Source organism: Chenopodium quinoa, unplaced genomic scaffold (genome assembly GCF_001683475.1).
Source record: "Chenopodium quinoa cultivar QQ74 unplaced genomic scaffold, ASM168347v1, whole genome shotgun sequence".
NCBI classification, from domain to species: domain Eukaryota; kingdom Viridiplantae; phylum Streptophyta; class Magnoliopsida; order Caryophyllales; family Amaranthaceae; genus Chenopodium; species Chenopodium quinoa.
In genome coordinates, this window is record NW_018743919.1 from 3,605,177 (window position 1) to 3,673,764 (window position 68,588).

The 68,588-nt window shown below is 37.7% G+C and overlaps 7 protein-coding genes across 7 annotated transcripts; 3 read left to right on the forward strand and 4 right to left on the reverse strand.

Moving 5' to 3' along the window:
• Positions 1-5,338: 5,338 nt before the first annotated feature.
• LOC110687430 lies at positions 5,339-6,740 on the reverse strand. Its single transcript, XM_021864077.1, has one exon. It carries the CDS (start codon positions 6,389-6,391, stop codon positions 5,708-5,710), a length of 684 nt encoding a protein of 227 aa, XP_021719769.1. The 5' UTR covers positions 6,392-6,740; the 3' UTR covers positions 5,339-5,707.
• A 4,103-nt stretch (positions 6,741-10,843) lies between these two features.
• Positions 10,844-17,878, reverse strand: LOC110687431 (carboxylesterase SOBER1-like). The gene is made up of 6 exons (XM_021864078.1): positions 17,484-17,878; positions 15,621-15,673; positions 12,409-12,532; positions 12,190-12,311; positions 11,528-11,635; positions 10,844-11,296 (listed from the first exon to the last, which is right to left on the reverse strand). Exons 1-6 carry the CDS (start codon positions 17,782-17,784, stop codon positions 11,207-11,209), a joined length of 798 nt encoding a protein of 265 aa, XP_021719770.1. The 5' UTR covers positions 17,785-17,878; the 3' UTR covers positions 10,844-11,206.
• Positions 17,879-18,256: 378 nt separating this feature from the next.
• Positions 18,257-20,114, forward strand: LOC110687534 (protein MAIN-LIKE 1-like). The gene is made up of 2 exons (XM_021864192.1): positions 18,257-18,325; positions 19,167-20,114. Exons 1-2 carry the CDS (start codon positions 18,257-18,259, stop codon positions 20,112-20,114), a joined length of 1,017 nt encoding a protein of 338 aa, XP_021719884.1.
• A 9,643-nt stretch (positions 20,115-29,757) lies between these two features.
• Positions 29,758-31,137, reverse strand: LOC110687535. The gene is made up of 2 exons (XM_021864194.1): positions 31,090-31,137; positions 29,758-30,378 (listed from the first exon to the last, which is right to left on the reverse strand). Exons 1-2 carry the CDS (start codon positions 31,135-31,137, stop codon positions 29,758-29,760), a joined length of 669 nt encoding a protein of 222 aa, XP_021719886.1.
• A 13,437-nt stretch (positions 31,138-44,574) lies between these two features.
• Positions 44,575-48,492, forward strand: LOC110687432 (mitochondrial pyruvate carrier 4). The gene is made up of 5 exons (XM_021864079.1): positions 44,575-44,759; positions 46,152-46,250; positions 46,414-46,466; positions 47,838-47,911; positions 48,148-48,492. Exons 1-5 carry the CDS (start codon positions 44,705-44,707, stop codon positions 48,191-48,193), a joined length of 327 nt encoding a protein of 108 aa, XP_021719771.1. The 5' UTR covers positions 44,575-44,704; the 3' UTR covers positions 48,194-48,492.
• A 3,808-nt stretch (positions 48,493-52,300) lies between these two features.
• Positions 52,301-58,205, forward strand: LOC110687433 (uncharacterized protein DDB_G0287625-like). The gene is made up of 3 exons (XM_021864080.1): positions 52,301-52,917; positions 57,164-57,328; positions 57,686-58,205. The coding sequence occupies exons 1-3, from the start codon at positions 52,492-52,494 to the stop codon at positions 57,839-57,841; spliced, it is 747 nt and encodes a 248-aa protein (XP_021719772.1). The 5' UTR covers positions 52,301-52,491; the 3' UTR covers positions 57,842-58,205.
• A 1,693-nt stretch (positions 58,206-59,898) lies between these two features.
• On the reverse strand, positions 59,899-61,693 carry LOC110687101. The gene is made up of 2 exons (XM_021863722.1): positions 61,137-61,693; positions 59,899-60,609 (listed from the first exon to the last, which is right to left on the reverse strand). Exons 1-2 carry the CDS (start codon positions 61,609-61,611, stop codon positions 60,089-60,091), a joined length of 996 nt encoding a protein of 331 aa, XP_021719414.1. The 5' UTR covers positions 61,612-61,693; the 3' UTR covers positions 59,899-60,088.
• Between the last annotated feature and the right edge of the window lie 6,895 nt (positions 61,694-68,588).

Consider the following 68,588-nt stretch of genomic DNA (forward strand, 5'->3'; position numbering starts at 1 on the left):
TAACCCACCTAGCCCAGATCTTTAAAATACCCACGACGACCCAGATCCTAACCCCAAAAACCCACCCTAACCCGTATTTCCACCTCGCTAACCCCCCCAAAAGTCGTACTCCAACAGCCACCACCCACCACCACCATAAATAGCCAAAAAAATCCGAAAAATACAACAAACAAATTTTTTAAAAAAAAAGATACATACCTTGATTCCACCGCACAAAACCTCGAAATTGGGTTTACGAGGCCAAATTCGACCATGAAAGCCCTAGATCTAGGGTTTTCATGGTCAAATTTGACTGGAAAACCTTGTGTTGTTGATGGCGAAAATGGTGGTGTTTGTTGTTGTTGAGGTCGGCGTTGGTGGTGTCGGCAAAAATGACGGAAAAAGAAGAACAACGAGAGAGGAGGAGGGGCGTAGAGGAAGAGAAGGAGAAGGAGAGAAAAAGAAGAGAAGGGGCGTAGAGGAAGAGAAGGAGAGAGGAAGAGAAGGAGGAGGAGAGAGAAAAGATGGAATGAGAAAAGAGGAGGAGGAGGAGGAGAGAGATTCTATAGAAGGAGAGAGGAAGAGAAGGAGGAGGAGAGAGAAATTGAAAGGGCGTATAGGAAGATTCCGGAGATTTAAGGGTTTTTTTTTATTATATTCTGACGGAATATTCCGCAGGAAAATTAATTTTCCGACTGAATATTTCGTCGGAAATTTCCGACGGATTATGTTTTTGTGGGAAATATAATGTTTCGACGGAATATTCCGTCGGAAATTTCTGACGGATTTTTATTTCTGTCGGAAATTTAATGTTTCAACGGAATATTCCGTCGAAAATTTTCGACGGATTTTATTTGCGTCGGAAAATTAATATTCCGACGGAATCATAAATTCCTACGGATTTTTATTTCATAGGAAATCCGACGGAAATTTCCGACATAATATAAATCCGTCGGAATATATGGGATTTTCGACGGAAATTTATGTCTGTCGGAAGATGTCCGTCGGAAATAGGCCTATTTCTTGTAGTGATATGAACTAAAAGAATATGTCTCCATCCAACCACGCCATGCTTATGACTTACATCATTGAATGCACCACAAACTTCAATAGAATGCTCCAAAAATTTAATTGATGACACACCTTTGTCAATGCAATCAATATAATGGAAATAATACGTGAAAATATTTGTATCCCAATTATCATCGTAAAAGGAAGTTGTAGAAATTTGACTTTTTGATTCCAACTTAGATACCACAAATGTAACCTCCTCGTCAATGAAACTAGACAAATATACACTTTTGTGCTCCGTAATTTCTTTTTCTTCTACTAGTTGTTTATGAGATTGCTCTGAAATTGGATTTGTAAGATTATCACTCAGTAAAGATACAATCTTTCCTCGTATATAGCCTCAACAATAGATTGCTCTACTTTCTCCTTCTCACAAGACATATCTTGTAAGCCACTCTCACGATACATCTTTGATGACGTGCTTCAATTATATCCAAACATTCATTCATTTTCTTGATTTCCACTATAAATGCTTCAAACAAACTTTGATTCTCCATGTTTAAGCAGATGAGAAACACACAAAAGCAGTCCAGAAATAGATTTAAAGTGTGAGGACCAAAACCCAATGAAACGAAGGAGAACCAAGTCGATCAATATGACCTTCGAAACTGAGTTCTTTTACACAAATTGTCAAACTCGTCCCTCGTCAAACAGCAGCCAACACCAATTTGATATGGATTTTAATGGATATAACCTTCAATCACAGTTGAAAGGTTTGGAATCTTGAGTCTCGGTCAATAAACACTAAGCAACACGAGCTTAAAACCTAAACTAGACCAAGAATACATAAGCACAAGCTTACGGAAAACATTATAAATTTCAAATCAATCAATCATACTTTTTATTAAACACCCTCACGTATTTATAAGCTAAATAATTAGCCTAAAAAACGTGTAGAACAAATTCTAATCTAATTAGGAAACTAACCCTAACTTGTAAATATAATATTTTGCAACTATGATCTTTAAAGTTAAGCTTATCTTCTACTAACCGAATTAAACTAACAAAAATATCCTAATAAATTCGATCACCTAATAATAAAATTAAAAATAACATAAAAATAATTAAAAATAACAATATTGATGCCTTAGAACCACATCACTCCTTAAAAAAAAGTATAAAAAGAGCGATCGATCGGAGACCTCTTACTAATTAATCAAGTTCCCTGTTCTTTTGAGCTTCTGGGTAAAGCAAAGCATAGCAGATTTCAGCAAAGAAGAACAGAGCAAAACAAAGTAGATTTCAGTAGAACAGGGCTTCCAACATATTGCAGAGCAGAGTAGAGTAGAGCAGATTTCAGTAAAACATATTTCAGTAAAACAGAGCAGAGCAAAGCAGGACAAGATAGAGCAGATCAGCTTAAAACAGCAGGACCGTACTCAACATAGTCAACAACCAATTTTATTTTGCAAGGCCTTTTCCAACTAAGTACTAAGCCAGAATCTCTTGTATTATTCCAATTTTATTTTATAAACTGTTGAATAATTGGTAGACATCAATATAAGTTAATATTTTTGAGCAACATTATTCAACAAGAGAGAAGGTAAAGTAGTAGAGAGAAGGTATAGTATGATTAATTTTCCACCTTTTTTTTCTTACATCCTACGTAATAAGGATAGAATATATCAGAAATAAAGGGATTTGACAGCCTCCATCATTTCACCTTTTCACTGTACTCCGTATATCTTTGTCCTTTTAGTTTAAAACAAATACAGACTATAAAAATGTTCCATTACTCAGCTTCCATTTACTAGATTCTGGAGATTCCCCTTAAAATATATACTGGTACTTTCTCCCTTTATACATGAAACAGTTTGAATTTTATACTATTTATATAATTACTTTAACTAGCTTTGATGATTTATTTATAGCTAAAAAAAATAAAAAATCATGTGAAATCTTTTTAAATTCGTCTCGATTTATACTATTATAATATCAAATGTTTATAATTTTTACATATTCCTAATTAATTAAAGATATAAGCAATTAAAATAATACATCGATAAGCGTGAAAACAAAAATATTGCAAATATTAAAAAAAACAGAGGAAGTATATATATATATATATATGTTGAACTCACGGAACTGTAATGTACTCCGTAATAGCTAAATTAAAACGAAGATATATACCATTATATATGATTGGATCCTCTTATCAACAAGAGACATGGATACGTGATCATTATTAACATTTTTTTAAATTTTTTTTGACTTTATCCCAAATAAATGATTTTATATATTATGTGTGTATGAATTAAAATTTCCCTAAATTACGACTTACTCTCCCAAGAATATTAAAGGGTAATTAAAGTATTGAAGGATACAAAAACATCATAAAAAAGGTGAGAGAGGGAGAGCTATTTTACAATGGAATATTTGTTGACATAGAAAAAGTAAGAGAATTGGAACCCAATTACAAAAATGGAATAAAAAGTAAGACAAATGTTTATGGAGTGCAACGAATATAAGTTGGGCTAATTCAATGCTTATAATGAAACCCACAAAAAGGTGACCTTAAAGCATCATTGATCAATACTTCTTAATTAAAAATAATAGTACATCTTTATAAAATTTAATCATCCCAATATTTTCTACTAATTACCTACATAAACACTTTCATTTGACTAATTATAGGTAATTATGTGATATGGTACAAAGTGGTTATCATGCCAATGTTTTGCTATCATTATATTCGTAGGTTAAAAGCTCAATGTTAAACTTTCAAAAATAACACCAAGAAAAAAGTAATCCGTGGTTTATACACACGGGTGTACAGTGCTCATCGTATACCCGGATAAATAAAAAAAAAGGCGGAAAGAACATCCTGTGTTTCATAAAGAACATACATGTATTTGACAAAGAACATGTTTGTATTTGACAAAAACATGCATTACCAAAGAACATAAAGATATAATAAAAAGAACGAGATAAAAACTTGATAAAATTTTCTGAAAAATTACACATTATTAACGGGAAAAATTTAGAGGTGATAAAAAATCGAGTAGGGCCGGGCCATATCATAATTTCTTGTGCCCAAACCCGTAGAAAAGTAGCGGGTTTTCGGGCTTTTTTCGAACCCGGTTCGAGTTTTAACTAAAAATGTATTTTTAGCTTTGCCCAAACCCACCCTATTTCGGGCCGGATCGGGTCGGGATGCGAGTCATGCCAATGTTAATCACCTCTTAAAAAATCCTTACCAAAGATATCATTTCCCCAAAAAATAGTTTTCTATCTCTCCAAAAAAAATTGAACTTCCCATAATAATTTAGTTTTTTTTTTACTCTAACATTATTTTCAATTAAAAATAATTTAAGATTTCAATATCAAATTTCAAAATACCATATGTTAAAAGAACATAATTTATATTGTAAAGTACATATAGTTAATACCTAAATAACACACTAATCAAACTCAAAGAATATACGATAATAAAAGTAATTTAAACATGACATATGATAATAAAAAATAGAATTTGGGAGTCACTACGACCTTAAAGAACATACACGCCAAATTCAAAGAACATACTTTGTATTATTAAACCCAAAAAAAATATATGTTTATCAACATATGTTAAATAACATAAGTTATAATATAAAGAACATATAATTTTACTCAAAGAACACACTGATCACACTCAAAAAACATATTAAAGGTATGTTCTTTGTCAAACATAGGTATGTTCTTTATCAAACACTATATGTTCTTTCCGCCTTTTTTTGTTTACCCGGGTGCACCATGAGCATGGTGCACCCATGGTGCACCCGGGTGTATTATCTAATTTTCAGAAAAAAGCATTAAGAAAAAAAAAAAAAAAAACTAACTAAACAAAGAGAACTATAGTTAATTTAGAAGAAGGAATTGAAAAAGGGCGGAAGAATTTTACAAGCATTTACTACAAGTCTACAAGTCTTAAGTAATCTAATGTCCCACATTTGTGATCCTATATGCTATTCAATTCACGCTTGAAATAAATTGGACATTTTATCCGGTCTCAGCCCTTAAATTTGTTAAGTGATGTTAACTTCGAAACTCTTTAACATATCCAAAATGCCACCAAGATTAACCAATTGTACAATCCCAAAGATTAATTATAATACACACATCTTTCTCAAAGGAAAAGTAAATAAAAAGGACTATGTTTTCCCACCAATTTGACTCAACATTTTAGCTCAACTTCATCCACCAACCAACCCAAAATAGAACAAAGATACAATTATATGCATGTTAAATTACTATAGCAAATAACATAGCACTTGTAAAAAATAAAAATAAATAAATAAATAATACATAGCAACCCCCCATAAATGAGGAAGAAAAATTAATTTATTTCCAACCTAAAATAGTATTCATGATTGGATTACATAATTTTTACACATAGAAGTACATATTCTACCCTCTTTTTTTTTTCTTTTGTTGAAGAAAAAAATTAAAAAACCCTAATCTCATATGAGAATATTATCAAAACTGCCCACATATATATATTTTTTACATAGTAGTACAAAAAAAAGAGCAGGGAGAAGTATATCATACAAGATTGAAACTTTAAAATAGAGCATCTAAAAATAAAAAAAAAAAAATTTGATTTAGCAGATTTATATTTCACATAAAATTAGCAAAAATTAAAACCCACCTTAAATTTTTTATTAATCAATATTTCTCAACCCCAAACACTTCCCCAAATTCTTTCACCAATAAAACTGACAATCTTCCTTACAGACCCCTGTTTCATTTCATCACATACCATCTTCTCATCATCATCTTCTTCTTCACCTCCTTGTTCTTCAACCCGGCCCAACTCAGGCCCAACTCGGCCCGACCCATCTGACCCATTAGGATTGGCATCATCATTAACCTTAATCTTATCAGAAACCTGATTATTATTATTATTAGGATCGAAGTTTGTTTTACTGTTCTTCCTCTTTTCTTTCCGGGTTGACCCCTGTTTCTTCTTCTTCCTTTGCGCCACCAAATTATCTTCGAAAGCGTCGATAATCTCATGAATAAGTTGCCGATTCGGGGAAGAATCCCATCGAGCCCAGTAGCTAGTATAGCAGGTGAAGCAATAACAGCTGGAATAAGGAGGGTGGTGCTGAAGATTATTATTAGTGTTAAAATTACTCTGTTTTTTAACAGAGGATTTAGAAGGGTCAAAATCAAAAGGGGTAGAAGAAGAAGAAGAAGAACAAGAACAAGAAAGAAGATAAGCTAAGACTTCTTTGTCTTGAGGAGAGAGAGTAGCAGCAAGTGTTAGGATTGCAGCAGGAAGATAAGAGAGAGAAAATTGATCAGAAGATGGTGAAGGAGAAGGGTGGACTTGACCTTTGCGGTAGAGTTTTTTCATGGTGGAGAGAGAAAGTAGAGAGAGAAAGAGAGGGAGGAAGAAGAAGTATTATCTAAGGAGTTGAGTTGGGTTGATATAGAAGAAAGGGAAAGAGGAAGAATAATGAGGTTAAGGAATGGTTGATGAGTCTTTTTATTCTTTTGATTTTCTCTCTCTTCTTCCTCTGTTTTTCTCTTTATTGTGTTGAGTTGTCATTGTGGACCTTTGTTTTTATGTAATGTTGGTTCTTTTACTATATGGTGAGGGTTAATGGTTATGTAATGTAATAATGTATTGTTATAGTCTAATGGAGGGAATGTTATTAGGTTTGGTTACTTTGACCCCATCACTACAAGAAAAGAGCCCATTAACGACGAGAAGTTTCATTGTTAGCCTATCATAAAACATCATTTATGACAAGATTTTTCGTCGCGAGCCCGACCTAGAAGGAGTTTATTGTAGAATATTTTCTCGTCACCGTTGGATTGAGTCTTTTATATGAAGTTGGGTATGTTTTATGACGCGTTAAAAGATGGTCATTATAAGTGTTATATTAGAGACACGATATAAATCCGGGCTAATAATTAGATTTTTAAAGTGCGTTCTTTTGGACTTATTTTTTTCTTCAAATTTTAGTTATGTTCAATTTAGTTTTATTAAGTTTATTTTAGTACAGTTAAGCTTCATTAGGTTGAGTTCAACACAGTTCAGTTATATTAAGTTTAGTTAATTCAACTTTATTAAATTCGATTCGGTTCAGTTCGTTTTAACTCTATTCAATCCAAAAGATTATGATCTTAGTCACCAATGAAGTAACAACAATAATAACAATAACATCACAATTTAATATGCTTTGGATTGCCTTTATGATTTTTATTCGAGTTGATCATGGTTTGGCTCGAGCTTAGTAAAATATAAATTGTTTGGGACTTGAATTAGATTTATTCTAATTTGATAAGAAATCTTAATCGTTGAGTTAACTCAAGTTGGAGTCGAAGAAACCAAACTCTACGTAAAACTTGGGTTGCATGGGCTAAGTCAAAGTTGACTGGCATTAACTTTTAAGAACATAATCCAAAAGAACATCAAGTATATTGTAATTCATATCGCATCATTTTCAATCTCGATCACAAGGCTATGCAAGAAAAGCATGCCACAAGCTCGACTCGATGATCAACATATATTAAACCATAGCATATAGATAGAGTCCAAAGACGAGGCGGATAGTTACAAGAAGTCATAACATATATGAGAATATACATGCATGCAAGTTAAATCACTTAGTAATCACCTCACCAGTCACACTCACACCCCCTTTGAATGCTATTAAATTCATGAATTGGGTGTGCATATTGGATTTGTATCTGATCGGTTTAACTGGATGTGCATATTGGATTTATCTGATCGGTTTAACTAGGTGTGCATAAATCATGATAAATCGTTGTGTTAATGCTCATACACAACCAATTATGGTATGAGTCACTTCAAAATAAGTCAAATAGTTGTCAAATCAAGTTAGATTTTTTTTACAGCACTAAGACTATAATAATTATACTAACGGCGCTGCTCATGATCTATCAAAATCTTTCTCATAACCACATCAAGAGGTCTATAGCTAATCTCTCTACAAAGAATGTTAGATAAGAAAAGCCTAAAAAACTTGTCAAATTCACCCCTCATAAATTCCTAATACAAGAAAATGAAGATCATTTACCAATTTAAGAAGTTACCTTACGACTTACAACTACAAGTATGTAAAACGATGAAGATAACGTATGTGATAGGGTGTTAACTATTAAGTATAGTGAATTGGGAGCAGCCTAGCAGGGTTCACGTGCATCGCGGTATATGTTTGGCAGATTCTTATTACGCAATTACCATTCAATTGATGATGCCGTTATTGGTTTTTGCAGCGTTTCAGGCCAGTGTATCTGCAGGAGTATTTCTACTTGGGTATGCCCTACAATTCAAGGGTCACAATCTGTTTATAGTCTTGTTTCCAGCTCTGTATGTAGTAAATGAATATGTTAGGTATGTAGTACTCTTAATTGGGGATCGGATATATCTAAGCAAGACTTAGTTTACTTGAATTGAATTAATCTTGTAAGTTTGAGGACATAATTAAGGTCGAGTTCTTTTAACTGCACGTCTACACGTGTTTAGAATGATAACCCTTTAAACCCCTCTCCTCACTTTCTAGTGTTGGAATCACAAAAACTAGTTTAAGAAATTATGACGGGTTGTGGTTCTATTTGGGTCCTTATAATAGAAAGTCAATTGAAATTACGTCTTATAGTAGGGAGCACATAATTACTCTTGAAAAAATTAGATGGTACAAGTAACTTTTAAACTATACTATCCAAATTGGATGGTATAAGTAACTTTTAAACTATACTATCTAGTATCATGTATTCTCATGTAAATCGTAAATATTTACAACCAAAGTTAACTTAGATATTATGAAAGAGAAATGGTGTTTAACTATTTTTTTCTAATAAGAAATAATACAGTGTTATGAGATTTTGTTAAATTCGTTTTGATATACTCTATAATTGTTTAATACATGTATGAAAATTAAGACATTTACTGTTTAAAACACGTCATAAATTCTATAAAACCCTAAATAAAGCAATCTTTAAGGGATGCGAGACGGATACTGGAGGGAGTAATGTACAAGAATACATAGTACTCGTATTTTATTTCCAATTTTACCCCTTTTTTTTAAGCAACTAACAATTTTACCTCTGTTGGGTAGGCAGCTTCTCAACCGCAACGGGCCTGTAATAACTGACGAATAACAGAGGATAAAACAGGGCCCCGATTGTTTTTTAGCCTTGTAAAATGGATTGTCATTACATTTTTGTTCTTTTACGGTTTTTGGCCGATTTTTTTTCATGCTATTATTAAAAATTATTGATTTGAATTGTACTTTTTCTAATTCTTTTTTTTTATTAGGCTCAAATTTTTTTGTTGAACTCCTGAATTAAAATTCTGAAAGTGCACACATTAAAAAGTACTCCGTAAAAACAACACTCGTGAGCTCTGACGTCTCCAACATTATTTGACATAATCTGCTCGTACTACTCAACTAGATTTGTATGTTGTAGGTCCACTATACAATTTTTCGCAATTTGTTCCACTTCTCATTATCTCATTTACGTGACAGTAGCGGAGCCAATAATTGACACTAATGATCATGATATTGATATAATGTCTTCAAAATCTTGACTCCACCATTGCCATTAATAAGGTATATGTAAATTAATAAATGATTTTGAGTATGTGATAATAATTTTAATGCTGTCAAAGTGCCGATATTCAATCATTTGAATGGCTAAAGGTTGATTCATAGTTATATCGAGTATCTACAAGCTTTACAAGCTTAAAACTAAAAGGATATGTCTTAAGACTAAAACGTCTAAGTCGTCTATATATGTTTTGGAGCCTAGTCCCTCAAGCTTAAAACTAAAAGGATATGTCTTAAGACTAAAACGTCTATATATGTTTTGGAGCCTAGTCCCTCTTTCGCACCAAAAAAAAAAAATAAAAAAAAATAAAATAAAAAAAAAAATCTGATTGCTCCCTTCTCAATTTACAATAAATTATCATATCCTTTTCAATACTCAATCGCTAGTAGCTAATATAATAAATCGACTATAGCTAGTAAAAAATATATGAAAAACTAAATTTACTCAATCGCTAGTAGCTAATATAATAAATCGACTATAGCTAGTAAAAAATATATGAAAAACTAAATTTGTTGAACACACTCTTAATGCGAAGAGTCACTTGTAAGTTTGTAACCCTTTCATTGATCACATTTTATAAATTATTTGGTTGCGTAGGACTTAGGAGGGTTGGTACAGTTAGTTTATTGTACACTAGCCTAGTTTTGAGGTTGCTTGTTACTGTAACAAAAAATCCAAATGTATAACGACATTGCAAAGTGAATAGAAAAATAAAAGGTCTTAGAGGATTGTCATTTGTCAGTGGTTTGGTGAGGTGATTTAGCTATGAAATATGGTTTACTACTTTACTTGATATGGATGGTAGACAGATTACTTACTTCTAAAATAAAATTATAAGATAAAATGACTTCAATGATAAGCTATAATATTGGATCATGTCATTCAGTGAATACATATGGTAAATTATCCCTTCTGTGGTTTAATTCGATAATATTATGCCTATTTAAAAGTATTGTAGACATCAAACAATCTCAGATCTTGAGTATCACCCCATTGAACATTCAAGTGTTGAACTTATCTCGAGCTATTGTGAAAAATAGTTATCATTAATACGGTGTACTAACTAGAGTGGGCCGGCACGTACCACTGCTACAATTATTTTATTTTAAAATTCTAAGTACCACCTTTCATGTTGATTTAACCTGCCTATCTCATCAATTTGGCTTATAAATTATACAAGAATCAAAAGGGATTATTGAATTCATAAAATATCAGCTTGAAATGATTTAAGAAAATCTTCACTTCTGCATACTTTTATTTGTTTATGCATAAAGATAACAAAGACAAAGTGACAAAAAGATACATCATACACGTAGCAAGAACTTTCCATAATTAGAATATTGATTTGGTTTAATTGGTTCCACAATGGAGCAGTTCAGAAAGATACAACTGATATACTTGTATGTCTCTGTCTCAATGCAAAGGTCAAATAGACCCATACAGATTGGAGCACAAACATCATCAAGTCAAGCCGGGTTATGTAATCAAGAACTGTGACTGTGGGTGACACAAGAACGATGTTGATGGTATATATCATCAAATTCACCTTGGCAAACTAGCATAAAAGAATGAGGGTGAGAGGAACGTGCTAAGAAGAGCTACTTAAACATGACTTGACCCATGATTCAAGATTCTTCAACTCCTCGGTGCTAATAGAATGTCCTAAACCTGGATAAGCCTGCAATAAACCAATAGGGTATGTGGTGAGTCAAGATACTTCCATCTCAAGGATGGGAAAATCTAAGAATTTTTTTCGGCTATGTATGTGGTGAGTCAAGATACTTCCATCTCAAGGATGATAAAAAAAATGTCCCATCAGTCTAATTATTGCCCATGTCAGAGATGGATGTTTATCATTCTTGACGAGTAGTTAATACTTCATAGTAAACAGTTAAACGTCATTAAGTACCTTAAACTCGCAGGTAACACCAGCTTTTTCAAGGAAAGGAGGACCAGCTTGCCCTGCCTCGAATAAGACAGTTGGGTCAGATAATCCATGTGACCACAAAATTGGTGTCTGCACAAACACAAACTATATAAATAACAGTTTTTGCACCAAACAAGTGTTACTAAAAAGACGGCAGAAGTGGCTTGAAAAAGACTTTGACATTGTGGAAAATATACAATTTGAGAAGCCAAAAGATGGGTAGGCATGCAAGTGAGTGCTTCTAAAGTATTTTATATACTGAAGACTGAATATATGCATCCGCCTTTTATAATCAGTGTTGTGGATTTCAACTAAAAATTGACTCGTGCCGTGTACAAAGCGTCTTCAAATTCCTTAGGGGTCAGCCAGATTTCTTTTTCTTAACTTCAAAGATATTAAAGAAGGAAATAAAGCAAGGAAAAGGAGGGGAAAAAAAAAAGAAAAAAAAAGAAAAAGAAAAATAAAACAAAAGAAAAGAAAATGGAAAAAGTGTGCTCAGTCCATGGAAAATCACTGCTCAAAGTGCTTAATGATCTAATGCATGATTACTAATTGACAAGGTTGAAAGTTCAGACTTGTAGAATGTTTCCCATAATAGAAACACAAACAGATTGTATTGAACTGCAAGTACAAGAACCTTGTACCTTCTTTGCGTCTGCTGGAAATTGTTCAATAAAGGAATGATTAAAAGGAACCCAGCCACTGAAAATTGCACCACCTCCTAAAGTTTTTGGATAAAGCAATACACTAGCCAAGGTCAAAGCACCTGCAAGAATTGACCCCCACTGAATAAGCTTTCCAAGTAGTTAAAGTCAAACCTTGAGTACAAATTCCGAGTGCGCGAAGGGATTAAGAATAGGTACCTCCTTGACTAAATCCACAAACAAATATGTTATCAGGACTTATGCCTAAGTCAATCTCTTTGTCTATCATTGCGTGGACGTTTTTCACTGCTTTCAACACAGAAGCTTCATCATTTGGAGAATGCTGAAAAAGATAATAAAGGTACTGTAAGAATATTTTCATACTTCATACTCCAGTAAAGGTACTGTAAGAATAAGTATATGCAATATACTCCTTCTGTCAAATTAATGGACCCCAATCCTTTATAGGCTGTTCCAAAACAATAGGTCACATTCTGGATTCTAGAAAGTTAAACCTTGAACTTACTCAATTTAGTGAATTTACCCTTATGTTACACTAAGCTAACAATCCTAAAGAGATGTGGAGTACTAAATTAGTATGGTTAAAATGTAAAAACTATTGAATAATGAGTATACTCGTAGAATTTTTTACTATTGAAGTCATAAAAAATGGCTCCCAGTCAGAAGTTCCCAACTATTGAACTTCTCCATTATTTAAGACGGAGGGACTACTACATAAGTCGGCAGCCAGGAATGTCAATGTCTTGCTAAGGATAACAGCAAAGTTGTTATAACACAGCATTTACCCAACAAGTATGCCAAAATGAGTTAGTGACTGGTTAGCCATAGATGATAGATCAGACCACAGTCAAGAAACTTCTAGCCTCTTTTCTCCAAGAAGCTAATATCTAACAGCTAAATTTGAGTGATGATACTGATCAGAACAATAGTGAAGCTGACTTGGGGCACACAGATGAGCTACATACATTTTATCAAATCTGAAGGTTGGAATCTAGGGGGTTTAAGCTAAGTCGGAGTAAGAATGACTATTTGGTACGTCGCTTTGGTACTCAAAGGGGGGTAAGCAATGAAGTGGTGAGTTTGGATGGAAAGGATTTGACCATGAGTGAATGTTTTAAGTATCTTCGGTCGATCATCCAAAAAAATGGTGACATTGATCAAGACGTGGCCCACAGGATTAAGTCGGGGTGGCTTAAATGGAGAGCGGCAACGAGAGTGTTAAGTGACCCAAGCATCCCCCTTACAATTGAAGGTAAAATTCTACAGGACTGCAGTGTTGCTCTATGGTACAGAGTGTTGGGCTTCTAAGAAGGAGCACATTAAAAAGATGGAGGTTACAGAAATGCGCATGTTAAGGTGGATGTGCGGAAACACTCTAAGAGATAGAATAAAAAATGAGGTTATTCACAAGAAAGTAGGTGTGATAGGCATTACAGACAAACTAAGGGAAAATCGTTTGCGTTGGTTTAGGCATGTAAGACGGAGACCCGAGGGTGCACCGGTTCGAAGAGTGGGAACATGGAGGGGTTAAACGGGGGAGAGGGAGACCGAAAATGACTTGGTTGGAAAGAGTTAGGAAGGATATGAAGTATATGGATTTGCATGAGGATGAAGCATTGGATCGTAAGGGATGGAGGAGGAAGATTTATGTCGATGACTGCACGGAATAATCAAATTTGGTTCATATAGCCGACCCAGTTATGGGATTAAGGCTTTGAGTGATTGATTGAAGGGCATTGAACTAGTGTTAGTGTATGATCAAATTATTGCTAAGTGAATAGAGCATGAGAATAACACTAAGCTGAGTTGGATTCAGATTTTTGTTACATGGGAGGCAGTATTACATAAGTCTCCAAGCAAGTAGGTGAGTTTCACATTAGATGTGATCAACAAAGAGATAAATCAGTCTCATACTCTCATTTGGCTTAAAAAATTTCATTCTAAAAGCTTGGAGCCTTGGATCAATGCAGCTAACATGTACACCTTGTTTTATAAAACATAATATAGATAGAGGTAAAGCAGACAGAATATCTTCCTTCCAGTTCCATTAATTATCTTATAACACATAATATTCCTCTATATATCTCATTTACTACACACAATGAGTGCTAATTCCTTTTAAAAAGTTTCTCTTGCTTGCTTTCTTTCCTTTCTTATCATTTAAAAAAAAAAAAAAAAAATTAAACAAATAAAAAATTATGACACTATTGGCTCTGCTTTGAGCACAAAATGATTCTTGGCATATAAGAAACTTGCAAGCAATTACAAAAGGATCACTAGTCTTAGCTTTCAAGGAGTTGTTTGAAAAAAAAAAAAAAAAAAAAACAACAACAACAACAACACTCTTCGAGATCAAGGAGGCCTCTCTCTAGATTCAGCTAGATGATGCCTCTAAAACAGATTCAAGAGTGTAAATCAAAGCTGGATGATGCCACTAAAACAGATTCAAGAGTGTAAGTCAAAGCTTTAAAATTTTATAGCCTTGGGAAACTTTAAATTCAGTCTCAAATATAGATCAGTGGGCTAAGGGAGCTATGGAGTCTTCTGTCCAAGTGTTTTAGAGACTAACCATGTGTGTGATCTATAGGGCACGACTCTGACCCTTCTTCAAATAAGGATGTGCTTATTCTGGTTCTGACTGAAGATTACTCTATAGCTATTACTCAAGGTTTGTTATGAAGCCCAGAAATCGTCTTACATGCATACCGACTTCCTAAGGATTGTTATTGGATCCAGTGTCAATTATGTCCAGATGGGAGATGTGGAACCCAAGCGAGCTTGCTTTATGTTTGAGGAGCTACAGGATTTCAAAAGAAAATTATCAACTTTTGCCCTAAAGGGGTATAATAGAAATTGTCCTTTATTGGGGTCAATTAATGTTGAGTTAAGTGCCATCTATGGTTTGAGGCTTTCGAAATAGCTAAGAATAATTCATCCAGCCTTCCCATGAGGTTCTCTCCCAGATCATAAATGGATTCCTTATCCACGAGTTATAATCTAAAACTTCAAAACCTACATCCTCAACATGTATTTGTCATGGCTGGAATAAATCCACAGTAATCAAGGGAGACTACATGTTTTCCAAAATATCTCATCAATGGTTTCCTGGAAAATTAGAACTCAGAAATCTAACTTCCTTAGGTAATTGAGTTGTGCTATTTGAGCTTTTTAGCCTTGGTTGGTTACAAGCCCAGGCCAAATCAGTAGCGCAACTACCCTTGGCAATTGTAACTAGCTATGTGGCCTTGTCAAGGACCTCGGCTAATGCCTATAACATTCCCTTAGCTTAGTTCAGACAAGGCATTGGATGATATGAATGTCAGTTTTATAAAATTCTTTTAAAACAGTCACACAAAAGTGACGCAAAACTAACAAGTGCATATCAAGAATAACCAAATGGAGTAGCTTACAGCCGTCACTGGTATCTCAGGAATGTCGAACCATGAGGGCATGACAGCGCCATCTGCAAAGAAAAGCAGGCTATCCGCTTAGCAAAAAATGTTATGACCCATGATTCTAGTCTTCTAGAGCAGAAATATCAGGAAATAAGTTTAGAGTAATGAGAGGGGAAAAAAAACATAGCACTCTTCAATATTTTAGGAGAAAATCTATCAAGCTCAAAAAAAAAAGGGAGGGAGGGGGGGGGGAGAGGAAGAAGAATTGGGCAACAGAGAAGTGACATTTCAAAGTTTTTCCGGAAATTGTGTAAATGAACAATCTGGGAAAACCTAAACTCCATCTTGTTTAATTTTCAATTTGTAAATATTTGACCCCTATAAGCAACTTTCTAAATTCTTTATACTTATTTCCTAGGTTGGAGTAGAATCCTGATGGTTAAGTTCTTTAGTTGCTTTCCTAGAGAATGTCAATTAAGTAACTAAGACACTAAACAATAAACATAAATAAGGATTTGAAACAGATGAGTTGCCTACAATCTACATATATTCTCAATTCAATAGACAAACAATAATATAGGATATTGTTCAACAATTACCAGTTAATTTCTTTCCTGATGACCTTCATGGACAAGTATAAGTAAATCAGAAAACATATGGAAATGGGAAGAATTTTAAACAGAATTAAAAGGAAAAAGAAAAAAAACTACAATGGCTAATAGCAATCATGATTCAATGATTGTTTGAGTTTTATAATATCTGTTTGCTGATTAATTACCACAACAGAATGACAACTTTCTATGGTCATACCTATCTCATGACTTGGCAGTTGGCACAATACAAATAGTGCAAACTCATAGGTGCATCCTGGTAATTTATTAAACCTAGAGCTAGGTAGTGTGTACCCTATGGTGTTTTGCTCAATTAGAAGATCTTCAAATGAACATTGGATACACCTAACTCAAAGGAGGTTCTCATATATTGACCACTAAGTAGATGATAGACCCCTAACCATGACTCCATGAGATCAGCTAGAATTACTGTCCACGGACAGAATAATAATGTCAACAATGCAACATATAGCTTATCACCATGTACTGATGTACATCTTCTGAATAGATCCCAGTCAATCGTTTCCCTATCCCTTACAATGACGGCATCTAAATCTAATACTATCACCACATAACCTTGATCTTTTACCTATATTGTCTAACCCTATGCCTAAACTCTGACAAATTAAGCTGTTCCATGAGCAACAGCAAACCACATTGGCAGTTTGGCACATTGGAACTAATATTCAAAAATCATAATTAAACCATTGCACTTATTCCTTGCACAGTGATAATTTTCCTCTAACCCACACACCAAAAGTGAAATTAAAAGATGTAATCCAAATAAGAGAAACATCAATTCCTCTTTACCCTCAAGACACACTTCTTTCTACTGCACATTACACCACGATCTCAGGCTACAATCAAATCACTCAAAGTAACCATCCTACATTCATATTCTGAATTTTCAATTCCTAGTACTAGTCGAACCAGACACAAAATAAATTCAGATATGCAGCAAAGGACGAAACAAAATTTATATTCCGTACAAGATTCAACAACCATCAACATAAATTTGCTAAATTTTGCAACAAATTCAGTAACTTGATTATCGAAATAAAACCAAAAAAAAAAGAAAGTCATATTTTCACTCAAATCAAAAATAAACACATAATAGATAGAGATACACACAAAAACTAAAAATTAAACACCCATAAACAAAATTAAACAAAGAATCAACAAACAATTACCAATTTTGTTCATAACCCACAAACAAGACTGCCAAAATCAGCAAAAAATCAGATAAAAAATAAAAGTAAAAACTTACAATTGCAGGTAACTGGGTTTGCTGGGGCAGAAGGGAAAGACCATTTGGAGGAATTAAACTCAGGAGAAGTGAAGAAACCTTTGATGGGTTCGTTGGCTGGTCCAGAATCACCCAACCCATGAAGCCATAATATGAAGCTCCTGCTCCGACCCGCTGCCATTTGTTTCGGTTTCGGGTTCGGGTTCGGGTTTGGGTCTGGATTCGGGTTAGAGATGAAGATGAAAAGGAGGGTGATAAAGAGTGAGAATATAAGCACTGCAATTGGCTTTGCTAATAGTGAAATTGAGCCTGCTACTTTCATTTATCTCTCCTGATTTTCCATGGAGTTTTTCTGCATTCTTCGTTTTCTTCACTGATTCTACGATTCTCATTTTCAAATACCTAAATTGCCCTTTTCCTTTTTTTTTTTATTTTTTTTTATATGGTAAATAGGATTCTAACCGGATTTCAACCATCACAGATTTTTTTGGTCGAATGTCTACACGGTGTTGTTAAACGTTGTTCGCAATTTACTAGGTGACGTTCACATTTTATACTTGAATTTCCTAAATTGCCCTCCGTATATAAATACTCGATAAACTAAGTTAGGGTTTTACGAGACATTTCCCATCTCACAAATCACTCTTTGACACTTTCTCTCTCTAAAACCTTCCAAAAAATCTGAAATTTTGAAAAGAAAAAAAACAGAAATTCTTTTTTTTTTAAAAAAAACCAAAATCGTTGAAGGTTACTCAAAGTCAAGCAAATCTAGCAATCAAACGTTGAATCCGACAATGGCAAACCGACGAAGAATTGGGTTGATGTTTGGTGGTCGTGGTGGCGACGTTAGCGGCGGCAAACCGGTGAGTTTTTTTTTTTTTTTAAGTTTTTGAATTTAAAAAAAAATCTGGAAAGCTAACTTCCGCCCAGAAATTCCGGAAGTCCAAAGGAACTTCCGGAAATTTCAGGCGTAAGTGGTGGTTTCCACCTGAAATTTCCGGAAGTTCCTCTTGACTTCTGGAATTTCTGGGCGGAAGTTTTGGGTTTCCAGATTTTTTTTTCTTCTGTTTTTCCTCGGTTTGGTTGATTTGTTGCATGTTTTATTTTATTTTTCAAAATTTTTTAAAAATATTTCTTTCCTTGATTTGTGGCATTAAAATAATTTTTTTCTTGATTTAGTTTTGCAATAATTATTGTTATGTATTTTTTGTTGATTTAGTTTTGCAATAATTATTGTTTTGCAATATTTCTTTCCATGAGTTATAGTTTAGCAATAATTCTTGATTTACATTTTAATAAGTTTGTTGTTGTTATGTATTGTTATTGTTATGTAAATTTTATTTGGTTTGTATTGGTTTTTGTTGTTGTTGTTATGTATTATGGTTGTTGACTTAAATTGTTGTTATTGTTATTGTTATTGTAATTTTTTTTTTTGGTTGTCGTTGTTGCGTTTTAATTTTTGGCAATTTTGTGGTTAATTATAGTTTTGATTTGGCCTGTTATTGTGCTGAAATTATTTGTAGTGTGTTATTAGTGTGTTGTTATTGTTAGTAGTATACTAGTAATGTAAGAATAATATTATTGTTATTGTTAGTAATGTTGTTATTATTGTTTATTTGATTTGATTTATTATAGTTTTGATTTGATTTTTTTGAATATGAATTATTATTGAAATATGATTCTGTACTTATTTATTTAATGCAGATTAAGGGTTCTGGCCCTCGTCATGCAAGATCAAGACGTTTGAATGCGTCTGTTAGGAGGGAGTTAGGTGGTGCAGGAAATTCGCAGGCACCGTTTCACCATGAGCAGCAGTATGGGACTGTTGGTACTTGGTCGCGGGAGCATCAGTCATTGGGGAGCGCCCCCATGTATTCGTCTACTGGAGTGCCTTCATCTGACGATGAGGATGAAGAGCGAGGAAGTCAAGCTGCTGGAGATGCACAGTATGACCCTCAGGATTACCGTACTGTGTATAGGGGTGACCATAAGAGATATGTTAGTAGTAGTGAACCAGCTCAAGCTTCTAACAGCTCGTCAGAGTCATGGGTGGTGCAGGAGCCGATGCCAGGTGGGCCTGAGGATGGTACTGTTATTCCTAGTTTTGGGGGTCACGTGGCTGCCTACATATGGGGTGGGCAGGAGCAAAATGTTCTGCGGTGTTTGAGAAGGACACAGTTGTGTACTAAATTGGGTAACTGGCGCGCTCGTCTTCCGCAGGAGCACCTGGAACCGATTGATGGCAGTGGTCTATCTCACTTACCCGGGATCATGTTCCGGCGATTTGACTGGCCCCTGATTTCTGCTTTTGTTGAGAGATGGCAGCCAGACACGAACACGTTTCACATGCCATTTGGGGAGATCACGATCATGTTGCATGATGTGTATCATATTCTAGGGCTTCGTGTTGGTGGTTCCATGGTTTCCACTACTCCTAGCACGGACGTTTTACGGGACGCGTGCTCGATTACCTTGGATATGACTGCGGAAGAGCTGAATGAGAAGTGCGGTACTAAAACTGTATGGCAGGGTAGTGGGGTGCTGACTGAGAGGATAATGGAGTCGACCTTGGAGGCGCAAAGGCCCTTCAGTTTCCATTACAGGGCGTACCTGTGGTTAGTACTTGGCGGATGTTTGTTTCTGGACAAGTGATAGGCGTGTCGCGTACCTAACAAAATATAACCTAACTGACCACTACTACGTAGCAGGGCAAGCAAGGGTCGAATCCCAAGAGACTAAGGTTCAAAAATAATTAAATAGACTCAAATTCCTACTAAGCAAGAATCAATAATGATCAATTAACTAAGGAACTAATGTAAGGAAAATTCGAAAATAAACTAAAGAATATGAAGAAATCAAGTAATTAAAACATCCAAGATCAAATATCACCACAATTATGAATGATGCAATTATATTTCTACCCCTAACATACAATTCCAATTGAACCGTGAAAAGTAAACCCTAATAAATACCAAAGACCTCTCTCGAGTATCAATGGCTTCCCTAACATACAATCAAGCCTATTCTCATGGTATCATGCATATTAGAGACATTGAACACATTACTCTAACTTCCCAATTATCAAACCCAACTACTCTCGTGTTGAGAATCAAACCCTAAATTGATTTACTCAAATCCGTTTAAACCCAACTCTCGTTGTGATAGAAACAATGGAATAATCGCAATACTAAAATTACGTCTAATCTAGCATTGGCATAATCACAATCAATTTAGCATAAGCAATTGCAATAATTATTAGAGAATTTAAAGATTTAATTCATGCATCAACTATAATTGGGCTACCCTAGATCTCGAAATAGGAAATCTACTCACTCATAATGAAATAAACAATAACAAAAATAATTAAAGAAAACATAATTAAGAAACAAGAGATTAAAAGAAAACCGAATCTTGAATTAAATTGAAGGTGGAAAGTATAAATCTTGAATTACAAAAGTAAAGAAAATAAAATAGAGAGAACTAGTTCTTAATAATGTGAATTAGAGAATAAAATAAAACTTAATTCATAAAAAAACACTACTTAATGTATATATAGGCCTAGGAAGATAAAAAGATAAACATCTTTTCTTGGCGCACAAGGAATCCAGGAGGCACGGACGTGCCTCTCCATAGGCACGGATGTGCCTCTATGGGTGCATAAACTGATGTGGCTACTGACTTCCAGGCACGGACGTGCCTGGTGCTGGGCACGGACGTACCTGCTCTGCTGCGCGTATTACTCATCTTAAATAGTCATAACTTCATATTCAGAGCTCCGTTTGAGGCGTGTAATATATCGTTGGAAAGGTCTTCAAGTCTACTTTCCAATTCAATTTGAATCACTCCATTATAATTTTTATATCAAAAGTTATGAGCATAATAGTGAACAGGTGTCATATTTGTCAAGTATTTCATCAACGTTTTGCTTCATTTTCACTCAAGTTCGTTTCGAACACATGATTTGATATTCTTAAGAAATATGTTTTCATACTCCATGATTATTATACTCAAGATTAGCCAACCATACTCCATTTGCATATAAATCACCTGAAATTCATCAAAACACACAAACGAAGAGTAGTAGAGCACAACTTAAGCAAATAATGCAAATATGCACCAAAGATCTCTAATTTTGTAATCAAATGAGCTTAGATACCCACCTAAAACATGTGCAAAATAAGACCTATCAACAAGAGTGGAAACCGTACTCATCCTTCCTTCCTCAACGAGCTTTTTGTTGAGGATGTTCAGATTAGTGACTACTCTTGGGGTTCTGCTGTGCTTGCATACATGTACCGGCAATTGGGTACAGCATCACGAAAAGATGCTGATTCTATCGCCGACTGTCTTACGCTTCTGCAGGCGTGGATCTACGAGTACTTTCCGTGTTTTCGTCCTCAGCAGGGGACCTTAACCAGAGAGCTTACTGTTCCTCGTGCGTCCGCCTGGGATGTAAGGTCGAGGTGCCCCAACAAGAGCATGGAGCGCCTCCTCGCTTTTCGTACTAGGTTGGATCATCTGACTGACAATGAAGTTAATTGGCTACCGTACGGAGTTGATCCAGCACGACGCGTGTTTGCTACTCTTTTCATTGGCTGCATCCAGTATCATAGCATCATTGAGCCATATATGCCTGATCGAGTGGTTCGACAACTTGGATACGTCCAGGGCATTCCACAAGCCATCATCAGGCTTGAGAAGGCAAAGAGACCGGCGAACTTGAAGATGTATCGAGTTAACTTTCCGCTAGAGATGACATATGTGATGTGGACTCGGTTTGTCCCTGGTCTGTCTTTCAGTGTCATGGTAGGTGCCCTAAGCAGACTTGGTGGTGGTGCTCCTACGGTCGGTCCTGGTTACATGTAGTGGTTGTACCGATTTTCTCATCCTCGTGTTTCTCCAGTTGCGTCATCAAATGAGAGTCGCGCACTGCCAGAGAGAACTAAAACGGATTACGTAAGTACTTGTGTTTTTTGGTACGGTAATTATGATTAAAAAAACTTCTTATTTTTAATTGCAGTGGATGGGTCGGTCCATGGAGGTCATCAACAGGACACTGGAGGAGTATCCGAGCGTGTCGCGTGATACAATAGCAATGGCTGAGGCGCTGCGAGCTGATTGGAGGGCGATGATGGGGTTGTGAACTTGCTTTTTTTTTTTGACTTGTACGCATTTCGTTGACATACTATTTATTCGGCATGTACTTTCAGGATTGAACAATTGTTTTTGTGGTTATGTTGTTCGCCGGCTGTTTAATTGAGTTAATTTCGTTACAAATTACATAACTACAACTGTTTAACATAAATGAAGGTACAAAAATATGTTCATTATCTAATTAAGGCATCCCACATGTTTCTTCTAGCTGCGTAACGCTAATCCCAACCGTCAACACTTGGGTCGTGGTTCTCGGTCCACCAACCTGCAATCGGGGGAAGTGGCGAATCTAGTGCAAGTTCAATACAAATAAAATGTGAGCCCCCAACTGTAGCGATGACAAACTCTCGCTCCGGTGCCGTGACCCCCCTTCTTGCCCTCAACGGCAATATCGTGAGGCATGGGTAGTAGCAGGTTGGTGTTTGGCCTACACCAAGAATAATAACCACTGTGTTGAACCAAGTCGCAATAGGAAATAAATCTTGAATTGCAGCCATCCAATGACGGGAATCAACCGCCCCACCGTCCCATCGAATACGCTCCACGTTGATCTCAAGTCTTCCAAGCCCATAAATCCTCTCATATAGGGCTCGATAACCGAGGACCTCATTCGCTATTGTTTCTCGAGCGTCATACCATCGCCCTTGATCACCGAAGAAGAACGCGGCCACACAACGAAACCCGCAGTTACCATCGCCAATGACATCCTTCCATCCTGTGGTGTAAGGCAACATCGGCCCTGGAAGCGAGTGTCGATACCGGCTTTGGCTTATGTCATTTACATCTCCTGCACATATATAGGGTTGAGTTAAAAGTTTAGTAAATGCTGACTTATGTGAAAAACACAACTCTTAATCGTACCTATTTGTCGTGCACCACGGTCAGTGTATTGGCGGTTCACATGTTCAAAATAAAAACGATCACGTCTTGTATCATTGTTTCTTCGTCGACCACGAACCCGGTGGTTTACAACAGGCTCTCTGAGGTCAGAATGATCCGGATGCAACTCCTCTTCAATGATGCGAGACACATTTCGAAGAACAGCAGGATCACTACCGATTACCTTATCCATCAGAGAACGAAAATGTGCGGCGTCCTCAGTCGAGTCATTGCCAATGTGGGTCCCATCATCACCATCACCAATAACCAACGTCCTCCAAAACGGGTGAATTTGCCTGATGTACAATCCTGTCCCAGCAACTAGCGAATCATGTATCTGGCAAGCACAGGGAAAACCGTGGGTCACACGCATTGCACATCCACATCGTTCGTGCACTTGATAACTCAACTCCCTCATCCTCCTTGTCTCCTCATCGAGAACCTTCAAACAATGCTGAGACACCTTCCCGTTTATACGTGACAGGGGCAACTGTCGGTACTTTTGACCTATCTTCGACCTAGAAGCCTCCAAACCATTACGAATTACGATGATCTGATTACCAATGTGGCAATGAACTCGAGCCCATTCGGTATCCAAAGAAGCTGCACATTACAAAGAAAAACCGTTATGATTTATAACTCATATACCTACAACAAAGTACATACACACTACTACATTTTAGACCTAATACAACCCCTATTTCCGTTGTATTAGGTGTTAAAAACCGTTGTATTAGACCTAATACAACGGCAAGCAACCGTCACATTTGCTAGGGTTGGATTAGGTCTAATACAACGGTAAAAAGAACCTAATACAACGGATTGGGCAATCCGTTAGATTAGGTACATATACCTAATCCAACGGATTGCCCAATCCGTTGTATTAGGTTCCTTACTTCTTTTTTTTGGAATAACTGAACCTAATACAACGGATTGCTCCCCAATCCGTTATATTAAATCTTTCTTCCGTTGTATTAGGTCTTTTTTTTTCTTTTCCTTTTCTTTTTTCTTTTTATTATTATTATTATTATTATTATTATTATTATTATTATTATTATTATTATTATTATTATTATTATATTGTCCAAGTCCTGTATGTCCAGATTGTTCAATTTTTCAGATATTGGTATTGTATCTTTGGATGATTAGAATTTGAAATTTGGAAAAACTAAGATATGAAAAATTGAATAACGAAAAACGAAGAATGAAAAATTGAATAATCTGAAGAAAAAAAAAAAACCAGAAATCGAACCCAGATCTGAAAAAAAAACCAAAAAAAACCCAAAAATCGAACAAAAAAACAAACCCAGAAAAAAAAACTAAATCGAACCCAGAAAAAACGATAAAAAAAAGAATCCAGAAAAAACGAAATCAAACCAAAAAATGAAATCGAAATCGAACCCATAAAGAACAAACCCATAAATCGAAAAAAAAAACAACCCAAAAACGAAATCAAAACCAAATAAAAACCTAGAAATCGAACAAAAAACGATCTAAAAAACAAGAACAAAAAAACGAAAAACGAAAACAAGATCTGAAAAACGATCTTAAAAACAAAAAAAAAAAACCATCTTAAAACGATTAAAAAAACGAAAAACAATCTAAAAAAAACCTAGAAATCGAACCTAGATCTGAAAAAAAAACCCATAAATGGAAAAAAAAATGAACTCAAAAAAAGGAAATTGACCCCAAAAAAAACGAACAAAAAAAGAACCAAGAAAAAACGAAATCGAACCAAAAAATGAAATCGAAATTGGAATAAAACGAAATCGAAATCGAACCCATAACAAATGGGATTTGTTAAACATCGCCCGCAAATTACCATATAAAGCCCACAAATATGACTTGGTGTGACAATTATGCCCATTTTCTAAAATTGAACAAATCTGGATTTAAAAAATGTGGAGCCGTACTGGCTCGCCGGGGGAGGTCGGAGGGCAGGCCGGAGATGCGGGTGACGCCGGAGGTACGTCGTCGTCGACGGAAAACGAGGTAAGTCACCGTTAAAATTCATGGTTTACCGTAGGAGTGGCTCCGGCGGTTAGGATGGACGCCCTCACCGTAGCATGGACGTCCAAGCCAGACGCTAGAACCACCACACCGGCGTCCAGCCCAGATGCCCAGACCACCAGACTGGCGTCCTGGCCAGGCGCCACTCCACTGGCTGAGGCGGCCCTGCCAGGCGCTAGTCCAGTGGCTGTGGCGGCCCTGGCAGACGCCACCTATATTTTTTTTTCTTTTTTGATTTTGTTGTTGTTTTTAATTTAATTTTTTTTTTAAAAAAAAATCGAAAATGATTTTTTTAAAAAATTCGAAATGGGTTTTTTTTAAATTAATTTTGAAAATTCGAAATAGGTTTTTTTAAAATTAAGTTTGAAAATTCGAAATGGTATATTTTTAAATTTAGTTTGAAAATTCGAATTGGGTTTTTTTAAAAATTAAGTTTGATTGTTGAGAAAGGTTTTTTTTTTTTAAATTAAGTTTGACAATTCGAAATTGTATTAAAGAAAACTGGCCTACACTGTCGGGGTCACACGCCTCTACTACGTCGCGTGGCCTGAGCTTGTTTCCGCCGCTCTTATCCGGAAACACGGTACATCCGAGGAGTAGAAAAACATAAGCAGCCAGCTGTGCGTCGTGCGTCCTACGTGCACTGGGGTACAAACACCGCTGCAACACGGATGCGATCTTCACACCGCCGTGTTCCCAAACACCAAGCGCCTCGGTGTACAGTGCAGCCCTGTCCACGACCAACAACTCTGCCAGCAAATCTGCCTGATCCGTATCAGCCACAGCACAAAGTCGTTTACCCTCAACACGAATCCCCAGAATGGCCTCGACGTCATGTAACATGATCGTCATCTCACCGAACGGAAGGTGGAAAGAGTTTGTATCCGGCTGCCATCGCTCAACGAAAGCCGTGATCAGCGTACTGTCAATCTTATCATGCATGGTGGCAGGAACGTGATTCACCCCAGTGCCCTCCAGTCGCTCGAACATCTCGCTCTCCGCCGGCCAAGCCTCAGCCCATGTACGCAAAAAGCTACAAGTCTTTTCCTGGGTATGACATTTCAACAACCCCGTAACTGAAGGCCTCTCCTGGTCCTCCCAAATACGGGCAGCTATGTGTCCTAGAAAGCTAGGAATCACACTCCCGTCAACAGGCCCACCGGGCACCTCACTCCTAACAACCCAAGAATCATTAACGGCCCTCGACCGTTTCCTGCTTGCCCCAGATACAGTGGACGCAGAGGATGTGCCAGATCTACTAACAAACCTACCACCCCTACCCTTACGCACCTCCACCATATGTGTCTCGTACATGTCATCAACCCTCTGACTGAATGGACCGTAATCATCATACGGTCCACTCCCATCGTCCACATCCTCATCCTCATATGCGCCCTCCTCCTGCTCCTCCTCCTGCTCACCCTCCTCAGCATCATCATCGTCATCGTCATCCTCATCCCGACGGTGGATCCGTTCTCTACGAGCCGAGGCCGAAATACCACGGGATCTAACATGTCTATGCCCCGATCTCTCCACTAAATAGCTTCTACTAAGAAGCTCTACATTCTTCCCCGCACCATGACGACCAAGTGAATTCTACAAAAAATTTAAAAATATATAAACATACAAAAGTTTTTTAGAAAAAATAAATAACTACCTACAGATACAAAATACCAACACTTCCAACATATCGTCATGTTTATAAACATAAAATTAATAAAGATTATAAAAAATCAAAGACATAATAACTAAATAGGACACAAAACAAAAATTTCAAATTATTTCAACTAATTAAACATAGAAAAATATTATACGGCATACACAAATACACACATAATACCCTAATATATTACAAAATTTATGATTTCCAAGAAAAAAAATTATTTCAAATAATTAAACATAAAAAATAAAAAACAAATATATTACACATACACAAATACACACATAATACCCTAATGTATTACACATTTTAAATAAAAAAACAATTACACATTAACACAAACAATTTCCACATACTACATCAATTAAGGCATAAAAAATGTTTAAACATCAAACATAAAAAAAAAAAAAAAAAAAAAACAAAACACAAAAAAAAAATCTGATTTTATAAAAATAAAATATACACGATTTATAAAAAAAAACACACAAAGTTTATAAATATTTTAAAAAAAATAAAACACATTAACAAAAAAAAATTAGACATAAAACTAAATTATTTTAAATAAAACTAAATTTCTGATTTTGCAAAATAAAAAAGCAAAAAAAAAAAAAAAAATCAGAAAAAACAAAAAAAAAAAAAAAAAAAAACCAAAAAAACCAAAACAAAAAAAAAACAAAAAAAACAAAAAAAAACAAAAAAAGAAAAAAAAAGAAAAAAACAAAAAAAAATAAACGAAAAAAGAAAAAAAAAACAAAAACAAAATAAACGAAAAAAGAAAAAAAAACAAAAACAAAAAAAAAAACAAAAAAAGAAAAAAAAAAGGGACGGGCGCCTGGCCAGGACGCCCACTCACTGGCGGTGGCGCCAGCTCCGGCAGCCGTAGCCAGTGGGCAGGCGCCTGAACTGGACGCCCACCCATTGGCACAGGCGCCAGATCTGGACGCCACAGCCAATGGGCTGGCTTCTGGTTTGGACGCCTGGTCCGGTGGCTGGGCTTCCAAGCCAGACGCCACGCCACCGGCTTGGCTGCCGGACCTGCCGCTCCATCACGCGCCACCGTCGCCTTTTTTTTTTAAAAAAAAAAAATTATTAAATAATTACCTTGCCACCAGGTCGCCGCCTTTCCTCTGCCACCTCTTTCCCTTGCCGCCTCGACATTGTCGTAATTAATTTTTTTAAGAGAGGTAGATTTTCTGATTTTTTTTTTAGAGAGAAGTAGAGAGTGTTTTTTTTTAAAAAAAAGGAAAAGGGCAATAAAGTCACACCAAGTCATATTTGTGGGCTTTATATGGTAATTTGCGAGCGATGTTTAGCGATTCACTAACAAATAAACCCAGAAATCGAAAAAACAGCAAAAAAAACGAAATCAAACCCAAATAAAAACCCAAAAATCGAACAAAAAACGACCTAAATAACAAGAACAAAAATATGAAAAACGAAAACAAAATCTGAAAAACGATCTGAAAAACAAAAAAAAAACCCGATCTTAAAACAATTTAAAAACAAAAAACGATCTAAAAAAAACTAGAATGATGGAGTTTAGGAGGGAGAGAGGGGTAGATGAGAGAGTTAAGGAGAGATTAAAAATGAGAGGCGTGAGAGCTGCTAGGGTTTGAGAGATAAATAGAATGAGGGGAGCGTACAATGTGTTTTCAAAAGGCCCAAAAAAAAGCCCAAAAGGGTCTAATACAACGGTTTCTCTAATCCGTTGTATTAGCTGAGCTAATACAACAGATGAATTTATCTAATACAACGGTTAGTATAAACCGTTGTATTAGACCTATTTTAGCATAAACCGTTGTATTAGACTACATCTAATACAACGGTATGAAATTAACCGTTGTATTAGCCAATTTTGTACTGTTGTATTAGATTAAAAATGTAGTGGTGACATGAACTACAATAAGCAAAAACCTAACCTGTCGAGGAATCAAACCACATCTTCACGACCGAATGTTGGCTCTCAACTCTGCAAGTGCAGGTGTTGCCATAATGTAGAACTTGGTCTGTCCAAATTGTCACAAACTTCGTTTTCTGACAAAGCCATGTGTTCTCTACATATTGTATCACTGCTGGATAACTTGCCCACTTATCTTTCATTATATCTACAGCGGCCTCATAATCATCCTCGGTTGCAGCGTCCATGATACGTTTCCATTTTCCGTTTTTGAAAGACGCGCCGATCTTGTTTTTGAACATAGTAGTGACCCGAGCCTCCACATCTTTGTTAATGTGCCATCGACAAAGTAAGTGCGAGGTTCCTGGAAACACTTCCCTCAATGCAGCACATAGCCCAAGCTCACGGTCTGTCAAGAAAACCGACGACTCCTTATCATACCCAATCACATCTCTCAACCTTTGCAAAACCCATCGATAGCTTTCCGTGCACTCGTTGCGCATGAAGACGTAACCGACGAGAAAATTCTGATTTGTCGGTGTCACACTAACTATCACAAAGAACGGCATCCCGTATCGGTTAGTCTTGTAAGTGGAATCCATACAGATCACATATGGGTACGTCCGTAGGATGTCTACCATGACTGGGTGCGCCATAAAGGCGTGCTGTAAAACGCCTTCATCATCAGACATGACCTAGTAAAGATATTGACTCTGTCTCGCCAAATGTAGAAACTGCTGAACAACTCCTCTCCCATCAGACATCTCCGCTTTGAAGTCATTTCGGCAGTTGTAGATGTGTCTGATGTTTGGATGATCATTAGGAAATTGCTCTGCAATAGTCGCCATGATGTTACGCGGTGCAACCTTAGACTTCGTCATGTCACGCACAACCTGCTTCGCATTCGGGCTCAACCCACTAATTTTACGATGACCCTCTGGATACGCAATCATTGGATGGTTGTGGGTCCTAGTTGCATCATTTTTCACCCAGATAACCCAAGTATTGGTGTTTAACTCGTAAAATATCTTGATGTAGAAAGGACAACCAATGCCCTTGGTTTTGGTGTCCTTCCGAATTGCGTTCTCAAGATCTCTCGGCTTACTCCTGCGTCCCCGATCACATCTTAAATATCGATATGGTCGACCATCCCTCTGTTTGTTGCAAGACGCTTTCACCAAAATAAATCCCAGATTTATTGCAACAACATCCGCCCATAGAACTGCATCATCAAACGTTGGAAAAAGTAAAACCGTGTCTGTCACAAAATGTGCACTGTAATTCACAACGTCACCGTCGTCTTCAACCTCCGAATCCTTTAACAATAAACCAAACAAATGAGGCAAATATTAGTATTTTAAATTTAATAATAATACTAATATTTCTATTAATAACAAAAATAATAATAATAATAATAATAATAACAAAAAATAATAATAATAATAATAATAATAATAATAATAACAGTAATAATAATAACAATAATAATAATAATAATAACAATAATATTAATAATAGTAACAACAATAGTAATAATAATTACAATAACAATAATCATACTAACAACAACAATAACAATAATAATACAATAACAATAATAATATTAATAATAATAATAATAATAATAATAATAATAATAACAAAGACATTAGTAATATAAACATAATTAATAATAATAATAATAATAATAATAATAATAATAATAACTAACACAATGTAATAATACTCACAAATATATATATATATATATATATATATATTACGATTTTTTTTTTTTTAAAAAAAAAAAAAAAAACCAAATTTAATCCACTTCCGCCCAAGAATTCCGGATCTTAGGTGGGGGATCCGCCTAAAAAATCCGGAAGACCCACTTAAGATCCGGAAATTCCAGGCGGATCCCCACATACGCCAGGAATTTCCGGATCTTAAGTGGGTCTTCCGGATTTTTTAGGCGGATCCCCCCAAAAGATCCGGAATTCTTGGGCGAAAGTGAATAAAAAAAAAAATTTAAAAACACTACGACTTACAGATTCTTTCAACGAATGCTCCGGCGTACTAAGGTTGTCATCGCTCATCGTCAATAGTGGTCGGGCTCCGACTTACAGACTCGGGATTTAAAAATGGTCGGGATTACCGTACAATGGTGGGCTCGGGTTTTTTGTGGGTCGGGATTTTTTTAAGATAAGTGGTGATTAGGGGATTTTGCTCCTACCAATCGGAATGTGCCACGTGGGCCAATCAGGTCCTGCCAAGTGTCCCCCAGTTGGAACTGTCAGGGCTTGCCACGTGGCACGCGCTTATTTGTCCACCTTGGACCTATTATGTCATGACACGTGGCATACTCCATGCCTAATGGAGAAACCGACCACCCAGGCCCAACTTCCGAGGGAAGCCCAATCAGCCCTAGGTTAACCTAAACCTAGGATTGGCACGTTTCCCAAGGTTATAAATACCTCCCTTAATCCTCATTAAGGGGGGAGGACAGAAAAAACACATTAATTACAGAGATAATAGGCTGATCACGCTAACGAAGCAGATTACGCTAAAAACTCACATTAAACACTCTCACCTAGAGAGATCCAATCATTTTAATTTCCGCATTAATTACTCCTTAATCAAGTACTAACTTGACCGTTGGAGGCGGAGCTCCCACCACCAGGAGTCTCCGTTGTTTTGCAGGTACAGGCGTCCGGTTCCAGTCTCGGTATTGTAACTCTCCCGCAGGACATCAGAAAACCCCGAAACATTTGGCGCCGTCTGTGGGGAGAGTACTTCTGAGATGGCATCCAAGTCTGTACCGACTCCTGAAGAGAGGCGTCTCCTAGACGACCCTCAAGTTCAGTCGGACCACGATACTGAGAGTGAATTTGAAGTTGAAGCTCACACAGCTTCAGACGGGACCCTAAGGGCCCGACGTACCCGTCATACCGAAAGAAGGGAACGGGAACATCTTCAAACAGGAAGCGAGCCAGCAGGCGCACCGCCTGTTCGGCAGCAGCCGACTGATGGATCTGCTCCCATCACAAGAAACGAACTCATGACCTTCATGAGGGACTTCAAGGGAGAAATTCAAGAGCTGATCAACAAGAAGCCGCCTGCTCTGTTCAAGGAGCAGTCGGCTAAGAAACCCTCCACTTCACTGAAGAGGAAGCCAGTTCAAGGGCGAGAGGCGACTCCTCATCCTAAATCTAGGAAGCGGGAGCCACCTGCCCTTGATTTCACAAAATTCCGTTTTCCTACAGGAAATAGGAAACCTGTTCGTCATATTCAGGCGGACGGGTCGAAGCAAACATTCACAGACGCTCGGCTACTGCTAGAGCAGAAGAAGAGTGACCGATTGTCAGAGTCGGCCTCTACTTCAAACTTCCAAGACAGTCTGCGAAATACCTCAATGAGGCATACGCAGTCGTATCATGAGAGTCAGTCAGGCGGTACCTCCCGTCAGTCCGGCTTTCATAGTGACCAGGCGGTACCAAACTTACCGTTTGTGCCGCAACAACATTTTTTTTGCAGCCACCTCCGTTTGGTGGACATGCAGCAAAAAACGTCCAACCTATGGACTGGCAGCTACGGTTGCTTAGACTTGGTGAACAGCCGTCGGCCTTCTCCAAGGAAATTACTGAAGCCGCTCAGCCGGCCAAAGTGAAAAATGTATTAGTAGGCGCCTATGACGGCACTACTAACCCAGAAGACCATCTGATGGCATTCACCAACCTGATGTACCTTCAAGGGTTGGATGATCCCACTTGGTGCAAGTGTTTCCCAGCGACTCTCAAAGGAATCGCACAACAATGGTTCGGCAACCTGCCGACTGGTTGTGTAAATAACTTCAGGACGCTTGCTTACTTATTCACCTCCAACTTCGCCATGAACATCCCTGCGAAGAAGACGACCCTTGATTTAGGAACAATTCAGCAGGGCGAGAAGGAGGGTCTTCGTTCTTACATCAGGCGGTTTAACCTGATGAGAATACAGATTCAAGGGTTACCGGATGAGGTAGCCTATACTGACTTTTTCAGAGGTCTCAAGGACGGGTCGACCTTCAAATTTGACTTGGTCCGAAAGAGGGTGGCGACTCTTCAAGAGGCCTTGATTGAAGCGGAAGCCTATATACAGGCGACTGATCTTTGTACGGTAAAACAGTCGGACGGGAAAAGGTTCGACAAAAGAGAAGGACGACAGAAACAGTCGTCAAACAAAGATGAGAAGAGAAAAGAGGTCTGGGCGGCTGATTCCTCTAAACAGCCGGCCCAGAAAAAGAAAAAAGAATTCAAACCATACTCCCCAAAGTATGCGTTTAACAAGGATAACCAGTTTATCCTAAAAGAAATCAAGGGACGGATCTCAATTGAGAAGCCGGTCCCCATGAAGGGTTCTGCAAACAACCGGAACCAAGATAAATTCTGTGCTTATCATGATGATGTTGTTCATCACACCAATGACTGCATCAGTCTCATGCGGTATCTGGACCGCCTGGCTGAGCAAGGTGATCTTGACACTTATGTCAAGAAATCTACGGGGAACACTTCCTCAAAAAAGTAGTCGGCCAAAAAGAATCAACAGGCCGACAGCTCCGATACAGATGATGCAGTCGTCTACACCATTGCAGGCGGCTTCTCAGGAGGCGGCCCTACTATTAGGGGCAACAAAGACAATATCAGGCGGTTAGATGTAAATTCCGTTCACCAAGAACGGCCTTCCAAATATTCATTTCCTGAGATTGTCATCACTGAAGAAGATCTAGGAGGGGTAAGGGGGCCGCATGACGACCCTATCGTTATTGAATGTAAAGTGGCCAACTAGAGAGTTGGCCGAATCCTCATAGATACCGGAAGCTCCTCAGATCTCATCAGTAGCAAATGTCTGTCGAAACTAAAATATCAGACTAATTGCATACATCCGGCCTCCCACCCTTTAGTAGGGTTTGGAGGAGGAGTCGTCCACCCACTGGGACGAGTGGATTTACCCATCCGCCTGGGCGAAAAAGGGGAACGACGACACATGGTAGTCCGGTTCCTGGTAGTAGAAGAACTCTCGGCCTACAACATGATTCTGGGACGACCAACCCTGAATAATTCCAAGGTTGTTATAATCCCATATCTTATGTTGCTCAAGTTTGAGAGGGATAATGGAACAGTCGGCTCCCTAAGGGGAGATCAGAGGATGGCCCGAGAGTGCTATCTCTCGGATGTCAAGCCCACTGTTATGGCCACTGGGTCAAGTGGTGAAAAAACAGACCTTGACAATGTCAAGGAGAGTGCGCCTGTTCAAGAAGCAGGCGGCAAGAAGAGAAAGGCATCCCAGACAGGGGCCGCAAGAAAAGAAAGAAAATAGCAATCATTGGCAGAGGAGCGGTCGGATGAGTTCCGCCCTCAGCCGGCTGGTGAGCATACGAACCTGATCTTAGACGACTCACGTCCTGATCGAACAATCAAAGTTGGGACGACTGCTCTGAGAGACCTTGGTGACGACTTTCACAAACTATTGAAAGAATACAAGGACATCTTTGCATTTGAAGTCCATGAAATGCCAGGCATTAGTCCTGATCTGGCGGTACATAAACTGGTCGTGGATCCAAAAAAGAAGCCGGTACGGCAGAAGAAACGGAACCATGGCGAAGAAAGAAGTCAGGCGGCAGCCGCCGAAGTGAAAAAAATTACTTGATGCAGGGTTCATTCGGCAATGTTACTTCCCAGACTGGGTTGCAAATGTGGTGCTTGTTAAAAAGCCGAATGGCACCTGGCGAATGTGTGTAGACTACACAGACTTAAACAAGGTGTGCCCCAAAGACAGTTACCCTCTGCCTAAAATTGATAATCTGGTCGACTCAACAGCCGGCCATGCATTGATGAGCTTTATGGACGCCTACTCTGGTTTCCATCAAATTCCTTTATGGAAGAAAGATCAGGAGAAGACGGCCTTCGTCACTGATCAGGGGTTATACTGTTACACGGTCATGCCGTTTGGTCTTAAGAATGCTCCGGCTACCTTCCAGCGAATGATAAACACTGTGTTCTTTGATCAAATTGGGAGAAATGTCGAGGCATACATTGATGATATGATTGTCAAGACTAAACTTCAGAAAGATCATCTGTCGGACCTCCGAGAAACTTTCGCCACACTCAGGAGGCACCATGTCATGCTCAATCCCAAGAAATGTGTCTTTGGAGTTGAGTCTGGGAAATTTCTCGGATTCCTTATCAATCAGAGAGGAATAGAGGCAAACCCTGAGAAGGTGCAGGCGGTCATTGACATGCAGTCGCCTCGTACCATCCGAGAGGTTCAGAAGTTAACAGGTTGTCTGGCGGCCTTGGGAAGATTTCTAAGCCGATCAGGCGACAAATGCCTATACTTTTTCCAGGAAATTAAGAAAAAGGCAAGGTTTGAATGGGGGCCGGATGCTGAGGCCGCCTTCCAGAAATTGAAAGTTCACTTGCATTCCTTGCCGAGGCTGGTCAGCCCTTTGCCCAAAGAAGTACTCTACATGTACCTGACCGTCTCTGATCATGCGTTAAGCGCTGTTCTCCTTGCTGAAAGAGACGGCTGTCAGCTCCCGGTCTACTTTGTCAGTCACGTACTGAAAAATGCCGAGTTGAGGTATCCCTTAGTGGAGAAATTTGGTCTTGCACTCTTCATGGCTGTTAAAAAGTTGAAGCCCTACTTTTTGGCACATGCAGTCGTCGTGTATACAGACCAACCTATCAAGCGGCCGCTGACCATCATGGAGTCGTCCGGCCGAATGATCAAATGGGCCATAGAAATACAGAGCCTCGAAGTTACTTTCGAGCCTAGAAAAGCAGTGAAGGGGCAAGCCTTTGCTGACTTTATTGTTGAGATGACTCGTCCTCCTGACTCTCAAGTTCCAGACCAGGTCTGGAAGGTATATGTGGACGGAAGCTCTACTTCAAATGGTTGTGGAGCAGGCGTCATATGTCAGTCGCCAGAGGGCGACAGGTACGAGTATGCTCTACGCTTCAGTTTTCAGGTCTCAAACAATGAGGAAGAGTATGAAGCTTTACTAGCCGGAATCCGCATGTGCAAGGCGGCAGGGGCAAGAAAAATAGACGCCTGTTCCGATTCACAATTGATAGTGAGTCAGTACAATGGCGAATACGAAGCAACCCATCCGGCCATGATCAAGTATTTACAGGCGGTCCGACAAGCAGTCGGCTCCCTTGAGGATTTCCATCTGATCCAAGTGCCGAGATCAGAAAACAACCAGGCGGATGCACTGTCAAAATTAGCATCGTCCGCCTCCTCTGATACTCCTCGAACTGTTTTTTGGGAATTAATGGAGAGGAGAAGCATTGAGGAAAAACCTATTGCAATCCTAGACAGAAGCTCAACCTGGATGGATCCAATCAGGGCATATCTGACAAACGGTACCCTGCCGGATGATCATAAACAGGCGGCAGCACTAAAAAAACGAGCAACCAGTTTTGAAATAATAAAGGGAGAACTTCACAAAAGGGGGTACCTTCAACCCTTCTTAAAGTGTGTTACTCCAGAAAAGGGACGGGAGATACTAGACGATCTTCACTCTGGTTACTGTGCTTCTCATATAGGCGGTAGGACGCTTGCTCAACGGGCAAGGCGGCAGGGCTACTTTTGGCCTACTTTAGAAGCAGATGCAATGGAGATGGTGAAAAAATGTGACAAGTTGAGCAGGCGGCAGGGCTACTTTTGGCCTACTTTAGAAGCAGATGCAATGGAGATGGTGAAAAAATGTGACAAGTGCCAAAGGTTTGGCAAGCTAATTCACCGTCCGGCTACTGACCTCACTACTATTCATAGCCCACTACCGTTTGCTAAGTGGGGCATGGATATTCTGGGTCCATATACGTCTGCTACAGGCGGAAGGAGGTACATACTTGTTGCCGTCGACTACTTCACTAAATGGGTAGAGGCGGAGGCTGTAAAGGGAATCAAGACGAAGGATGTAATTTCATTCATTTGGAAAAATGTCATCACTCGGTTCGGGGTTCCCATGTCTATGGTTTTTGATAATGGTCCCCAATTTGAGACGCCTGTTCTCAAAAGCTGGTTGGGTGACCAAGGAATTGCAAACTACTTTGCATCTGTCGGCCGTCCACAAGCAAATGGCCAGGTAGAAGCTTTTAATAAAATCATCTCAGACGGTCTCAAGAAAAAGATTGAACGATCAGGCGGCCTATGGGCGGATGAATTACCACATGTTCTCTGGGCCATTAGGACGACTGAAAAAGGGGCGACTAGAGAAACTCCATTCCTCCTAACTTACGGTGCGGAAGCTGTTCTTCCAATAGAACACTACGAGCCGACTCTTCGAGTAATGCTATATGACGAAGAGGCAAACTGGGAAGCCATGCGCCTGGCATTATACTCACTTCCTGAAAGGAGGGGCAATGCTGTCTTGCGCCATGAAATCTACCGCATGAGAATGACTAGATCATACAACAAAAAAGTGCACAGGCGTCCACTCAAAGTGGGGGACTTTGTACTTAGAAAAATGGAAGCAGTTGGTAGGGCTAATGAGTCTGGCAAACTAACTCCCAACTGGGAAGGACCCTACTGAATCTGTGAAGAGGTCAGGGACGGTACCTACCGTCTGGAAACACCAGACGGTCGACCGTTGCCTCGAACTTGGAATGTAGACAATCTTAAGAAATATTTCTTTTGAATGATGTAAATAGTCAAGAGCTACTTAATAAAAGTTTGCATACTTACTATTCAATTTTGTACTAAGAGGGGCACGCCTACTAACAAATAGTCGGCTACTCTCCATGTTTAATTTTTATTCTTACTTAAGAGGGGCATGCCATCTGTACCTTTACAGTCGGCTACTCTCCATTGAGTATTTTACTCTATCTTCAGAGGGGCATGCCGTCTGTACCTTTACAGTCGGCTACTCTCCATTAAGTATTTTACTCTATCTTCATAGGGGCATGCCGTCTGTACCTTTACAGTCGGCTAATCTCCATTGAGTATTTTTACTCTCTTCAGAGGGGCATGCCGTCTATACCTTTACAGTCGGCTACTCTCCATTGAGTTTTTCACTCTATCTTCAGAGGGGCATGCCGTCTGTACCTTTACAGACGGCTACTCTCCATTTTCTCACCATATGGGCATGCCGTCTGGACATATAGTCGGCTACTCTCCATAGAAGAGGGCCGACTGGTTCCAAACACACAGCCACCCCCCTTATACTTAGCTAAAAAGATTAGGGCCTGGCCGACCCTGTGCTTAACAGGCGGCTACCCTCCTTTTACTTAGCACCTACGTTCACCAAGAACTTACCAAGGCCACAGGCCGAATGATCAGACCAGGCGCCAAGCCAACTGATCCAATCTTCAAAACTAATACGACCTGTCCCAACATCATAGCAGGCGTCCGGCGGCATCCCTCCTAATGAAATTTGTCGCAGAGAGCAGCTCCCTTTTGGGTGGAACATTGCTCTATAAACTAATTACACGGCACCTATACGACTGTCCCCAAGGGCAACCACGTAGCCGTTTTTGAGACAAGGATAACTCTATCACTAACCAAACCAGTGGTAGCAGTTGACATCTGAGTCAGTGACCGCCTGTATTACTTGGGATAAATGCAGGGGGTACCTCTTGAGTTAATAGCCAACAAACATTGGCGAATCAAGGGGTCTAGCCGGCCTCCGCCGCCTGGTACCTCTACTACTCAAGCAAGAGTGACGGCGACTGAGTAACACCAACGTTAACTCATAGTCACTCCCTCAAACTTGGTATGGAACTTAAAAGGTTTGAGTAGACCGCCTGTTTTTTGGAAAACAGCGGCACTCAAACCCCTATTCCTACTAGGTAACCTCTTGAGTTAATAGCCAACAAACATTGGCGAATCAAGGGGTCTAGCCGGCCTCCGCCGCCTGGTACCTCTACTACTCAAGCAAGAGTGACGGCGACTGAGTAACACCAACGTTAACTCATAGTCACTCCCTCAAACTTGGTATGGAACCTAAAAGGTTTGAGTAGACCGCCTGTTTTTTTGGCAAACAGGGGCACTGAAACCCCTATTCCTACTAGGTAACCTATTGAGTTTATAGCCAACAAACATTGGCGAATCAAGGGGATCAGCCGGAGACTAAGTAACTCCTATGTTAACTTATAGTCACTCCCTCAAACTTAGTATGGAGCCTAAAAGGTATGAGTTGTCCGCCTGTTTTTAGCAAACAGGGGCTCTCAACCACTACTCCTGCTAGGTTAACAAATTATGAGTTAAAAGCCAACAAACAATGGCAAATAAAGGGAAACAACCGGTACCCGCCGCTTGATATCTCTACTACTCAGTTCCTTGGCAACTAGGTAACAATCATGTTTACTTGGTCAGACAACTTTCCTACTTGGTTAAATTTACAAATGACCGACTGATAAATGGCCGACTGATCGTCTATTCTGGATCAGTCTGCCTAAAAAGGATCCAGTCTTTAAAATAGTTCGAATACCGATTGGATAAATGGCCGACTGATCGTCTATTCTGGAAACAGACAACCAGTCGTCCAGGGGCATAGGCGGCGTGACTAACTATCCGTACCTGTCTGCAACTATCGGCCATGTAAAACAGTCGGTCTAGTGAACAATTGGATATTAGAATATTCAATACTTAGACAAATTTGAAGCAAAACAAAAATTCATTAAAAAGAAGTCGGTCATTAAAGACCGGCAAAATATTCAAAGCCCCGGCCCCCTGGCCGGGTAAATACAAAACAAACGGCACGCAGGCCGTGGAAAGAATACATAAAGCTTAAGAAGGGGGCAGATCTTCAATATTAGCAGCTGCCGCCTGGTCAGCACTCTTCTTGCTGGACTCGGCTTCAGCTGCATCCTTTTTTGATGCATTACCCCCAAGCGGCACAAGCGCCACTACCGGCTCCTCCTCCTCCAACGCTTCCTCCAACGCCTCTTCCTCAGCAGCTGCCAAGATCTCTTGATATGTATCAGAACACTGGCGGTACGTTTTTTCCCATGAGGCAAAGTCGGCATTGGGGAAGAGGCGGCCCCAAGTCATGCGCTGGATTTGAGCGGAGTCTTCCATCATCTCCCGGACCAGCTCTTTCTTCTCTTGCTCGGCCTTTTCCGAGAGCTCCTGAGTAAGACTCTTCTCCTGGGTCACCAGGCGTTCCTTTACGTTGGCCAAGGATTTCTCCAAGGCTTCGTATGAGTACATCTTTAGGCGAAGAGGTTTCAGCTCGGCCTTGAGATTGGTGATGGTCGCCTCCAGCTCGCCATTCCTCTTCTGGGCCGCCTCTAACTGAGCCCGAACAGCGGCGGTAGCCTGCGCCTGATAATAAAGAATATCAATGGTCAGAACTTCATTTTGGGCAATTTGAAACATTGCCTTATCACAGTCAAAGGCGGCCATAGCTTTTGCAGCCTTTACCTCTTTGTTCTTCCGGTCAAGCGGCTTGCGAAGGTCGTTCACTCGGAGCAGGGCCTAAGTACAAAGGAACAGGCGTCAGTTTCCAAACAAAAAGAAAACAGGCGTCCTTGAATTCAAATACTCAAAAATATGCTAAGTATACCTCAGCAAGGACCCCTGCAATCCCGTCTAGGTCAAGGGTGCCGACACCCCTGACCGCCTCCTTTTCAGCTGGAGGAACGGCCTTGATCATAGACTTGGCCACCTCTACCAAGTCAGGCTCCTGAGGGCCGGCTGCATCAAGCATAAACAAACGGATTAGACCTAGTAAAAAAGGGAGCAAGTCTAAAATTTACAAGGACAATTTCATACTTCTAGGCGGCCCAGTTGGAGTTTTAGAAGAAGTGGTCGGCTGTTTCTCAGCCGCCACATGTTTCCTGGCAGAACCAGGAGAGCTCGCAACAGTCGTCCTCCGGGCCTTGGGGTCCGGCTGTTGGGAAGATGAAGCTCTTGGAGCACCCGTCTAAAAAAGAAGAAAAAATTCAGTATATGCATAAACACAACTCCAAAAAGAGGGTGAAAGGTTCGGAGCTCACCAAGGGTTCCCCCTTCTTGGGGGAGTCGGTTGAAGCTTGTTGCATGATGGAGGCCCGCAACATGGCCGCCGCAGTCTTGGAGGCGGTAATTTTGCTCATGGCGTCAGCTGCAAAAACAAACAGCAAAGTTAATAAAAGTCATAACAAGAAATGTATGGAACAACAGAGTATTCGACAGGCCGACTACCTCTTGAGCACCGACTGCTGAGGCCACAGGCGGCCAAAAAGTACTCGTCGTAGAGCCATTTGAAGCTCGGGACGCAGTGCAGGGGTACTTGCTCTCGTACCCCTGAAGTAGAGTCGGCCCTCGACTCTACTTTAAAGAGTCCTTTATCAAGGATCTCTTTCTTAGCCTTGGGGGGAACAGGCGGCATGCTACGGCCGCCTGCAAGAAGGGGCGGATTCCTGTTCCACCTATTGAAGCGCTTGTTCAGCTCAGTGTCTGAACTCTCAATGATGAGGAAGGTGCTCCGCCAGTCCTTCCACTTGTTTGCTTTACCTCTCGTCATGAGGTAGCCCCTGTGGCTTGTCAATTGATACCAGCCGGTACCGCCTGCCTTAGGGGTCCGGCTGAGATAGTTCATATGGGCGAAAGCCTCGAAGCTCGGCTCCACCCCGTGCAGTTCGCACCCGGACACATAGTCGAGTACGTTGACCCAGGAGTTTGGGGCTAACTGCCATAACCCCAACTCATACCCATCCAAGATCCGCTGAACAGCCGGATGTAATGGGAAGCGCAGCCCAGCCTTGATGGCCGCCTCGTAGCAGCCAAAGCAGGCGCTATCATAACTGGTACCAGCCGGCCAGACGACTGTGTCTTCTGGATCCGGCACAAACACTAAAAAGTCGGGGCCCATTGTGTGGTTTGCGATAAAGCTCTCCACTTTCTCTTGCATGACTGTGATCCGGCCCCGAGGTACCGTGCAGTAGTAGGGGGTATTTTGCTCTCGGTAAGAGGCGGATGGCTCCGCCCAATTGTCCCCCTTCTCAACTGCGTGAGAAAGCCTCGCCTCTTGCAGGCGGTTGTTTTTCTCTTCTGTGTCCAGAGAAGCATGGCCAGAAGAGCTAGACTCGGAGTCGCCCTCTGACGAGTCCGAAGAGGACGACTCCTCCCCTCTCCCGGAGGGGCCCGCCTCCTCTCTTTGAAAAGGAGCAGAATTGTTAACTGTTAAATGGGAAGGGGTCACTATGACTCCTCCCTCAGAATTGACGGCTTTCAGGCCGCCTTGTTTCACTTCCACATCTGGCGCCTGGTCAGATGTTTCACTAATCGGCACCCTGTTGGAGGAGCCGTCTGAATTTGAGATCCTAGCAGTCTTTTTCGTTCTGGCCATCCTGATCTGCATAGACACAGATACAGTCGGACTTTGTATAAAGGGCAAAGATGGGTCCGGAAAAGGGCAGGCGGCACTCCTAGTCCTAGATTCAGTCGTCCCCGGTGACCGGCTGATCACTGACCTAGGTCGTGTCGTGTGCTTCCGTGGTGCCATTTCAAAAAATAAAAAGAAAATTAAGAGTAAGAGAACCGACAGTTACCTGAACGAGTAACGATTGATGAAGTGCTGAAAATCCTGTGCAGTCGGCTTGTCAGAACAGGCGGTAGGCAGAAAAGGTCCAAAATGTCAGAGCAAGTTCAGGGGTCCGAATGTTCTCTCACAAAGTTCTCAAGTGTGAAAATGACTCAAGACAACTCTCCCTTATATAGGCGAAGTGAGAAGGCGAAGGGTCACTTTCAGAATTCAAAATTTGGGCGGGAAAATCTCTCGGCCTTTCGCCGACTGACACCTGTAGCAGGTCGTCGCCTGTTACAGTGCGGCACCTGTCACAGGTAACACGTGACCAGTCACGTGCCACCTGTGAGGGGAAAATGATTAGGGGATTTTGCTCCTACCAATCGGAATGCGCCACGTGGGCCAATCAGGTCCTGCCAAGTGTCCCCCAGTTGGAACTGTCAGGGCTTGCCACGTGGCACGCGCTTATTCGTCCACCTTGGACCTATTATGTCATGACACGTGGCATACTCCATGCCTAATGGAGAAACCGGCCACCCAGGCCCAACTTCCGAGGGAAGCCCAATCAGCCCTAGGTTAACCTAAACCTAGGATTGGCACGTTTCCCAAGGTTATAAATACCTCCCTTAATCCTCATTAAGGGGGGAGGACAGAAAAACACATTAATTACAGAGATAATAGGCTGATCACGCTAACGAAGCAGATTACGCTAAAAACTCACATTAAACACTCTCACCTAGAGAGATCCAATCACTTTAATTTCCGCATTAATTACTCCTTAATCAAGTACTAACTTGACCGTTGGAGGCGGAGCTCCCACCACCAGGAGTCTCCGTTGTTTTGCAGGTACAGGCGTCCGGTTCCAGTCTCGGTATTGTAACTCTCCCGCAGGACACAGAAAACCCCGAAACAAGTGGGGTCTCGGGAATAATATTTAACATCTTAGTAACTAAAGTGACTCATGGTGGAGCCTTAAATGGAAATAAAACACTCAAGGGCAAAATAGTCAATTCACGTGAAAATGGGAGCGTCACCCTGTAATTTGCGAACGACGAATTGCAGTTCACATGTCTACGGGCTACATACTACATTTGGGAATAGGGTCTAAAAGCGCCTTGTTTAGTTAGATATAATATTGGTTTTTTCATCTTTGTATTAATGTAAAGATATACGATAAATTTACGTATTGACCAGAGCGTAAAATTATATGTTGGACATGAATTAGATCATTTCAGTCATTATAGGCCTCCCCTAACTCCCCTTGAAAAGCATGTGAAAAACCTCATTGTGGGTTGTGAAACCCGAAAATAGTATACGAAAGCTAGATTGAAGGGCTATGCACAAAATCGAGTCATTTTCAAAGAGTTTGAAACTTGAATTCAAAAACTCAAGTAGTGATGGACATACCTCGAGATTATACAAGATTGTTTGGAACCAATTTTGACCACTAATTAGTCATAATAAGATTGGAATTATGGCATTGATGCAATAATTCAGGGTATCACCCAGGTCAAAAACTCAAAACGCAATTAGGCTTGTTTACTACAGTAAATGAACTTGAAATTTTGTTCAAGTTTGTTTGTTTAATAATGAACTAATGATCAAACCTTGACTAAGTTAGTTCATGAGCTATTCATTGGAATCCTTATTTAAACCTAAATGAGTTGTTTACAAGTTTCAGCTTATTTATGTTTCGATATTACTCTCTTCGTTTTGTAACAATCGTAACACATTTTTTTTTTATTCATTTCAAAATAATTGCAACATTTCCTTATTTGATAAGAACCTAAAACTATTTTTATATTTTTCCCTCCTACCAAACCCACTTACATTTTATTTTATATTATTATTTCCTCTCCAACTAACAATTAATTAACCCCGCTAATTATACTCTATATTTTTTAAAAAAATTCTTTTAGTCTCTACCCTATAATTTAAAAAAAAAAAAAAAGATTAATCAATGGATGAGAATGCGTATGCTTGATGAAAATGGACAGTAGGGCCCACGAGGTGCACAAATTGTATTGGACATGAGAACATAAGAACAGTGATGCAACCAGAGAATTTTTACAGCCGAACCGCTCTCTTTTGACCTTCTTCTCAAACCCAGACACCGAAAACATTGAGGAGTGAGAATCGAATTTGAGGAGAGTGAAAGTTGAAGAGAATTCATGGCGACTTCAAAGCTTCAAGCTTTATGGAACCATCCTGCCGGCCCCAAAACCAGTAACCCTCTTTTCTTCTTGCAATTGAAAAATAAAGATTCAATTTTTATATTTTATGCTTTTGGTTTCCCCAATTTAGATTTGCGATGTTATTGATTTTTCCTGATTTCCCTAATTTTGTTTGGTGTGATTGATATTATAAGAACTTTGGATGAAATTTTTGTCCCGAAAGTTTAGACATTGATTATAAGGTTGATGTGTTTCCCTGTAAAAAAAAAAAAAAAGGGGTAGTTGTTGAAAATTAATATGTTCAGTTGAACTGTACTTTCAGTTGTTAATGGTTTCCGATTAAATTAGCTGTATTTTTTTAATGAAATGTAATTGACCTTGAAAAAAGGGACTTTGATGGGTAATGTAGGGATTCTTGAGCTTAATTTTGATTTATGAAAATTCTGGAGTGTTGGGAAGCTTAGATCATAATTCAATGTGGTTCTGTTTCATTTGGTTGGTGGCTCGGTGTGGATTGATTATACAAAGGATTGCTGAATTGCCTGAATGGCTATGGTGGAGATTGGGATTATGTGTGAAACTGTCATTACTTCAATTAGGCATGCTCATATCGCTACTAGTGTCAAATACGGGTACATGTGTAGGTGTCATACTTGACCATATAATGATAATCTTGCAAGCTTTTGTTTATTATGAAGTGCATTGTGCAAAGTTCCAAATTAGAGTGTTGAGTATCCAACACGGATGCTTGAGGTGATATGAAGAGCGTGATTAATATAGATGGTGGATTGTTTAATTTTGTGGGGGTAATTTACTAATTTGTATTGGAATTGGAGCATATGGCAGCTTAGATGGTGCAGTTTGTGTTTGTACTTATGGGTGATTGTTTGGTTAATAATTATGATTATAGCATATAGTGTTGATGTTTAAGAATTAAGATAGACGTAGCCAAGGATCCTTGTCAAAGAAGCATTTGTGCTGAATAAGTGTGAAACCCAATTTGAGGATGCTCTATCTTTTGATTCTCTCCTTCTAGTTTTAGTTGTCATAGCACTAGCTCAAATTGTATCACAGTTACAATCATCTCCAAATAGAGTATAGCAAATTGATAAACAGAAGCTCTTTTTACGCTCTTTTTGTAGTGTGTTGATGGATGAGAAATAAAACATGCCTTTAGGTGTGAGCCTATGGACATCGGTTGAGGGTATCTGGAAGCTTGAACTACATGTGTCAATAGGATTTTCTGAAGCTGGACTTCTATATAAAATTTGATGCGTCATAAATCTTTGAGTACAGATTCTGACTAGAAATAGACTCATATGCTCGGTCGTAATATATTAAACCAGGGACATGATAGCAAGAATGTGATTAATTTTTCATGTTTCTTGCTACTTTTTATGATTAGCGTCCACGGACTCATCCAATGACTTATTTCCCATTGCAGTTCATTTTTGGGCTCCAACTTTCAAATGGGGCATTAGTATAGCCAATATTGCTGACTTTGCCAAACCACCGGAGAATATTTCATATCCTCAGCAAATAGGTATGTGTCTATGGCTGATACTATCAGCAGCCAGGCATTCTGCACTACATTTTTTATATGAATAGTCCCCCCTCTCCTTCTCTCCCAGGCAGGTTTTTTGGCTAAACTCTGTTGCTCCTTAAACTTTTTGTTTTCCTGATGTCCTTTTCCTTGTCCTGCTCAGCGGTCACAGCCACTGGAATCATATGGTCTCGCTACAGTACTGTAATTACTCCTGTGAGTTTCTTTTATCTCTTTTACGGCTACGTGTAAAAATTTCTTAGTGATTGTGTCTATTAGTAGTTTATTTTATTCTATAGTTTGTAAATAGTTAGGATTTAGCTTCCTTAGTGCAATATTATTTACATTAGACTTTCTTCAAACACTATATGTAGATACACAACTCCTGATATAGTTCTTGTTTTTTGGTAGTAGTCTTTCTTTTCTTAGCGTTTGAAGGCTTGCTAAGCTGCTATATTCATAACGATTTATACTGGTTACTGTAGTCTTTTTGTTGTCTTTTAGACGCCTGCAAAACTTTTTAGAATCCACTCCTTTGATAGACTTTGGTTGCAAGTTCTAATTGTGCTATATTCACATATACAGTTAGTATACGTTTGTAGATTGCCTAAATGCTTAAAAAAAATTCAGCCTACCTCAGTACCTTACTATTGCAGCCCGAGGTTGATGGTGAAATGCTTACCGCAATGAGGCTATGACCCAATATGATCTTTTTGGTGATCAATTGAAATTTTTCCTTGATTGGAGGTGTGAGTGACTTTGTTTTATGTTGCCCCGATATATTCCATAGAAGTAGCCTTTTTTGGTGCTGACGGGGAGGGATGGACCTTTCTAATGCATCCATATACAGTCGCAATGGTTCAGATGTTTTGGCATAATTTTCTATTGGGCTTAATTTTTTGTATGTATTAAGATTTGTTTTGAGATGCCATCGGCTGTTAAATCCTGCTCTGTGTATACCATATTACCATTGTGGGGGCTCCATGTTGCTGAAGAAATACCAAAAATCTTTTTCTCTGTTTTCATGACGTACTGCTTCCAATATCACAAAAATTGTTGCAGCTTGATGCCAAGCTTTGATTTGAAGTTGTGAGGCTCCACTTTATCTTTTGATTATATCTAAACTTGGCACTTCTTTGCATTTAATTTTGACGTATGGATGCTGTTCATATGCTGAGGATATTGGCGGGCTTCTTGTTTATACTTAATCCCGCATTATGTGTAATTTTATCTCAATGCATGTGGTAGTGGCCTATGAGGCTATAGTATAATCAAAACAAATTTGGAATCCCCAGCTCAAACTAGTCAAATGGCACATGACTAAAGCTAACCCTTCATTCAGTTGATCATTGCTACTCAAATCTTTTTTGTTTCGTGTGTATTAAATTGCATAGAGTTTTCTCTCTTCATTTGAAAGTGGTTGAAAATTGGTTGGAAGGAGATAGGTTGAATTCTGCCCTTGATCTTGTTCCATGCTTAATTTATGCTGGAAGCTAAATCAGATGAAGTTTTCTCTCTTCAGACCAGTCTGTGAAATTGTTCCGAGTTTCTCTTACCTTGTTCTTGATCATTTACTCCTGGGTACAGAAAAATTGGAATCTTTTCAGTGTAAACGTGGCTATGGCTGGAACTGGTCTCTACCAACTTTCCCGAAAGATCAAGTAAGTCTACTCTCCCTTCTTTAAATTATGAATTTAAGTTGTATCACGTCTTTGAACAACAATGGCAATGAGCCTAGCATATCATATTTCAAATGGGATGTCAAATGTTCATTCATGCACTTACTAGAAGGTTTTGGGGACACGTTTTTCCCTCGATATTTAAAGAACTTGGTCACCCACCTTGCTAGTTATTCTTTTTAAGGTCAGTGTTAACTTGTATTTAATTGAAATTTCAGGCATGATTATTTCCAAGAGGGAGAACCTGTTGCTGCAAAAGAATGATTACGAAAAGCTAAAGAATAACAAACCAAAACACAAAAGTTCGCCATAATTTGGCTTAGATCCGCATTTATCCTGTTTTTCTGATGAATATGACAAATGACAATGTAATGTTTTCCTTTTTCTGTATCCCATTTTAACACCAATTTTGATGGGAGCAATTCTTGAGCAAATTGTGAGGCACCTGTAATGTACATTTCAGTCTCTCAAAATCTGAAAATACAAGTTCCTCGGATCATAGTTGTTGTAATAGTGATCGTTCTTTATGTTTCTATGCTTGTTTATAATGTTTGATTAGGTCACAACTACTCTTGTTGTGAAAATTTTATTCTGTACTAATCTGGTTGTTTTCGTTCACCATCATCTCACGTAAAACATATACACATCTAAAGCAGGCACTGAATTGAGCTTTACAGAATGTATATATACTTAGATAGCTCGATATCATGCCTTACCCTTTGTAATCATACCCACATGTCATTACAATTAATCAATTACTAAATCCATTGTTAGAAGATGAAGTATAGAGATCATAAGCTTCAAACCATGCACTATATGAATCAAGTTTATACTCCATTCATATCACTTTTGAGCTTTGACACCAATGCACTTGAAAAAAAAGGGAGTATTGATCGTGTCAAAACTCGTTTCAATACTTTATTCGAGCACAGAGTCATCCGTTCTCAATCACAGAGGTTAGAATACAGGTCTAACTAATATCAGATTTATCACTCTATAGCTCTTTTCTTAGTTTGATTGGTATTATTTCCTCTTTACTCTGTCATCTCATTTGATCAATCCATTAATAAGGTCTCCTTAAACCCTAATTCTCGTTTGTCCAAAACCAATCAACTACGAAAAGTCAGTCTTAATTGCAGTTCTTGATTCAATCGAATTTTCCCACAAAAATCAATTTCACAAATTAATCAATTCAAGTTCCACCCTTTTTAAGTTAATTTAAATCCCAATTCACTAAGAAAAGAGAAAAAAAAATCCACACTATAATATTTCAGCCAAAATTAATGTTCCAAATTAATAAAAAAAAATGTAGGCACTTATAGACGCATAGCAGCTGGAAAATGAGCGCAGCAATGCCTGGAAAGTGTCACAAATAAATTAATTAATGTGACGAGAAGGGTCTCTTAAAATGGCTTTTTTTTATGCCATCTCCTCTTCTCTCCCTTCTCAATCCCAATTTTATAAAAAAACATTATGATTGATAATAATTAATCAACATTAAAAAAACTATAGTAAGATTAAGAGAAATTAAAAATTTAAGAAGCTCGGTAAGCAGTAACGTTGATTAAATTAACAACAAACGGCCAGATAGCTTCTAATTTATATTGCTACAGCCATTTTGGCAAATCAAGAGATTGTTAGAGTATTCATTTTAAACTCTTCTCTTGGTACAATGCAGCTCAATATTGATATAAAGTTTAATGGGTATAAATCAATTGAAATTAAATAAAAAAAAAAAAAACCCAGAATACATAATCTTGAAGAAGAATAGAGGAAAACAATGAATCTTTCTTTAAAGTTTACAGAAAATTTGAAAAAGATAGATTTTTTAATTTTATGGGTATAAAAGCAAATGAAATAAAATCAAAAACCCAGATGATCTTGAAGAAAACAGAGAGAAAAATTGAATCTTTGTTCATAAAATTTATGACTGGAGCTTGAAGTTGGCGGCTATTAGGGTTGAGAGAGAGAAGTGAATGATGAGGGATACATGCTCATGTTTATATTCGACGATTTCATGAGGGATGCTTTTGTTTAATGGGCTAGGTTAACTTGAACGCTTCATCCTAATAATGGGTGGTTTTTGGGTAGTTTAGCCCATATATCATATATGGTGTAAGTGTGGTTCCTTGACCCTTTGTAGTTAGCCAAGCATGGTGACCCATTGGAGCGACGAGCACACTCACATAGCGTTATGTGTAGGCCTTGTGTTATTAGAACTCTGGACTTTGGTGTAAGAATCGTGTTATTCTAGTGTTACATTGACCTTTGTTTAAGCTAGTAGTAACATACGCTTTTAAAGTATTAGATGATATGGTGCTCTTTTATTAGTGGACATGCATTCTATGATCCCTACCCTCTTCTCATACCTGGTTTCCCCCATAATGCATTTTTGAATATTAATGGTTAGTTCATGTCTCCTAAGGTAAATCAAAGAGACTCACATATAGTAACAATACTATTTACATGAATTTGATATTTTTTAAACGCATTAAAAAAGAATTCCGTTGTACACAACCTTTGATAGGAAAACCTTAAAACTCTCTTAAACAATGCTCGGGATCTCATTTTTATATACAGAGTATCTTAATCATGTATTACGGGTTGTGCCCCACTACCCTAGCATGATGGGTTTTGAGTCTTTGACCTTTAAATTAGGGCATTGATACATAATAATTATGTTCCAAACCCCCAACTCTTAAGCATGGAAAGTTTCAAACAAGTGTATTTTTATAAAGAGTTAACTAGTATCGGTACGATTAGACACGACCTAACCAATTGTAGATTAGATTTGACAACTCTAAATTACTCCTTTTGTTTTTCAATTGCAACACTTCTTATAAGTGACTGTTTTATTTTTAATTGCAACGCTTCCTTAAAATTGAAACACTCTACACTACTCCGCATCTCTCTATTCACATAATCCTCATTCCTACCTCACTTACATTTATTTTTTTGAGTAATGCTCTTCTTTTATATACCTAACTAGCTATCCACTTTTTAATTCTCCAACAAACCCCACTAACTCACTTACACATTATTTAACAAATTAAACTCAACTGCATAAAATTTTGTGCTGGTCGAAGTGTTGCATTTTAAAAAAATACTTCCTCCGTTTTTTTAACTCGACCCGTTTTGACTTTTACACTATTCACCACTCCTTCTTTGACCGTCTTTTGTGAATAATATGTAAGGAAAAACATATTCATGTGGGATCTTATTGAATTCGTCTCAATAAGGGGCTGTTTGGTTGGGGGTATTCATCAAAGGAATTGGGAATCAAATGTCCTGATTCCCTTTGTTGTTGTTTGTTTGGCATTTTTTCCCATTCCCTTTACCCTCTCCATTACCCCAAATCCTTCCAACTTCATTCCCCACCCCCCTGGTTTTTCCATTCCCTTTCCTTAGCCACCACAACACCACCATGTCCAAACCGGCCACCACCATCCTACCTTATCCCCACCACCCAGCCACCATCGCCGCACCTCCACCGTCCCCTCGTCGGAGCTCCCTCGTCCCGCGCCGGCGATCCCCTCCCCCGAAATACTCTCCCACTCCCGCAAAAACCCTTAAAACTCACCCCCTTCCTCGTAAAACAGCCGGCCGACCCTCCTCCCACCCTCGAAACCCTAGCAGCTAGCATAATTTGTGAAACTGATATACAAACAACATTGTTTTCTTGTAAAAAAATGAATACAATAGCATAATTTGTGAGTTTTTGACTTTGTGAAATTATGAGTAGCATAATTTGTGAGCTTTCGACTTTGTTAAATTGTGAGTCGCATAATTTGTGAGCTTTCGACCTTGTGAATAACAGCTAGGGTTTCAAGGGTGGGAGGAGGGCCGACCGGCTGTTTTATGAGGAAGGGGGTGAGTTTTAAGGGTTTTTGCGGGAGTGAGGGAGTTTTTCGGGGGAGGGGATCGCCGGCGTGGGATGAGGGAGCTCCGGCGATGGGCGGGAATGGCGAAAGCGGGGTGGCGAGTGGTGGGGGAGGGGCGGTTAGTGGTATGGTGACTGGATGGTGGCTGGAGAAGGTAGATAATAGGTCTTGTGTGGTGGTGGAAGTGGTAGCTTATTTCCCTTTGTTATTCAAAACAAACAACATAGCAAAATTGGGGGTTTTTCATTCCATTCCGATTCTTTCCCTTTGTTCATTCCTTTCCGATTACCCCGTGCGAATCAAACGACCCCTAAGTATTATTATAATATATAACTTTATAATTTTTACTTATGAAGAATTAAAATTATTGATCGTTTAAGTTTTATATTGACAAGCGTAATAAAAGAAGAAATAAGTCAAATAAAAAAGAACATAGGAATTATATATTTTTGGTCCGGCCCATAACACAGACTCAATTTCATGCGTATGAGTGTATGACTATATGAAAAAATTTACACATGCGAAACCCGTGATCCCTTCATGAACAAACCACCGTAAAAAGAGGAGAGAGAAACTAAGTAACAACCAAAAGAAACCAAAAGAGTTGCGCCTGTTTTCTTTTCTATTTTCCGGCGAAAACCCCACCATTAAATCCGCCGTCGATCCACAAAACCGCTATTAATGGAGGGAGTCGGAGCTCGATTAGGCCGATCTTCTAGCCGTTACGGCACAACCACCGTCTTTAACGGACCCGTTAGAAAATGGAAGAAAGAGTGGGTCCCAATACCCCCTTCTTCTTCATCTTCTTCCTCAAATTCAAATCACCATCATCATCATAGTAGTAGTATTCATCATCATTCATCCTCTAATGGCGCCGTTAATGGCAGTAATGGTAACAGTGGGTCACATCTTCGTCTTTACAAGTGGGCCCCTGTTAATAAGGAGAATTCTAATTCGAATGATAATAATAATAGTAATAGTAATTCTAAGATTAGTAATAGTGATGTTAATGGTGGTGGTGGTGTTGCTAATGGAAGTAAGGACACTTCTACTGTTGACGACGTCGTTTCTGAGGAGCCTCCCAGAAGAAAATTCAAGTATATTCCGGTAATTTTTCTCCTTTTTCTGTTTGTGGGTTGTTACATATTTGATTTTTATAGCTTAATTGATTGATTTTATGGAAATTTCTGCTGATGAATTGAGGTGGGCATGGGTTGAATTTTTGTCTTGATTTTTACTTGCAGATCTTTTTTGAGAGAATGGTTAAGTATTTTGTTTTACAGTATAATTTTTTGGAAATTTGGGTGTTTTAAATTGCTTTAATTGTACCTGAAGTTGATGAATTGAGGTGGGTTTTTGGCTTGAATTTTGGGGGAAACTTTATTGGGGATAGTGCCCTTAACTTTTGGAAAATTAGGGTAATTTTTAATGCATTAATTGCAATATATGCTGTTGTTTTGAGGTGGGGTTCTTTCAATTTGTTCTTGTCACAAGCTGCGATCTTTCTTTTCTTTTTTTTTTTTTTTTTTTTTCCCAGCAAAATTATCTGGTCGCCAATGCTTCAAATTCTTAATTCTTAGAGGTAGATTTGATTTGAGCTTGTGGATTTGATTTGATAAAGGAAAGAAAACCAGGCAGACGACTAATGTCGTTTCGGATGGATGGAATTCGGTATCTTTCTTTGATTGGCAAAGAAGGGATCAATGTAGCTATAAAGAAGATTCAGGGTTTAGTGCAACTTGATGAATATTTGGTTTCTTTGTAGTATTTAGAAGCTAGGAAGGTGACTGGTTTGAACTTTGAAGTATACTTTTGTATTGTAGAATATGTCTTTTAAGGACTAAGGTAGGAGTATATATATTTGGCTGACACTTGGCAATATTATAGATTGTGTAAGATAGCCTCTTGTTTAAAAGTTTTTAATGTACTTTGAGGTATTCAACTTATCACAGGGGTCAGGGTGTCAATTTATTAGTATAATAGCATGTGCTTTTGATGAGGTCATACCCTACTTAAAAAAGTATAAACCAGGCTGAATCCTGAAATTAATGTGATCATATCTGTCTTCTAACATCCAACAAATAAATCCAGAAATTTTGAACATTTTATCATTACTATATTTGGAATTGAATCTTTAATTATGTTTTTAGTGGTCATGGTTATTCGATATATGATGGAAGGACTTTTCTAATTGCAAAGCATCAGTTTGTGGGCCAGTTGTTGTACTTTGTTATTCTTTGTTTGCAAAGACCTAGGAACTTGTATTGTTGGAAGATTTTTTTGTTATTGCTCTCTTTTTTGGTCACTGGAAGTAACTCAATACTGTATTTCCAAGTATGTTTGCACTTGGATAATCCTGCTGAGTGCTTGTGCTTTTATCCTTTGGTCTGAATTTCTTTTGAGAAATTAGAGGGGCGATGGTGAGGAGAGGGCACTGGGAATAGATGAGTAGAGTTGATAAACAAAGGGAGATCTTTATGGTTCAACGAGTGTTCATCCCCTGTTAAGTTATGCTGACGATCAAGATTATTAAGGGTTTATGTGGATATATGGTGCTGTACAATTGTCCTCTTAAGTTGGTCTTGATACCTTTTTTTTTCCAGTTGTTTTGTAGCCCCCTTTTTTCATGAGTAGGTTGCACCTTGAAGGTTAGAAAGAAGATTATAAGAATTCTGTTATGTGGACAATAATGTTGGAAGTTTTGTGTCCGAAATTTCCCTTTCCCCTGGCATTGAGTTAATTTCTGACAGCATTAGAAAAAATGTGATGAATTTGTGATTGTACTAATGAAGTAATACTAGCTGTATGTGCTTATATGCATAGATCCCTTGTTGAGGATGATGTCCTGAATTATGATGGGTCTATTGGGTTGTGATTTTTGAAGCCTGTTGGCTGTTGTATCTTGGAGTTTGGCTGCTTGAGTATGCAAATGTTAGCTGGAGCATGTAGTAAATCTACAATGCGAAATTTGGAATTTTATGCAGGAAACTAGATGGTCTACTACAAATCTACATTGCGAAAATTTGGAGTTATGTGATTCGGCGTTAACCTAGAGTTGGATTAGGTTGCTTTCTAGTTGAATATAAATGTATGTCATGAGAGAAAATAAAAGTTGTAACAGTGGACAAAGCCAAAATTTGATTGTTTGGACAGACACGGTGTAGTATTCAGTTAGAAGATCGGATTAGGTGATTAGGGTTTGATATAGAACTCTTGTGTGATAAGGGTGATCTTTAGAGTGTTGTAACTCAACATTTCATATACATCATTGATAGACCTATTGCATTGTTTGTTAGTTTTTCTCTTGGTTCTTGGGTTTATTGTTGTTACTTGTGTTTAAATCCACAGCAATGCTTTCATATAATTCAATAGGGAAGCCGCAATCCTTAACAGTCCTATACCTTGTAAAGTTGGATTCGGGTAACGAAAGATTGTCTTATTTCCTTTCTTTTAAGTTACCTTATTATTCTTTAATTTCTAGGACTTGGAGAGAGCTAAATTTGCATTGCAGCTTGTGGAAGTAGAGGTGTTTGATTGTTGATTGTCATAATGTCATTTACTCAATATTTAGTTGAGTAGTTGACAGGTCAGAAGTGCTGCCTTGGTATTTGTTTTGCTACTGATAGAGTAGTGTTTAATGTAAACTGAAAACTCGTGATGATTGGGGCTTGTATTACCTCTGATATAGCCTATAGAAGATACTGATGTGTATGTTATGGAATGTCTCAGGATTGGCAAGATTACTGTGAGTCGTATAAGATGATGGAAGTAAAATATTCTATGGCAAAGGGTGGAGTGTTTTTTTTTTTTTTTTTTTCCGCTATTGTTATATTATTCTTCCAGCTCCCTTGGCCACTAATAGACCTCTCCAGACCTTGGCGACATTGGTTCCATGAATAGTTATAGTGGTTTCGAGCCATTTATTTCATTGTGATTGTCAAATTTTAGAATCATGGCTTCAGGAAGGATGAATTGCTCCCGAAAATAAATCTATTGATTCTCTCCCTAGTTGTAGTGGATCACATAGTATATTTATCAGTACATGTAGTAGCTTCTACAATTACGTGACCTATTGTCTCATTCCATGAACTACTGCCACTATTGCTGTCTTTAGTTGTCTTTCTTGAGTTCTGGTCCTTTACGTGGCCTAGGAGTTCACATTGTGTTTGAGGTTATGTGCTAGTTTATTGACCCTCTCATTTGGATTGAGGTTGAGGATAAAGGTCTTTTTGAAATGGCTTTGATAACCTTTTTTCTATACTGGTTTATTGTGTTTGAGGGGATGTGGTAGTTTAATGACCCTCCCATTTGGATGGAGGTTGAGAACCACAGTCTTTATGAGATGGCTTTGATAACACTGCAACTCTGCAAGTATGTGCTATCATTCAATTTCATTCAAGTTAGTAAATGTTAATTTGCTTGAGACTTTGATGTAAGGCAGAGAGCACCCTGGGTATCATCTATCAATTGGTTTTTCATTGTGTTTCTTTGTCCTTTTGTGGGAGACAATGCATTATGCTAAACCTACTCCTTGGGACGGAGTTAGTATAGCTTGATGTGCTATCTCGGAATGCAGAATGGTTCTGTGTTTCTGATATACACTTTGGGAAAATCAGTCATTCTTAAATTTTGGCAATGTATTTGGGTTTCTATTTCTAAGGAAGTAAGGCAGGTGAATTCTGTCTATTGTAGCTATCTTCTTATCCACCTTTATGATCATAAATGCACATATCTTTTGACTTTAGTGTGAATTTTATGGTAATGATGACTGACGAAATTCTGTTTCAATATATCTGGTCTTATCTTGAGACATGTTCCTTTCCCGTAGCTTTGTGTGCTAATTAACCAAAGGAACTAATTTCTGCCACCCATGGCTCCATGAGTTTTTAAAATTTACATGCCTTTTGGGATATATAATATGTTGGTGATTTCGTGAGCAAATACTTGTAATATACTAAAATCACATCAGTATTACTCCTATCTGGTTGGTTTTGATGTTCATTATTCAAAACCAAAATTTTGACTTGTCGTCTATGTCAAAAAATTTTGACTGGTGTGTAGTTTATGAACTCTAAAATGTGCTGATCAACCTAAACTGTGTCATTTAAAGTTGGTGGGGCATTTGAAAATGATTAATTAAACATGTGCACAACCAAGTATCTTTTGATTTTTTTTTTTTGGAGAATTTGCGCATGATAGTTACATAAGTTTGATCCTTAATATTCTTGGTTTGTGGTAACAATGAAGTCACTCCACCACCACTCATTTCCCAACCCCCCCTTTTCTTCAGCTAAATGAATCGTATCTTTGCTAAACACTTTGACAGTTTTATTTGCTTTGAACATTATGACAGATTGCAGTGCTAGAGGAACAAAAAAAAGAAGCAGAAGAGAATTCTGATGATGATGATGAAGCTAAGCCTGCTGAAAGCGATGAAAATGTAGGAGAGCAAGCGGCTAAGAGTGATGGTAATGCCGAAAAACCTGACATCAATGATGTGCCTATGGAAGAGAACCAGGTAAATTAGTTTCCATAAACTTGTTCATTCTGGCCATAATCTATCTTGAAATCTTGTATGTGCCTCCCAACTAATGCTAAGTATTATTGTAGTCTATTCACGTTGTCCAACCAAATCTTCCTTTTGACTTTTGCAGTCTTCATAATCTAACCTTGACAATTGGCCTATATCAATCTATATTAGTAGAAGTGAGTAAAAGATGTACAAAACATTTTTGAAAGTATGGTCTAAAGTACACATAATCAATGAAAAACAAAGTTGACTAGTAAGATTAACATGGGATAGATGGAATATGGTTCATCAACTTAAATATATAGTTTTGGATGACAATAGAATTTTGGCTTTGACTGTCTTCAGGATGTTGAAGAAAACCAAACTACACCCGCAAGACAAGATTTGAATGAATTGGACTTGAGCCTAGGCTTGACATCACATGATGAGGAGCATGATTCTGACTCTAAGACGGACCCTAAAGCGGATGGTCAAATAGAAAGAGCAAATTCCGGGGCATGAACCAAAGATAGCACACCCAGGAGATCGGCTTAGCCTCCCTTTGTTCTATGATTGCAGGAAATGCAGGTTTTTTCTCTGCTTCTTGTTGTGTTGTTATCTCCAGCAAGTGAGGGAAGTTGCCTGTGAATGTATTATCTAGTCTTCATCTGAATTTTTCATTAACTGAGCTGATTGTATTGTAACGGTAATTGTCTACTAAAACGATACTACATTCTTCCATTTTTCAACTGATTGATTTCTCTATCTAATTGTTCTAGTGAAGATTTAAGAAAAACTGTAGCATGTACTGCCATACTTTGTAGTTTGTACTAGTGGTTACAATAGTTAATACAGCAAACATTTAGTGCTTGTTTTCACTCTGCTACATTTGTTGTCTTTCTCATTACCATCTTCGTTTTGCCTCTTTCTGAATTGATGTTAATCCGGAGTAACAATTTGTTCAATTTTCTTTTTGTAGGCAAATTTTAGGTAAGTTAACATTCATATTTTTTCCCAGTACAGAGTAAGTTTTTCTCTCTACTTCATTGTTACAGTCAGGCCTCACGTCCATCGCCTACTTTTCTCTCTACTTCATTGTTACAGTCAGGCCTCACGTCCATCGCCTACTTTTCTCTCTACTTCATTGTTACAGTCAGGCCTCAGTCCATCGCCTACTTTTCTCTCTACTTTCTACGAAGTATCTTTCTATAGTTTTCCGTATCTTAATGCAATGTAATTATTGATCTAAAATGAATTTTACTAAACCAGACTACTTAAACAGTTTGTATCTATTGTTTGGGGGCTCTATATTATACGAAGTACTCATATTACTTTTATGTATGTAATCCAATGGACACAAGGTTAAGATCATTTAAAAGGACTTTAAACTTAACGAAGGTTTTAATAAATAAGTTGTCTTTGTATGACCCGACCTACTATTGACCTGTTGTGCACGCTGCTGCACGACTTGTCTATTAACAATGACTTGTACCGGAGTAAGGAGATGGAAGAAAGAGAGACTTATTGTACCAGCTTTGTTTTTGGAAATATTTGCTCATAATGTCGCCATCCAAAAAATCATGTTTCATCTTTAGCTGCTCATTTTTTTTCTCTCAATTATTGTTTGACGCTATTACGTCAGGCAATTAATAGTACAAGTAAAAACAAACTAGGGACATTTGTGTCATTGTCTTAATTGGACTAATAGTCAACTTTGATCTAGACTGCCTTAATAAAATTGGGTTAAATATTGTCGAGTTCAATTTAATAATCTAGTGACTGAAAATTAAGAAAGTCAATGAAATATGCACTATAATTGAGCCAAAATTCTCGTGAATATGCTTACAAAAGTTCAGTAAGTAATGAACCTAGCTCAAATATTGTAATTTTCGTTATTTTGATATAAATTTTAGGTTTATTATTAGTGTAGGTGTTGTCAATTTGTCATTGTAGGCATTTAATTCTCATGAAATACAAATTTTTATGGGAAGTAAATTCCCATGACAACCAAACGACACCTAATATTGTAATTAAAAGTAATTAACAAAAATTTATCATTAGAAACTTGTTAAATTGTTTTCAAATTTGTATTTGAAGATAACTTTTTATAGTAATTAAGTAATCTGTTAATTAATGGTTAAAATATGCATTGAAAAAATTAAAAAACAAAGATGGTGTAGTAATTTGACTTTTTTAAACAAAATTCATTCGGGAATATTTTTGACATCATTATCCATTTTGACATGTCAGTTAAAAATACCTCCTAACATAGATTGATAAACATTTAAAAAATTTAGTGGAAACAAATTATGATCTAGTTACAATACTATTTTAAACTGGAAATGAAATGGAGAATATTCTTTTAGTATGAAAATAGAATTCAAAAGGAAAACTTAACCTATGTATAGTGTATACTTAAACACTTCTTCTCAAACTTCTTAGGGATTCGATCTAAGTGTTGGGTATCATCTTTCAAGACTAACAAATAAACTATAGAGTAGTTGACATCCACTTCTTATAGCTCTTGTGGGGTTATACTACTAGCATCTGCTAATAAAGTAATCAAATATGGACTAAATTTTCATTGATATTATACAATATATTACAAATAACGATAAAACTATTTCAATTCTAGGACATATAAAATATACAACTAAATGTAGTTGCAACGAATTGACCTAATTTCCGAAAAATTGATCACTAATCAAAATTTTGAAATCACTAAATTTACATACAACCTTGATCAATCTTAAGTATTACTCCGTACTATCATTTCCCTTGAAGAACAGAAGCCAATAGTCCAACTCTAATTCCATGAACCTTGTTACCAAAATCAACATCCCTGCAATAATAAGAAACCCTAGGGAATTGATCAGCTTCGAAACCAATCGAAGATCTCTTCTTGGCAAGTACCTCTTCATCCCTCTCGACGACATTCTTGAGACTCGAATCACGATTAGTCGTTCTCTTGTAAGGGCTAAAGTACTTAGCTTGCAAGTAGCCATTGCGCCTCCAAGGTGCAACTAACATATTTGCTTGCTTTAATGACTCCCTCATTGCATTACTCATAAGCCTTGTTATTTGTTTAAGCACTTGAGTATTTTTTATGATCAATATTGAAGGGATCATTTCTACTAGGGAGGTGTAACGACTTGTAGGTCGCGCTATCTCAAATTCTCCTGCCATGAATACCTCGACTATGTATCGACTTTTTCCTACGTTCACGTCTATGTACTCGTAGGTACCAGCCGGGAATCGGCCGGTTTTCTCCCACCGGGACTTGCAAAGCCCTGTGTCAATTAATTTTGTTAGCAAACCTATCATTTGTTGCAAGATTACTTAAAAAAACTTGTACAATGTGACATTTACTTCAAAATTAGATTCTATGAAAATAACGATTGCTACGTTAATTAATATTCTACGTTTTATCGGAGAAATTGAAGGCGAAATTCAGGATAAATCAATTGTTATGAGTAACCAACTTTTCAATTCATTGAAAATAATCTTTTGATACCATATATAGAACATTACTTAATTAATTAAACAAATTTGCATTATGGACACCATACCATAAATAAAAGATGAGCTCATTATGTCTAATATTTGCTTCATAAAGACTCCATCTTCTATATTTATATGTGCATCAAATTTTTAGCACATTGAATTTTATTGCAAATAAAAGTAAATTTTCAGTTAAAAAAAATTCAATTCAATTTTACACCTACCCAATTTATATGAACGTTCATGATTAAAAAAAATACATATATAAAAATCGAAAAAAACAAAACATAAAAATTAAATATAAAAAATAACTTACCAGCATCAAATCCTTTGTCACGAAGATGAGCCATTAAACTACGTTTAAAGCTACTTCTCGAAACATCATTAACGTTACCATTGAAACCACCAAATAATTTCAATGCAACATCAATTTCATTCCAAATCTTTTGTCTTGTACTCTTTTTTTTACTACTACTTGTACACTCTAACAACAAACTTTGTAACATCTCCTTCCTTTGTGTATCATCTTCATCATTGTCAGATACCCAGTTTGCATCGCAAGACTCGTTACCAATATCCTCATTTATATCAACCTCATCGATATCGATTTTAAAGTTATGATCCATTCCATGATCACCTTTCTCGATAAACGAGTTTACGAGATCCGAGAGATCGGCCCCACTCTCCGGCCAATACTCACTCCCGCTACTACTATCACACGGCCGATGCCACTTGGCGGCCTCGTCGAAGGCTGCTGCTACCCTATTGAATTTGATTGGTATTTTGGCCATATTTTGGATGTATATTTATTTTGTACAAAATTTTGTTTATATAGAGAGAAAAAGTGAAATGAATGAAGAGTTAAGATTTATAATGATGATATTATGAAGAGAGAATGAGGTAAAAATGGTGATAGGATGTAAGCATGTATGACAAATATATATATATATATACTTGTTTACTTAATTTTTGTTTTAGCTTGAAACAAAAAATGGGACTTAACTCTTTAATTATCCTTGGATTGTTATGAATGTGGACTATGAATATTCCCTTTATTTGTGTATAGGTTCATCGGTTTTTACCAATGTATGTGGATTGGTATTGGTCACCAATTCACTTAATGGGTTAATTACAAATAAATTCACAATGTATTATGGGAAAAAAACAATATCCGGGATAGGTTATTATCATATGACGTGTCAGATATGCGATATACATATTTTTTTTCAAACACAATTAATGTTAATCAACTCAGCTGCATAAATCATGATATGTCTAGTCTACAGCTAAACTAATTTATACACGTGTATACGTTTTACAATAATTTTTCATGCAATTAGGTGAACGTAACCAAGACTAGATATCATCATGAGTTATAAAGCCAACTCTATACAGAAGAATAGGTGTATTTGATGCAAAATCCTTAACAATGTTATTAAACTTTTTATTTAGCTAGGTTTATAACTTCATATAATTATTTCACAAAGTAATGAAAAGCACAAATTAAAAATATTATTATTTCATGCTCTGTACTGTGTAACTTTTAAATTAGAATAATGATGTAACTATAGGCAAGTTAAATAGTTCAACCAGCACCTACCTTTTTTAAAATAAAATAAAGTGAAATACGTCACTCCGATCCACTATATATTCAACCACATACTTTGTATAACATCGACCTAATTATATATTGTAATTCGTAAAATTACATACAAATAGTTGAAGATGGCAATAATAACACAAGATCTAGCTATTATGTCATTGTATATGATCTAGTGTGTTACTTTTATAATGATCGTATTACTTGAAAATAAGCAAGTAGTGACAAATAAGCCATGAATTTATAGTACGAGTACTAGCTAGAAATGTCTTCTGATAATATTAATTTATTTAATTAATTGGTAGTTCCACACGTTTTTAATTTATCTTGTATGAACATAAACGATGGCATCATATAGTCACAATTATTTCCTATGTTTGTGCTAATACTAACACGACTACTAGAGTTGAATGCTAGAATTGTGATTTGCGAAACAATCTGTCACTCGGATCGGAGGACAAACAACTCAACTCGATATGTGTGATTGACCGATTGTATTCTTATCCACTTTTGCTTACCTTCATATATATATTTATGTTCCCTAGTATCTAGATTTTCTCTTTTGAAAAATTAGAATTTCTTGGCCAAATAGAATTTAGTTATTAAGTGCCTTGATATATTAACATTTTATTTAATTCTCTATTGAAATCACAATTAAATTTTACGTGGTCAAATTAACTCAGTAAAGGTTGTAAATAAGCAAATGGTGTAACTATTTAGAACTAAACAAAGTCATTAATCACTACACATACAATTGATACAAATGGTCAAATGGATTTATCAATTAGGAGTAACAATATAATAATGAGTAAACTAATTCAAATGAGGTTAATGATAATACATAATTATATTGGATTATTGATTGAGTTATCAAGTAGGCATGAAAATAAAAAAGGTGGTTGTTAAACAATGAGTTTACTAATGCATGGTGTTACTAACAAAGTTATTCATTACGTTACACCAATGCACCATCAGTTGGTTGATTGAGTGGCGCCATACGTACAATATAGTAGAATTGTAGAAGTAAAGCGTGCCGCCGTGGGCCGTGCCGTGCCGACAATTTCCACAAGTCGGCCCACGGCACGGCAAGGCCCACGTGCCTAGCGTGCTGTGTCGTGCCGGCCCCCCGTGTCTCCCATTTATTATTATTTTTTTTTTAATATTTGCTTTATTATTTTGTTAAAAAAATATTAATTTTATTATAAAAGTATCGTGCCTGGCGGGCCATGCCAACGGGCCGGTGTTCGTGCCGCCCGTCGTGCTCATGCCAAATTTCAATTTCCTTGTTCACGGCACGGCCCACTGGCAGTTCCACGTGCCGTGTCGTGCCGGGCCGGGCCATCTAGCGTGCCGTGCCGGGCAGCCCGCGTGCCAGCCTTACCCATGCCCAGCTTTATGTAGAAGTCCAATTGGTTTACAATGAAGTATAATCCTACCTGCATTATTATCCAACTTAAGTACTATTCCATCCGTCTCATAATACTTGACACAGTTATTATTTTCGTCCGTCCTAAAATACTTGACACGTTACTTAATATGAAATAAGACTACTAATAAAAAAATATTTTTCTATATTCTCTTTGGGACCACAAACCCCAAAACCCAATTAAATCCTTCATCTTCTCTCTCCTCACTACCCCCACCTCCCCTACTTTTTATTTTCTTATGATATAAAAATACAAAAGAGAATTCTTTATATAATAAACAAATATTTTAAATGGACCTATTTATAAGTTTCTTAAACTACGTGTCCACCCCAACGTTTCAAATATTATGGGACGGAGGGAGTAAGCGGAATATAAATTTGAGTCTTTCATTTATCTAAGTTGGGCCTTTTTTTTCATCTTATTGTCCACTAAACCCTATGAGAGTTAGGATAATTAAATGCGCCTATTTTGACGTTTATTATATGGAAATGCGGAAAATGGACGATGTCACTTAGCCAAATTATTTATGTTTGTTTTTTGTTGAAACAAAATAATGATATTTATCTGTGTCTTTGAAATATTGTGTCCAAGTTCATTGGATCTTTTCAAATTATGTCCACATACATCTTGTCTAAAAAAACATTAAACTCTTCATTGTTCCAAGCCACTCTACAGATAAGCTAATCTTGGTGATTGTCTTTAAAAATAAACAAAAAGTATTACGTAAAAAGGATTAAGCTTTATTATGATTTGTCTTAAAACTTTATTATGATTAACACAAAGTTTCATATGTGGCTGGTCACACCGTGTGAACGGGGTTACTTCGTCAGTGTTGTAAGGGTTATTTGGTTGGTGTTATAGGAGTTACTCATATAGGAGTACTACTGTTGAAGCTTAAGAGTTTTGATGATAATGAATAAAAGCAAACTTCAACTAATGTGATTTTTCTAAGTGTTGTAACTAGAACAGGTGAAGTTGACTTTGGAAGTGGAAGAGTAATCTGTCTATGGAGACACAAGGAGAATCCAAGGAAAGTTAAAGAAAGTAGAAGAAGAGTTCCTCAGTAGAACTAACTGAGTTCCCCAACAGGAACATGAAGAGGAGCTCTCTAACAGAAGCTTAACAGCAAGTTGAGAAGATTGACTTGGTCTGCGTTGAAGGCAGCAAGTTCCATAAGAACTTGGTCTGCGAAGTTCCAACAAGACGCTGGAGAGTGAAGGACAGCAGGAACTCAATCATGGTCTGCGTGAAGCCCAAGTATCCTTAACGTACAACGATTGATGAGATAATCTAACTAGAGAATATAAGTCTTTTTGTTAAGTTTATTTATCTAAGGATTATTGTAAATATGTTAAGTTATTTTATGCATGAAATTTATTAAACGTGTGACAAAGCTTGGCAAGCTTAAAAATGGAAATTTTATAAAAGATAAGTTTTCAATTTATGAAAAAGATTTTCTAAAAAGATTTTATAGAATCTGGTTTTACATGATATTATTCTTTTCATAAATTATATCTTTGATAAATTTTCTAAAAAGATTTACATAAAACGTGTTTTATGAAATTAGTAGTTTTATAATTTCAATCTTTTGAAAACCCTACTTTACATACGAGTACTTCTTGTATATAAAGTAGAATTTATAATTTACACAACTTGTGAGTTTATGCATGAAGAATCTGAAGAGAGCTCTTAAGTGTAAGTTTGCCAAGTCTAAACTTCGGATTCCATGTGTAGCTTTCCTATCACATATTAGAGTTAAGAGTTTGTATTGTTTTGGTTTGGGCGAGTGTTTAGCTTATTGCATACAGATTGTAAGCTTCTAGATTGAAGCTGAGTGAGTAGAGATTCTGGGAGTGTCGAGTAGAATCTAAGTCTTGGATTTAGATTGGGTAGCATAAGGTCCTATCATGTAGCAAGTTCAGTAACTTGTGAGAAAGGTCTGATTATAATAGGTTGTAACTAGGAGAGTTTGCCCTATTATAGTGAAGTGTTTTGGTGTTTGAAATCCTTGGAGGGTCGAGGTTTTACTTCTAGTTGGGCCTAGGAAAGTTTTCTCGTAAAATCTTGTGTGCTTTGCTAAGTTCCTTTATATTTTATTTTAATTCCGCAAAAGTAGTTGATGTATTCATTTTATATATTATTTTATCCCCGTCCCGTGATCATAGTTAGGAGTATTTTTGGCTCTTTAGAGCCAATTTTATTACTAATATGTGTTTTCTAGTGTTTTCGTAGTTGTGGTATTATTCTACAGGAAACTGCAGATTTGGGAACATTTCCGGCACTTAGTGGAGCCACCGCGAGCATTGGAGACGAGACGCATTTCTATGATCGTATTCCGAAGCCCAGGACCGTATTTGAGGAATCAATCCGGTGATTAAGGGCTCAATGAGGAGATTTGGAGCTTGGGCAATTCGATACAAGAAGGATGACGAATTGGGCTAAGGTAATAAGGCCCAAAGGACGAAGAAGAGTAAGCCCAAGCATCCGCCCGACCGGGCAGTGCCCTCGCCCTGAGGCGCGCCCGGCCGGGCGAGAGGAGAAGACCATAGGGCGAAGGTTCGCCCGGATGCGCGCCCGACCGGGCGCGAGCAACGCACATTATAGGAAATAGGCGCGCCCGGCCGGGCGATGCCTCGCCTGGCCGGGCGCGTGTTCTATTTAGAATTTTTATTTTCGTTTCTCTTTTTCTTTATTGAGGATTTTAATTTAGTATAAATACGCTTTTGTTAAGTGAGTTTAGGGGCGTCTTTGACACGGACGACTTTTCTTTCTCTCTTCCTTTCTCTCTCCTTCTTACTTTCTCTCTCTATACTTTATCTCTCTACACACTCTTGATTTATAGAATTCATTATTTTCCTTAATTTTGGTAACGATTTCTTCCCTCTTTATTTTCAATAATTTAATTGCTTTGACTTAATTATGTTTTCTTTAATTGCTTTGCTTAGCTTAATATTAAATATGTGTGAGTAGTTTAATTCTAGGGTTGTGGGGATCCATGAATAGTACGAAGGGGTAATTGTTTATTGTTAATGGTTAATGATTGATTAATTTCCTATTGATTGATTTAATGTTATGCAATTAGATTTGCGCAGATTTAATTGTATGAGTTTTGCAATATTGATTCGAGAGATGAGAATCGATGTTTAGGCTTAGTTTCAATAGGCATGTTAATCTATTAATGGTTAGGTCGAGATTCGAGAGATGAGATTTAATACCAGTAGATTAATTATGTGATTATAATACGTAGCGACAGCCCTTTATAATCTGGTTAATTTATGCATTGATAATTGATCGTATGATTTACCCTGGAGTATTATTTATTGGTGAACCTATACCCTAGAGCTTTTTATTATTGATTATTCCTTTGATTTATTTGCTTAGTTTTATTATTAGTTTAATTCACACAAACACAAATTTGGTTACTTAATAGTTTAGATTATAATCGTTGATTAGGAATAAAAGAACACTGTTTCCCTGTGGATTCGACCCTGCTTCCCTATCTGCTTTAGTTAGAGGACTTAGGAATTTCTTTTGATTGGGTGATACGACTAAATCCTGTCAGTAGTCAATAGGAACTCACATACAATTCACCCCCCCTTTTGTAGTGTTCGTCTCAACTAATAGCTACCCACAAGATTCAAACTTACAACCACTAATTCTAAAATTAACTGACTTGTAACCAAGTTATGTCATATGTTATGATAAATTTTAAATACAAAATATTAATATGTAATGAATGACAATATGAATAACAAATTTAATATAGGAACATGAGTCATAAATGAAAACATATTTTGATAATCAACCCCATGTTCCCATGTAAATGTGTTATGACCCGAGGCATTGTCCGGGCCTAAATACTACGAAGTAGTTTTTAATTATAGATGTGCTTTAATAATTGAATAATTGGCAATTGAACATAACATTTCGCTTATCTAGGCATTATAGTACTATATTTTATGCTGTCAACTACTATAATATTCTGAGGTCAAGGAGTGAAGGGATAGTTTAGTCTTTCCATCTCTCCCTTGAGTGGCGGAGGTTCGATCCTCAACCCCCTTTTGTGATAGGAGGCTTCAGTATCTTACCGTTAAAAATAAAAATTTACTATTGTATAAATATCCCATAAGGAAGAAAGTGAGAAGATCCTTGTGTATGTGACACCAAACACATTACCCCAACCCCCTCAATTTCTCACTCTAATTTTTTTTTATACACAATCTAACACTATCACACCCGTTGTAAGGTCACCAGGTACGGTGACGACATTACTTAAGGGTGTTTTTTTTTTTTAAAAAAAATAAAATGTAAAACTCAAATATTAGAATTTTTTTATTTTTTTATTTTTTATTTTATTTTTTATTTTTTTTAAAGTGATGTTACTTTGTTAAAATAAGTACAAAAACTTTTTGGTTTTCTCATTTACCTTTTCATTTAGTGATAACAAATGTAAAATCTTCATGCAATTTTCTCTAAAATGATCTCTCACATCATAAGTAAAATAAAATCTATGCTCTTGGAGACACTATAATCTCCCTCTTTGGTGCATAAATGGTAGGGATTTATTATCCACCTAACACTTGAGTACTTGATGACTTGATAGCAATTAGCAAATATAATCATTGTATCCAATTTGTGGATAGGAGGACTCTTTTTTTTTTTTTTTTTTTTCCTCTTCATCATTTGTATCTTTTTGATAATTTTATCTATAATTTTTTATATCCCATTAATAATGTTTTAT

Bases quoted from the DNA above. Each gene is read 5' to 3' on its own strand.
- LOC110687535 (XM_021864194.1), bottom strand. From the start codon at position 31,137: ATGAGCGATGACAACCTTAGTACGCCGGAGCATTCGTTGAAAGAATCT. The intron at 30,379-31,089 runs GTAAGTCGTAGT...TTATTGTTAAAG, and splicing joins AGCATTCGTTGAAAGAATCT to GATTCGGAGGTTGAAGACGA.
- LOC110687431 (XM_021864078.1), bottom strand. From the start codon at position 17,784: ATGAAAGTAGCAGGCTCAATTTCACTATTAGCAAAGCCAATTGCAGTG. The intron at 15,674-17,483 runs GTAAGTTTTTAC...TTTTCTTTGCAG, and splicing joins AAACCCAGTTACCTGCAATT to ATGGCGCTGTCATGCCCTCA. The intron at 11,297-11,527 runs GTACTTAATGAC...GGTTTATTGCAG, and splicing joins GTGTTACCTGCGAGTTTAAG to GCTTATCCAGGTTTAGGACA.
- LOC110687430 (XM_021864077.1), bottom strand. From the start codon at position 6,391: ATGAAAAAACTCTACCGCAAAGGTCAAGTCCACCCTTCTCCTTCACCA.
- LOC110687433 (XM_021864080.1), top strand. From the start codon at position 52,492: ATGGAGGGAGTCGGAGCTCGATTAGGCCGATCTTCTAGCCGTTACGGC. The intron at 52,918-57,163 runs GTAATTTTTCTC...ACATTATGACAG, and splicing joins GAAAATTCAAGTATATTCCG to ATTGCAGTGCTAGAGGAACA. The intron at 57,329-57,685 runs GTAAATTAGTTT...GACTGTCTTCAG, and splicing joins TGCCTATGGAAGAGAACCAG to GATGTTGAAGAAAACCAAAC.
- LOC110687101 (XM_021863722.1), bottom strand. From the start codon at position 61,611: ATGGCCAAAATACCAATCAAATTCAATAGGGTAGCAGCAGCCTTCGAC. The intron at 60,610-61,136 runs GTAAGTTATTTT...TAATTGACACAG, and splicing joins TGACAAAGGATTTGATGCTG to GGCTTTGCAAGTCCCGGTGG.
- LOC110687534 (XM_021864192.1), top strand. From the start codon at position 18,257: ATGGCAAACCGACGAAGAATTGGGTTGATGTTTGGTGGTCGTGGTGGC. The intron at 18,326-19,166 runs GTGAGTTTTTTT...TATTTAATGCAG, and splicing joins ACGTTAGCGGCGGCAAACCG to ATTAAGGGTTCTGGCCCTCG.
- LOC110687432 (XM_021864079.1), top strand. From the start codon at position 44,705: ATGGCGACTTCAAAGCTTCAAGCTTTATGGAACCATCCTGCCGGCCCC. The intron at 44,760-46,151 runs GTAACCCTCTTT...TTCCCATTGCAG, and splicing joins TCCTGCCGGCCCCAAAACCA to TTCATTTTTGGGCTCCAACT. The intron at 46,467-47,837 runs GTGAGTTTCTTT...TCCTGGGTACAG, and splicing joins ACAGTACTGTAATTACTCCT to AAAAATTGGAATCTTTTCAG.